The sequence below is a fragment of the Eucalyptus grandis genome, chromosome 10 (assembly GCF_016545825.1).
Source record: "Eucalyptus grandis isolate ANBG69807.140 chromosome 10, ASM1654582v1, whole genome shotgun sequence".
Lineage (NCBI taxonomy): Eukaryota > Viridiplantae > Streptophyta > Magnoliopsida > Myrtales > Myrtaceae > Eucalyptus > Eucalyptus grandis.
This window is the reverse complement of record NC_052621.1, coordinates 18,304,830-18,355,578: the sequence shown is the minus strand read 5'-3', so window position 1 is coordinate 18,355,578 and position 50,749 is coordinate 18,304,830. Positions and strand designations below refer to the sequence as shown.

Sequence of the window (50,749 nt, the reverse complement as noted above, 5' to 3'; positions counted from 1 at the left end):
TCGGCCTTACTCGACCAATTGGAAATCGGTCTTTACTGGTTTTGGGTATCCGAGAAACCATAATTAACAATGGTGAACTTGAAACTAAATTGATTTTGAGCCTGTTAATTCCTGATTCTAATTAAGTTCTTTTACTCTTTCTTTATAATAGAAAATATTTGTTGAAATTAAACATGTTGGACATATTTATTAAGCAAAAAAAAAAATCGTATCCTTGTTTGACATATATCTATGTGTGTATATATATCGTAACAAAAAAGACACCAAAAGAAAGAAAGAAAAATGCCCCTTCTTGGGCCAATTTGGTTCCAAGCTGATTCTGTGGCCAACGAGGTTGATTCTCAGTTTCAAAAATTGAGAATCAACTATAATTGGGCAGGTTTCAATTCCAATCTAGAACATATGCATCCAATCAGAACCTGAGCAGGTCCTTAAACTGCTCCACCTTGAAACGGGCATCCCAGGGTGCCCAGTTAGCCCCATTTATGGGGTTTAACTGGGAATACGGGATAACGTCCCCATTGGGCTTCCCCGCCAACCCCTCAAGGAGGGAGCCCACCTCGATCCGTCGAAAGTTCTCTCCCAAAGATACTTAAAGGCTGGGTTCAGGGAAATGAAGAGGCCCGGGTAGCCCCCGTGAGGGGACTACCCGAGGTGGCGGCGGGCAATCAAACTCCACTAGGGAATAAATATTTTTAAATTGAGTTTATTCGCCTTGGTGACATGAACTGTTGATGACGTGTTGATATTTCGTTCAAGAATTCATTCTTTAAAATTGTTTATAGTAAGCTTCGATATACCAATTTATTCATGTCAACATGACCCCTTAGATATGTTAAAAAATGTTAATATACGTCTAGATACATTGAATGAAAAGATGTTAATTCGTCATTCGTGGGTTTTTACGCATTTGTACAAAAAAATTACATCTTAAACATGTCATGTTGTGTGACCCATTTGATCATTTGATCAACATATCGTGTTTTTCTAGAATATCGCACAATTTGATGTATGTTATTCAAATTAAACCTTAGTATGAAGTGAAACAATTATAACACGGCGATTTAAATCTTTCCCCCTAGTTGTTGGAATTTACTTGTCAAAATTAAAGTGTTAGACTAACAAAATCAAGAGTTGATTATCTTGCAATTGTAAATCTAACCTGTGATATTTTTGTGTTAGATATGTTGGAAGATATTGCTTCGAATTGGATAGAACGAAATTAGACTTTGAGACGTGATATCACTTCCCTTAAGAAATTATTTGCCCCACAAAGTTGTTAATGGTCAAAGATAAATTTCCTCCATGACAACAAAGTCTCAACTGAAAATATTATATAGCAATTCTAATATTTCTCTAGGGTCTCTATAGGAAAAATTAATTTTTTAATAATTAAAATCCCAAATTTCATAATTTCCGAAAATACTAAATGAACAAATATGACATTTCGACTAATAAAGATTAACAAGATAATTGTATGAAATAAAATTTAAAATAAAAATAAAAGAGTTAGTGCTAATTAGACTACGCGCACGCAAAGTGAAGTATTGTAAGGTCCAACCCATAATCCATTCTTTTCTTTTGAACAAATTAGAAGAAGCTCACACTCATAAAGTGCTTATTTCCTCCCAACTTTCCTATGTGGGTCAAGGAAAACGTGTAATTTCAAACATACACGTTTTCAGCACTTCACATTTTCAACCCGAAAATCTAGATGTCACATGTATTGTGAAGTGCTGAAAACGTGTACGTTTGAAATTAAATATTTTAGAGTACAATACCTTAAAGTTGGGTGAGGTTATTTCCTAAAAACTATTGTAAACTGCTGTGTTGGGAGGGTACCGTAACAATGAGGAGATTGTCGACTGTCTTATAATAATTACATTACACTTTTTCACAGCTATAATTATAACAAGCTCATTGTTAACTTCCAATGTGTTTACTAACTTCAGTGGATATTTATATGTGGATAATCTTGGTAATTTTTTATAACCACTAGCATAATTCAAATATGAATTGCTAACATGCAAATCAATTGAATTTGGTAAATTTGAATGTACATATCTAACTAGAGAAATGGGAATTGACAAAAGTAACTTTCGAAATGACAGATTGGCATTGTGGCAACAACATGAAGAGAAGACGAAAGAGGACACATAATTTTGAAGAATATTTGCAACTAAAGAAAGCTAAAAGGGAAAAAAAATCAGCCTAAACCAATCAAATATAGAAATAGAAACAAATTTTCGTATAATTTCATGCATATTTTCAAGTAGAATCGTTTGTAACAAATCAATATTCTAAAAGCAAAACAAGATCCAAATAGAAGAAATTGCACCTATGTCATTAGCTGTTATAGTTTGAAATTACTATTTGAGATTTACCAAATAAAATTTAAAAAAAAAATGAAACGATAACCATATAGATGTCAATAGATAACGTCCTTGGAAATAAAATGAAACTATATTCGATGGAATGAAAATTACCATGGGGAATAAAATTATACTTTTCAAACAATTTGCATTAGTAACCCAAAGTAAAATCAACTGTATCTCCAATGACTTAACTTCTTTTTTTTTTTTTTTTTTTTTTGGTCATACGTGACTTAACTTTGATGACGTGCCCCGTAAGTTATATTTGAAGTGGATATTTCAACCGGAAGAAAGAAACGTCATATTTGAGTGCGTGGATAGGATTCAAACATTGAAATGATTAAAAAAAGAGTACACCACTACTTAAAAGATTCTTGCGTGGTGCCCTTAATATTTTCTCTCTCTAGCTCTTAAGGGAGCAAAATCAATGTGATTTTAATAGGATATTACAAATTGAGAGCCATCATTTTCAAACTTTATATTTTATATTTAAAATATTTCCATGCAAAGCACGAGTCTTCCTGTTAGTACGGGAATACTTGAGAGTAAATAAAAGAAGATAAGTGTACAAAAAGTTTTAAAATTTGTCAAATATTAATATCATTTTTTTTATTATTTTCTCTCTTCTATATGACTTTTTTTTAATTGTTTTCCCTCTTATGTGTGCTTGATCTTACTAAAACATTAAACGGCATTGTTTTGATCCAAATCCTAATTTTTCAACCAAAATCTTATGTTAATTAAGTTAAAAAAAAATAAAAAGGGCTAACTTTCTTTGAAAAAAACGGAACACAAAAAAGCGCCTATAGACCACTGGCCGTTGGCTCAGCTTGGTAGGTTTAAATGAACTTTGCGAAAAGGTGAGGAGTTTGAAACTTTTGCGAAGCAAAAGCTTTGGTGAGATTATTTCGGTGACAAGTGTCTACCTAGGGTGGTGGCCCTCCCGCTTACGTAAAGACTTGAAGTTTACGCTTCGGCTACTGGCTAAAGCGGTTCCTCCAGCACAAAAAAAAAAAAAAAAAAAAAAAAAAAAAGCGCCAACGGCAGTGGGAGTGCCCCACCATTGCCAAAAAGGAGTGGTAGTGGTTGCAAAGCCTTCTAGTGATGATAGGGCGGTGGGGTTGGGGGCCTACCCCTTTTTTTCCTTTCTTCTTTGTATTCTTTTTATTTTTTAACCTAATTTAATGAAGATTTACGGTAAAAGGAATAAGATTTAGACCATTGACAATGTTGCTTTAGTCTTATATTTCATATTTTAGTAAGAATCGTAAAAATAAGCTTAATTAGATGAAGTTAACAAAAAGATATGATAGCATCAATTTATTAAATTTTAAAACTTAATCGTATCTTTTGAAAGTATATAAATTCAATCACACTTTCGTAACGATTGTTTTTTTCAAAGCACTAATCTCTAAATAAAAAGTATAACCATGTTTGGACCATTCACCGGAACATAGACTCACGTTATCGAGGCATGCCATAGTTTCATGGGCCCGAGATTGATCAATTTTTAATGGCCAACTTCATCTTATGGCATCGAGATCTGTTGACTTTTTGACTGATTGTTGGCATTTCGCTTTCTAGCCCACAGTATCGAAATATCTCCCAACTCAATGACAGCAGCTTCTCGCATGTAAAATGAAGTTTGGCACGTGAACTCAGAAGTGATTCCATCATACGGCCCATAGATTTTTTCTTCGCCATTGAAAAGGACGAAGAGATACGGCTGGCGTGGCACCTTAAGCGTCCCCATAAGATTCTCACACTTGTTATTCGCTAAGGAGCGCTCGGTTTTACATTACAAGTGCCTGACCCTGTTTTGATACACTAATAATTTATCCCAACTCGGCAAGCCCATCGCCGGCGATTCCATGAACATGCCCATAGAATTAAAGGGAACAAACTAAGGAGATTCGCTCCCGATGTGATTCGAATTCGTGATGGATGCTGGCCTGACACGTGGTGGGGGGCATAGCCAACAGAGTTCAAGGGACTTGCAACCCGGTTTTGTTTCTGGACCATAAAACCTTGTACTCGGGTCAGGTGCCGAGACATTGAAGAATGGGATAACCTGGTTCTGCAATTTTGGACTCACGTTCAGAGGGGCATGGTGGTCAACTGGCGGTGCGGGGTTCAGTCGAATTGATTGCAAATTTCTGATCCCTGACGCAACACGACAGGAGCACGTTCCGGAAGCTCCGGAATCTGTCACTCACATGATCTCGGCAAGGGTGGAGATGGATTCCAACCCCATCTTTCTCGATCACATGATCTCGATTAGGGGAAAATGACGTGACTGATTTTTAAACTTTGATATAATTTTTAATAAAATTTTTGAACTTTTAAATATTTTGATATAATCTAAAGATAATATTAAACTTTTACCAATAATTCAAGAATTATTGAGTGAAAGTTCATGAAGGACATCCTTATTACAAACTGAATTAATATTCACGAATTATTTGTACTATTTTTAATCGATGTCGTTGATACTAGTTGATGATTAATCTGTAAGATGACATCATGTGCATGGGAGGGTCCATAGTAATTCTTGAGGGGGTACTTTACCATTTACAGTCTCAATTTCCTTGTTTTGATTTTATAACCGATGGATCTTTTTTCCCATCAATTGTCAAAGCAAGCAAATTAATTTTCCCAATTAGCCACCGACCTTCTTTTCAATTACCATATGTTTAAATTACTTTCAAAACTCAAACCTTTTTTTTTTTGGGGGGGGAAGTATTGAACCCCGATGGGGCTATTACCATATCTTTTCTTTGGGTGTATATAAAACACACTCTGTTAAAGTTGATTAATAAAATTACCTTTCTACTTCAATTGTATACATATTCATATATAACAATATATATTTTGTATGCAATTACGATCCATGAATTGCTACTTTTATGTTGAATTGAATTCCTATCGAAAGAATAATTTAAGTTCTTCCTTAAAACAAGGTATAAAAAAATGCAATAAAACATGAATTTAGTTAAGAACTCAATGTATGACGCATTACTTTTGTTCCTTCCAATCTCAGTGAACAAGATTTAAAAGAAAAAAACAAAAGGGAAAGGATTCGAACTATAGATTTTTATTGTTCTAACATGAAGAAAATCAATAACACAATCCCATAACTTAAGATGTGCTAAGCATATGTCTTGTAATCCAAGGGCACTGGGTTGGCTATCGATTACAAGACATGTGCGAAGCACATACCAACTTAGTGGGAACCCTTTCGAATTCTACTTTCTCGTCTCAGGTGCAAGAGTTTATAATACCGACTATACCTGAAGGTGGCCACTTCCGAAGACGTGATGCGGAATTTGCCTTCCCTGTCAAAAGCCCCCATGTTCCTTATTGTATCTTTATCTTCCCAGGAGGAGGGAATACTCCCTAAGCCTTTATCGTCCAAGGGATGCTGAGACGAAGTAATTTAAGGACTTACGTAGGTACAAAATTACATATATGTAGAGAGTAAGTAAATTTTTTTCTAATGAAGTAATACGGGTTTGAATGGAATGCCCACCACTTGTCTCTGGAGTAAGGAGAACTGGACTATATGAGGCCCACCAGCCAAGCTTAACTGAACAGTGCTCAAGGCCCAAGCCCAATCCAAACGTGGGCCGAACAGTGACCGCTGGCGTGAGGCTTGCAACGTTTCCGTGGGGGCATCGCCGAACTTCTCTGTAAGCATCTTTTGGCGCAGAGAGAGAGACAGAGAGAGAGAGAGATGGAGGAAGAAGACGTGCGAAGAGAAGCGGCGATAGCTTCAGCCCCCCTCTGCAACCCAATTTCAAGTCCCCCGGGGTCACCAAGGACCAGCTCTCGAAATTCCAAGTATGCCCATCATCCCTTATTCTCGATTCTGGAAGGAAGTCCGTATCTTTTTGGGGGGTATGGATTGCTTGATCCCCGTTCATGTCGTCGTTCTTGATCAGTCGGGTTTTCGCGCCTCGGGCTTGTGAACTGGGATGTCTGTTTCGCATCATTATCTATGCTTCGGCGGGAGGAAGTTCGTAACTTGAGCTGAAAGACGTGTGAATGACATTACTTCAATTTCAGACTCTTGCTGTCTAATCCTTAGACGTGTATCTTAATGAATGTGCCTGCTTGGCATGCATTGCGAGCCTGTTTATTAATGGGTTCTCTGTTTCGGAGAATGGGTAGTAAGTATGGCGAAGAGCTAATGTTTATGGACTCCATTCACGAGCCAGTTTCTTGCTGAGGAATATGTATGATGTCCGCTGTGAGATTGTTTCTTTATGGCATAGTATTTTAGGACAAGCCATCGCATGACAAGCTGATTGTTTCAACATGTCTTACTCTACTCATGTGGATTTCAGTTGGATTCTGGCAGAAAGCCCAACAGCACCGCGAACTGACCATGTTTTTTTGTTTGCCATCAACTGCTTACTGATTTCAACGAATAAGATGGAAAAATCTGTATAATGGATGAATCGAGAATGGTTTATTTGGTTTGAGTCGCTAACTTGGAAAAGAGGCTGCAAACCTTGTTGGCTGTTAAATTACGTCTATTAGTGGCTGCAAACTTTAGTAGATGGGTGCCTTTATGTTGCGGTGATCAGTTAATCACGCAGTAATATTTCTGAGGTTTTCTCCTTCAGTGACGAGTAAACAATGATGGTATATATGTGGCTGGGCTCTTCTGACTTATACTTCAATTAGGCATTAGTTCTTGAGATATCATTGGCCTTTTTTCTTTGGTGTATTAGTTTGTATTATCCTCTGATTGACGTGACTTTGTTAAGAGCCCTAAAATCACTCTACCTCTGGGTTCTTTGTTCTGACGATAAATGGCTGACAAACGGAAGTTTTGATATTTGATGTCATTGACTCAGCATTAACTTATTAGAGAGGACTGCAAAATGGCTAATAACTGTGATGAAGGTCCAGCTATGTCAATAAAACAAGTCTCTCATTCATAGGAGATCATCAGGAGCGTAAGAAATCTTCTGGTGTCTATTTATTATTCATATCTCTTTCCTCTGTAAGTTTGTTAGTCCGACTCTTCTATTGAGGTCACGTTCATACTGCCAATGTCAATTTCTAAAGATATTACATGGGTCCATTGTGCGCTTAATGCTGTTCATTCGAAGAAGTTTGTAACTACTTTGTCCTTATCAAACCTCCCCAAATAAGTAATAAGGGACGACTTTTGGGGTTGAGTTTTCAGTTATTCATTGGTTTAACTCTCTCCTCACATATGAACTAAGATGTTTATACCTACTATGGGCTGTGTCTGTTTCCTTTACTTCTTGACAGTTTGCATGAGCTACATGAGAGGCAATGGGCTCAGTGCTCTAATTCCCATTGCTTTATCAAATGGGGTGCTCTGTGCGTTCCTCCATGCCAGGAGGCTCAATGTTCTGATGCCAGTTATGACAACATAGCCCCACTCATGTCAGTAGAATTTCCATGTATTCAATCGATGGCATTTGACTGGATCTTAATTTATATGTCACTTTCTTCATGTGGGAATTTGATCATAATAAAGTCTATTAGACATATGAAGCTTAACCTGAAAGACAAAGCTAATAGCAAAGGCCACCATGGACACCACATAGTTATGATATTACTTTTATGTCCCATTGTTCTAGCCTACAGTTTGTGTTTTCTTGTCTGAATCTAAATGTGACATATGCATTCTCTGCCACTAAACCCATGTCCAAGTCCAATAACATAGCTTTGTAATTTTTTGCTTCTCTCTTTCTCCTGCTAAACTAAATACTAGATGATTCTTCCCTAGTATTCCCTTCATAAATTCACCAATTACCTTATGTACTATTTGGCCAAAGAAAAGACACCTTTTGACGTTCTCTTTTCAACTGGCAGGAGCTGCATAAGAAGCGCATGCAAATAAAGAAAAAGTCAGAGCAAAAGAGATGCAAAGGTCTCCTTTTTGGCTTTGGTGACTTTATATCATAATTTAGAGCTTATTATTCACCTGACATTTTTGGTATTGCAGATGAGACCAGGAAATTCATAAAAAAGCCAAATAGCAAAAATAGGATTGACAAAGAAACATCAGTTGAAGATTCCAGTTTGTCAAACTCTGGTCTCGATAGCAAAGAAAATTCCTCAGGAGAGCAGCAGGATAGGCAACAGCAGATTACATCGATGAAACGCCAGAAGTTACATTGGGGGTACCACTCACTTTCTTCCATATTATCTGCTGAATCAGTGCTGCTTTGATAGTAAAATTCAGGAATTCAAGTAATTTTTGTTGACCAGAAGAACAGTTGCCTATGCTCATCTGATTTGAAAAATGAAATTACCACTCTTGGGGAGGGAGTACTTCCAAGTATCTCAACATTACTCGTGGCTTCTCTGTTCAAGTTTTCTGTAATTGAGTCATCTTAAAACACATGTCCGTCACGAATCCATGGCCTTAATATTTTCATTGATCTTGCCTCTGCAGTGTGATCTAAATAGTGAATGTACATTTACCATGTTGGCCGAATACCCATGCTATTGAGGTGTTCTTTGTTCACAAAAGTTGATCTTTGCTTTTCTGCTCTTGATAGGCTTGACGTGAAGGAGAGATGGGAAAGGAAATCCAACATGTAGAGTTGTTTCTTCTGGCAGAATGCAGATCGAAACGAGCATCTGCCAAAGCATTAAAGTCAGTCACATGGACGATGGGGAGTCCAAGGCCACTCAAAAATTTGTCAATTACTTGTATGCGCAAAGTGCAAGAGAAAGTTTAGTCTGAGTATTTCTCGAGCAGTTCTCCTATCTGGGACTTGAAAAGGATTGCTATTTAGAGACTACACTGTGGGCCTTGCATTTTGTGACCGTTCTACGTTTGCTAATGCCTATTTCTGACCAAGATTTGCCTTGTACCGTGACTCATATTCTCAGAGGAAGATGGATGAAATGGAAGAAGGCACGGAAATTCTGTTTTCACCTTTCATTTGCCGATACTATTTTGTTGCTCAATTTTTGTGTATTTATAATATAATTTTTATGAATAATAATATATTATAATTTTCTGTTCAATCAATATTCAAAGTCTGAATTTACTTTCGTTGCTGGATATCCAACATGACCAATAAATAAAATTACAATCAGCTTTTAGCAAAAGATGCACATAATATTGAAATTAACATAGAATTTTAGTTTCATTAATGTACACTTAATTAGTAAAATGAGAGGCGCCTGGTTTTTTATTTGAAAAATTCGGAATCAAAATAATAAGTAAATTGCTTCATAATAAATCAATCATACTCAATATATTAGACACAAGTTAAATTATTATAAAACCAGCATTAATTTATGAATAAAAAGGCTTTAGGAGAAGGTGGTAGCTTGTCCAGTTTGGCAATATTAAAGAAAAGTTAGGGAAATAATGGTCCATGTGAAAATACAATTAAACTCACCAAACAACCGAGCGTGTTTAGTCGTTTTTTTAGCTTAAACTATTAATATTCTTTTTTTCTTTAAGTATAGTTAATTTGTGATAGATGAATTTAATCAATTAAGTTGTTGCATGAATCGATTTAGTGGTCAAGATGCGATTCTAGGACAATAATACAATCTGTAGACAGGACCACGAAAGATGATTACAAATGCATCATGCAAGAGGCCTTTTCAAACCTCTTATTTTACAATAAAATCATGATATGACCGACAAGCTTTCTTAAAGATGCATTGCGATGAGAGCCTACGTTCCTCATCAGATGAACTGAGTTCATCGGAGTATTCGGCACGTCTCATCCGTATTAGCTGTAATGAAAGCTCTAGTTTTTCTAGGCCAGGACCACTGGACTATCCAGCAATACTCGACTCTTGTTGGCATTGCTAGTGCAGGCATCAAATTCCTTGCGAAGATTGATTGCCAATTGTGGCAATTGTCCATAAGGTTGTAATTATGTCTTTAAGGATTTTGAGAAAGTGGACCGTCCCAAGAGACTTGAGATGACCATGAATGATCTCGAGATGGTTAAGGATGATTTAGTATCGAAATTACCACCTATCAACAAATAGTTTTTCTTTCTATTGATTTTAACATTCTCAATAATTACAGAACCTAAACAACAACAAAAAAAACAACAACAACAATTTTTTTAGTGAAAATTAACAAAAGAATTTCAATATATTGCTGCTCACATATTCAATGGAAATCGTTTATATTGATGCCTATGTCGCCCAATTACACAATTTACCAAAAAATTCATAAACCTATGATATTAATACAAATTCAGTCTTAAACCTTTCAATTTGACCAATTTAGTCCTAAATATTTTCACATTAGTATCAATTTAGTCCATCTAGCTAAATTTAATCGACCGACATTGACATAGACACCAACCGATTGGCGAACGATGATGTGGAAATTTTTAATACATTTTTATTTTTTCAATTTTTTATTATTTTTTTCTTTTTCTTTTTCCTTTTCTCATTCCTTTTGTTCCTCTTGGCTTTCTTCTCGCAGTGACTAGTGAGCTTCGGCATTTCCATGAAGCCCTCACCTAGTCCCGCCGAGGGCCACAGGCAAGGCCACACTTGCCACGGCCTTGCTGCATGTGAAGGCGGCCTCGCTTGATCTAGGCGAGGCTTGCCTAGCTTGCAGCCCTGAGCAAGGTCAAGTGAGGGCCACAACCATCGTTGAAGGCTTATCGGCCACTATAGGAGAAGAAGGCCAAGAGGGAAGAAGAGGAAAAAGAACAAGAAAAAAAGAAAAAAATAATTAAAAAATTACTTAAAAATTGCCATGTTAGCCTTTGCTAGTGGGACGGTGTCTATGTTAGTATCAGGTGGCCAAATTTGTTTAGATAGACTAAATTTGTATTAATATAAAAAATGGTTTAAGATTAAATTAGTCTAATTAAAAGGTTTAGAATTAAATCGATACCAATACCATAAATTTAAGACTTTTATTTGGTATTTTTGCCCTTTTATATTGGATTCCAATAAATTGATAATATATTAAATACAAAAATTTAAACTATGTTATTCAAAACACATTTTGAATCTTAGATTACAAAAATAAATATCTAAATAGTAAATGGATTTCTATCAGAGACAAGGCGATCACTTTTAGGAACGTTGAAGACAACTTCAAGAATAGAAGACTATAGCGAAGTTGGAGCATCGACCCGGTCATCTTTTAGGGCATCCTTAGCGGCCTTCCTTTTAGCTGGTGCGTGTTCTGACTTTGGGAGCAGCAGCTTCTGCTAGTTGCTATGGTTTCTCTTCCCTAGCTGTGGGTTTGTTCTAGACGCTGTTTGTGCTTGCCATGCTTCCCTTTTTTTGTTGGTTATCATGGTTGTGACTCTTACATCTCGGCATCTTCTACTCATTATGATCTACTGTATTGAGTGTATGTTTAATACTGTTATTTTGTACATTTGGTCTTTGCTCAATATATTTATTACCTTCACAAAAAAAAAAAAAAATCATATTGTTGTTGTCACATATAATTCTTTTTAATTACAAGGACATTATAATGTCCTCTAAATAAATAAATAAAATCATATATTCACGACTATCCAATAATATAACATTTAAATATATTGAACCATGAGTTTTTATGTCTATGTGGAATTCTTAATGCATATATATTTATATATCACCGAATTGTGTTTATTTTGTCCAAGTAAATTACCAAAAAAATTTACCCAAAAAAAATACCAATTCATTTTTATATATTATATCCCTGCATTATGTGAAAAAGAAAAGGATGTCTCAATGATAAATCTCAGTCCCTGGGCAGTAGCAACGCAGCCGCAACTGCTCCAGAAAAGGCTTCCGACGCCTCCAATCCTCAAACCGTCGTCAGCGGCTCGCCCGTGCGTCGTCGAGTCTCTCCTCCACTTTCAGTGTTAAGGTCTGTTTTTGCCCTTTTGGGTTTGCAGTCTTCTCTTCTAAGCACGTCTCTCTGCGTTCCTTCAATGGCCTCCGTGCCTTGGAATGCAAATTTCGACTCGAATAGGACAGGGAAAGGTGCCCCGGTCTGTGAAAACAAGGGAGGGTTCTCGTTTGCCTTCGAACTATTTATCAAAAGCCAAAGCTTTTGTGAAAAGTACCCTTTTCGGAATGCAAGACCGAAGTCTTGCTCAGCTAGTTATTTTTGGGTTTCAGCTCTTTTAGGGAGATGATTTTTGGGTCGATGAGAATTGTGGGATTAGTCGTAAAATGTTCTTGTGTTCTTGATTAATCGTATTGGGGAATGATGGCTGAGTTCTAGGGGCAAAAAAGTTCTGAATTTTGGGCGGCTGAGAATTTTTATTTTTATTTTTCAGGACCACATGAGCTTAACCAAGTAATTGCGTGCTGTTCTCTGAGTATAGGTCGATGGTGTGTGCATTGTCTGCCTCCAGTACGAGCATTTTCTTTCGAAAAGAGCCTCACTCTCATCACTTCCGGAGGAAACGTTTTGTTTCGATTAGGGCTTGCACGTCTGCTGCATCGCCACCGGATAACATCAATGGGTCGAAAGTTGAGTATACGCCTTGGCTCATAGCTGGTTTGGGAAATCCCGGAAATAAGTACTCTGGTACTAGGCACAATGTACGAGTTGACATTGGATTTTTCCTCAAGTTTCAATGTCATTATATCCATTCTATTTGGTTATTTACATGGAAGGTTCTCGCTTAGGTTGGTTTTGAAATGATCGATCGAATATCTCAAGAAGAGGGCATCATAATGAACATTATCCAGTCAAAATGTTTGATTGGCATAGGTACTCTTCGACTGCGATAACACACTGTTTTTTCCTTGCTTCTTTTTTCATTATTGGAAATGAAATTAGGGCTCATTTCAGTCTCTGTCCAGTGATAGTTGATCTTCTTGCGTGATAAATGCAGGTTCCACTGGAGAGGTACCAATTCTGTTAGCGAAGCCTCAGACTTACATGAACTTCTGTGGAGAATCAGTAAGTTGTTCCATTCTGTTCTTTCAATCACTGAAGTGGCTGCTCTGTTGCATCGAGATGTAATCATTTTTATGAACATTTGAATGAAGAAGCCAACGTTTTAATAGAGAAGAGTCATTATCTCCATGTGAGACTCGTTGAATTTTAATCAAAAGGCTGCTGAAGTTTTCTTTTCATATAATTGGAGGATGATGAGCCAAAAATATTAAGTTATGAGATTGCTCATTGCTTGAATGATACTGACGGAACTTCGTTTATATAAATCATCTTTTGTTTGACTTTTTTTCATTTTTTATCTTACTGAGATTTATTCCTTTGATACCTACAGTTAGGTCATAAAAAATCACTCAGAGATGTATTAACTGTTACTGCTTATCTGCGAGTTAGATACTAATTTCAAGGTTAAGGAAAAGATGTCCTTGTGCTGTAACTAATATCTACATCTGGTTCTAGTTTCTAAAACTTGTATTGAGGTTGGTGCACCTCATGGTATTGAAGAATTTTTAACAGAGAAATGTCACTTCTTTTTGGTTCAGATAGAAATGCCTGTTAAGAGCCTGGGAATTTGAAGTTTGTGTGAATGGGATGTGGTCGGTTTGGCAGTGTCTCCTACAAGCACTGGTTTTTGTTTCTTTGAGTGAATGAGGCAAACTAGTAGTGCAATTTGTTGGGAGTGTGATAAAGTACTACGGATTGAGGGGTTTTTGTTTATGGAAATTTCTCTACCCATTTACCTCTATCTGACATCTTAAGCTCAAAATCACATAAAAAGCCCAGGAGGAGTACTGAGTGTTTAATATTAGATTACTACTTTTTAATAGTTTAAAATCTTTTTACCACTTTAAGGAAGACTTGGGAGATTGCAGATCATCCACTGTCTCATTCTCAATGCACTTGTTGAAACATGAGACCCCTGAATGCACATGACTGCGGACTCACCAGTCACCCCGATAGACTGTGAAGTCCTCAGCCATCACCTTGTTAGCCCGAAAGTTGTCCTGGTTATGCTAAATGGCCTTGGGATGCTCTGTTGTCTATAATTCGAGAGCTTGTGGCTCGATATCATTGAACCATTCTAGATAAAAATGATATAGATTAGGCTCCAAAAAGAGTACGTGAGTGTTTGACTGTTTAGGCAGATCCTTACTGGTCCGTGAATTAACAAAGTTGTTCCAACTCCATGAATGATTGTTAGTAATTACTTGTATTTTGATTCCCCCCTTTTTATTATCTTTCATTTTTTTCTGGTATTGTCTTTTGGAAGGGACCAGAAAGAGGGGAGGGGGCTGGTGGTTGGCATTTGATTTCTTCCGCTTGGTTTTTTCCGCCAGTTTAAATCACTTTTGATTGCATACTCTTCCCTCGTGGTGATTGATGTTTGCTACCATTTTTTCTAGATACATGCTGAGTATTTCTAATTCTAACTCCTCTTTTATCATTGTTAATCCGGAAGGTTGGGGCTCTGGCGGCATATTATCAAGTTCCCCTGCGTCATATCTTATTGGTATGTGCATGTATAATGCCCTACAAGAATGCAGGTCTGGGAGAACTAAGTTGCATCTAAATTCTACAAGATTTTCCATGTTTTCTCATGTAGGTATACGATGAGATGAGCTTGCCGAATGGTGTTTTAAGGCTACAACCAAAAGCAGGGCATGGCTACCATAACGGGTATTCAGTCTGCATACCCTGATATTCAAAATTCACTTCATGTCTTGATATTCCCCAGCTTGCATTTTCAGAGTATTCTGTCAAGCCGCACAACTTATCGTGTTTCTCTCACCTTGCAGGGTAAAAAGTGTGATGGCCCACTTGGATGGCCGCCGCGAATTTCCTAGGTTGTGCATAGGTTGGTTCGGTGCACAGTTTAGATCCGTTCCACAACTCCTTTCTTCGGTCTGATTTTGTTTATCATGCAGTGCCATTTTATGTTGGGTGTTTGCAGGCATCGGAAATCCACCTGGCACCATGGACGTGAAAGCTTTCCTTTTGCAGAAATTCAGTTCCCTCGAGCGACAACAGGTACGCAACTTGTTACTGACATCCAGTGTCCTTGGGTAGGAGAGCTTTTATTCCTGAGTTGAGGTTGGGCAAATCGATGCTTAGAAGTGCCGGCAGGTTTGTGACTGTTATCGGTTACCTGCACAGATTGACATTGCACTCGAGCAGGGAGTCGAGGCTGTGCGGAACCTGGTGCTCAATGGGTTTGATCAAAGCATTGAAAGATTTAACCTAGGACAGAAGTACAAGTTCCACAAGGTTTGAAGTGCGCAGGTACTTGTAATATCAGGTTAAATGGAGGATGTGACTTATTATTTGCTCCTTTAGTTGATGACCTATGGGTCATTTACTTGGAGAGAATGAATCTAAGATGGAAATTCAGAGGGTCCTCGTCCTTCATTTTATCCATCCGATCGAAACGCGCGAATGACCAAATGTAATCAAAAACGGTCCAAAGAGGTCTCTCTATCAATATGGTTCTACCTACTCAGAAACACGCTGTTTTGCAAGCGGTCTGCGGAGAAGACGATCGGTATCTCGCTTTGTGGCAGCTGTGGGAACAAACCTGAATCTTTTGTCTTCTCGATCGCCCGATAGAGAATGAAGAAGGGTGATCTTCATCTTTTCCTCATAAGAGAGTCCATTCTTGATATCTTAACTAGACATGTCAAAATGAATTGTAAATTCATTTCTTAACTCATATTTAGTGGGTTGAGTTGTTATACAAATTTATTATTTTTAGTAAATGGATCATAAATTAATTTTAGAATTGCAAAATCCAAAATAATATAAGTATTACAACTTATTTGGATTCAATTTACTTTTATGACTGTTTTAGCCTTCCTTCAATCTCTCGCTTGCCTATTTCATGCTCTCATCTTAGTTTGAGCATGAGTTATTTCTAAATTGATTTAAATATATAAGTGCTTTAGTAATGTGTTGAATATTAGTTGAGTAGAAGTGGGCATGAGTTATTTCTAAATTGATTTAAATATATAAGTGCTTTAGTAATATGTGTTGAATATTAGTTGAGTAGAAGTGGGTCGGAGATGGATTACTAAATTTATCTTGTATGGAAATAAGTCAAAAGGAATTAAATGGGTTATTTTATGTTGGACCACTTTCGATCCGACGAACCTACTTTTGATAGGGTCTACTCCAAATTAAGTCTATCGGCCCTACTTTTTTCTTTTGGATGTCCTTCGGTACCACGACGCTAGAGAGATGAGCTGGGCAAGACTAATAACTTTCAAAACAGCCAAAGAGAAACAAGAACTTCAGCTCGTATAAAAAAAAAAAAAAATGCTACCAAAAATTTCAAACTGTACTCATTATAATACAAATACCCTAAACCTTTTTTTGTCTTATCAAAACTTCTAAACTTGCCAATTATATATATAATTTTTGTCTTATCAAAACTTCTAAACTTGCCTATTATATATATATATATGTCCTTAACATTTTTGTATCATGAAAAAACTCAAAGTTATACATGTATGGCATATATACCATCTATTTCAGTTCATCTATGATATATTTATCATACTAATATAAGTTTGAAGTTCTTTTATAACGAAAAATTATTTGGGATATTTGTGTCACAATAGGTAGATTTATGATTTTTAGTAGCATAAAAAAAATGTTAGAACCTTCGAGTCATGATAGGCATAGTTTTGGAATTTTTTTTTTGTAAATTAATTTTATTTAACTTTTTTTTTTTTTGTCGGTCTACTTTATTCCTACTATACACTCACTTGACTTGTGCGCCCGCCTCTTGCGGGCGTGCCGCAACCCACTCTCAAACTTACGCGTCCCTACCCCTATCCCCCCTGAGAAGGTGGGGATTTGAACCCCTCACCTCCCCCTTCCATGTTGGAAGGGTGGACCCCCAGTGGTTAATTTTATTTAACTTGGATAACATAAGTTATTCTGAATATAATTGACAAAGATTTCAAATTTACAAAATCAGAGTACAATCCGGCACTCTCGACCGAAGTAAGTAACATCCTTCGCGATTCTATCCAAATTCCAATCGCAGGTTGTCCACGTGTCAGCCCGCATGGTAGTCGCCGTGCTGATGTGCACGGTGACGGGCGTAGCTTCTCTCCAAGAACGATGCCGTGAATGGTCAGTCAATCAATAGATTTCTTCGAACTCCATGAATTATGACCTGAATGAATGGTCGAATTCTTCAATTAGCCGTCGAACCAAAATCTCTCTCTGAACACACTTCAATGCCAAGTCCATTGTGTAACTCTCTAATTTGATTTGAGCGGAAGCTAACTCATTCTCACCTTCAACAACCCAATTTCTAATCCCCAAAAGGTATTCAAGGAATCATCGTCATCTTCAAAGAATCAACACCAATGCCATCTCATAGCGCGTGGGAGAGATTTTGAAATCCTAACTCCCCAATCTAAATTACCAATACGGAATCAACTCTATTCCTTTTTTTTTTTTTTTTTTTTGGTCGCATGAATCAAAATTCAGGGCCTTCTAACAATATTTGGCCCTAAGTGTTGTTTGAAACTACATTAAAAAAAAAATTAAATTTTTCTGTATTGATTACTTACAATTTTGAAATTGAGAGCCTTATTCTATCATCCCATGTTATATGTAAAGAACTTATTTTAGCCAGCTCCTCATCGCTCAAAACTACAAAAACCCAAAAACCCACTTCTCAGATTTATTTTTCTCCTTAGCTCTTTTTTAATTTCTATTATAAATAAGTATATTTCCTCCTGAGCTAGTGATTCTGTATCATGCACGAGGCACAAGAACAGTTTGCTTGTTCATCATCCATTCATCCCACGGAGAAGGAAGTCGTCATGGTACTTCCCAATAAGATCCCAGCTTAGTCAACTCCACGGACACGTGTGTTAAAAAAAAAAAAAAACTCCACGGACACGTGGGCCCACAAAATAAAAAAACACAACAGAACGCGACACGTAGGACGAAGGGTTCGAAAAATAGAGAGGAGGAAACAGCTCTCCTCTCACGGACAGACACAATCATAGAAACTCCCACCGAGATCAGACGGTTGGTAGAGGATCCTATGAGATCCCCCCGGGGGGAGGGCCCACCTCTCCCTCCTCCTCCGATGATCCGAGCGAGATGGGGCGGGCCCCACCCCAAAAACGAACGTTGGGTGAGGAATTCGGAAAACCAAAAAACAGGAAAGAAAAAGAGTCGGCGAAAAGCAGACGACTTTCCCTCTCCCCCCTCAATCAGAATCAGACCGTTGCTGCTTCGCTTCACTTCACTTCACTTCTTCTTCTTCTTCTTCTTCTCATTGATCTTCTCCTCCTCCTCTTCTTCTGCAGCAGAAACCAAGAACCGATCCAACCCCTGCAAAACCCCTCTCTCTCCGTCTTCTTCCGCTGCTACGAGTCTCGCCACATCCATCGGCAATGGCGGAGAGCAACGGCCCGCCTCCGCTCCACCCGGCGAGCACCTCCCAAGCCCTCCAAGCCCTCTTCCACGCCCTCGACCCCGTCTCCCTGCTCCGCTCCCAGACCGCCGGGAAGGAAGGCAGGACGGAGCAGCGCTGCCCCGCCCCTCAGGTCTCGCCGTCGACGGCGGCCGAGAGCGGATTCGACGGCGCGGCTCCTCCCCCGCAGCACCCGGGGTGCGCCGCCCCGGCCGTTCAGCCTGTCGTCCGCACCGTCGACCCCGTGTCTCTGCTCCTGTCCCAGAACTCCGCCACCGACGACATCGTCCCGCTGACGCTCACCACCGACCACTACTTCATGGAGAGAGGGCCCCGGTACAACGCCTACGCTCGGCTGAGGGAATCCAGGTTGAGGATGAAGCACGCGAGGCAGGAGGAGCCTGAAGAGAGGGATCTCAAGCTCACCCCGCCGCCCAAGAAACAGGTCAGGTTCCAGGGGAATTTGGGTGGCGGCGGCGAAAATTTGGGCCGCACCCGAAGAGGGTCCGCTTCTATTTTGGCTCAGTCCGTCCCGGACTTCTCGGCAGCTCTGAGGAAGGAGAACCGGAAGCCCACGGCGCCGCTCCCCTCGCTGGCCGAGATCACCCCGCCATCGAAGAGCTGGTCGAAGGCAGGCAGCGGCTCCAATGCTAGGGGGAGCAAGTCGGTCGGAGCAGCGGCGGGGGAGAAGAGGGGCGGTCTGATGGCGAGGAAGAGCTACGCGAGCATGGAAGAACTGAAGGGGCTGTCCTGTGCCGCCGCGAGCGCCATCAATGGCGACAACAGAGGAGGGAGGATCGGGAGAGGGAACGGGATCGGGAGGACCGTCCTGGGTTACCGGAAGTTCTGAAAAGTGCCGTGATTTAATTCAGGGTCTGGGGTCGACAGTTAGTTCTGTTTGTTTTCCGACATGTTTGATCAGGTTTCACAAAATCTTTTACACGTTCTGAGGAGGTGTTTGATCATCATCATCACCATCACCGTCATCTTCAGAGCATAATGAATTCTTTACTATATTCTTTTTCCCTTCTTTCTTCATAAAAGAAGCTATAGAGCTTTCATTGTTTCTGGGGTTTGTTTCTGATGTAATGAATGGGAACTTTGGCCTTCCAGTTCCAGTTGAGTGATTGTGGAAGCATAAAAATAGCCCTGTATATAATTGTGGGTGAATCAATTTCAATGCAGCAGCATACACTTGCATTCATAAATGGATGAGAGAGATTTAAGGCTGTTACATTTAATAATTGCAGTAACTATTCACTCAAATACTATTCACGAAATCTTCTTACAACAAAAGCACACATCTGGTAAAATAAACAGCAACTTATGAAAACCGAAACAAGAACATCTTAAGATGAAACATCGACATTTGACGACAGTCCATAAAAATGGCCTTAAGGGGGGGGGGAATCATCTGACCTAGAAATTCAGTTAGTGTCTTTGCATAGAATGCTCATTTACAAATAATTAGCCTCCACCGCTAGCCGTTTCGGCATTTTGTACATTAGAAATTGCAGCAGCATCATGGACACGCAAAAAGAGTTGGCTGGTCTAAAACCCAGGAATGACGTTCGTCCTCAAAGATCTATCAGAATTTCCTCTACCAGATTACAGAGAATATCCTCGCCCAGTTCAGCACCGTTCTCAAATGCTTCGATGTCGAAATCTGTCCATTTCCCGAGGGCGTGACTCATCTCATATTCGATTATCTCGTCGGGAGTCATCCCAGCTAAACAGGCCCACCTTCTCATCTCCCCTCCAAAATCTCTGATCAGCTTCTCTACATTCAAGAACACCAATTGTCTCATCCACCCTTGATATCCAAAGTTACAGTATCTCCGGTACTTCAAATCCAAGCACTCCAACAAACAGTCAAAAAGAAACCGCCTCAGCTGATTCCACTCTTTGGCTTCCTCCGATCCAAAGAAAGATTTCATATCTGTCCAGGAAGTGGCAGCAGCATGTTCGAGTTCGTCAAGGAGAAAGACGGTAATGACAAAATCTTCCGTCCCATCGGAATGAAGTCGAGTCAAATCTGTAAAGAGCAGTTCAGCATGCAACATCACATCCTTTGCATATGTGCACCTGCTCCCAGCCAATCCCAACACCACAAGATCTCGGCCCCCTATCACTCTAGTTATCCGGTCAATAAGATCGATCAACACATTTCGGGAGCTTCTTCCCTCATCGAGTGATGTAGCAGAGTCCAAAAGGTCAGCTCCCGGATTGAGTGATTGCAGAGGATCAGGATAGTCCATGAAGTCATAATGCAACTTCGATCCTGAAAACACTATAATTTGTTTAGTCCAGGGAAGCTGACATTCAGTGAGAAGTACATGAAGATTCCCGTAGGATGGTTTGTGAGTGAAAACAAAAGCAACACAAGTCCTAGTGTGTTACCTGTGCCATCATCCAAGCTACTGGAGATGCAGCTGTCATTGGAAAAGGATGCATCTAGGACCGAACCTGGGCTCAAATGATTCACATCACTCAAAAATCCAATCAATGTCCCGTCCATCTTTGCCTTTTTCTGACAGGAAGAACAGTAGTTATTAGTCTAGCATGTTTTAAGGCATCATTAGAAGATGATGCATCAGTCTGGAAAACAGCATATAGCATCATAAACAGAACAGACAGGGAAGTTCAATCAAAAGAAATAAAATATAATGAAGTATGTTTTTCCAAAGTACAAATCCCCATAGAAATATTAAATCAACTATACTAATCATTTCACGTAAGATTTGCCGTCTTAGATTGTCCTCCAGTCAGAAAACCACATGTGATTACCTAAATGATAGCATATTGGACTGCTTAACAACCATTGAGACCGAGAAAACCAACCTTAAAAGCATTTCCAGCATCAAGCACATTGCAATCTTGAGATACAGGTGGAGCATCAGTTAAAGCGGCTATCAGTTCTTGGAGAATCATAGCAGTTGATCGCTTAGGTGTAGCACATGCCGTGCTCAGCTCATCTTCTTCTTGAGAAATCAATTCCTTCAATTTACATTCTAAAAGGGCACCTAGAGCATCTCCATTCCAGGGTAACTGCTTTTGACATGCTGCTTCATCATCACTTCTGTCGAATACCGGCTCTACGGAATCAGATGCCTTTCCACCACCAGGAAGGCTCTTCTCGGTTCTCTTGTCATCACTGCCCTCAGGAAAACTGCTCTTTTGCTTCATTGGAGATTTGAATGTAAAAGAAACCACACCATTATTGTTAGTGCCACCAGCCTTAATTCTATCTGCTTCACCTACCAATTTACTTCTTTCACAACTTCTGTCGCTGGAGGAAGCGCGAGAGTTGACCCTGGTCCTGGGAACAGCATCGTACCGAGCATCATTTTGTTTACCGACTTCAGCACTGACAAAACTTGGACTCTCGACTGGTCCATCAACATTAGAGGACCTTATCTTCCGTACTGGAGATCTGAATTGAGGCAAAGAATCAGGTCGTCTAACACGAGTCTTTCTGGCTGCATCAGAATCAGAGTTCTCAGCTTTAACAGGCAACCTGGGACGCGTTCGGCCACTTAGGCTGCGGTTCAGAGCTACAAAGTCCTTGGCTCCAGTAGCAGAATTTCCACTTAACGAGGCTTTCCTGCCATTGGAATTGCTGCATTTGACAATTGGAGGAGTCCTACCAGTCTCTAACATCTCATTCTGGGTGGCGGGACTATTCTTCAAAGCATTGGATGGCAATTCTTCCTGGTGAGGATTGCACTTATGGCTTGGTATGCACGGCTGCTCCAGGCATTCTTTAGGAACCGGTTTGGCATCCTTAAGGGGCACATTAAAGGCTTGAAAGTGGCAATTTGGTGGGGAAGACGGAGCAACAGATTCTCGTTGCCTTCTCCTATAAGTTACGTCTTTTTCTCGCATGACAGCTGCTGGTGGTGGTCTTGGTTTATTGGTTCCAGAGTCTTGATAAGAAGCATGAAAAGGATTCAAGGTTATGGCTGCATGATCTAGCATCTGTTGTGATGTGTTTTGTCTGAGGTCTATATCTACCAAATTACCACGGTTAATGCATGAAGCTTGCCCTGCAGACTCCGCTTCACTACATATGGCCCGTGTAAAGATAATTTGTGACTCAGATGGAGACCTTTCTGCTATACCCACCTCACTGGAAGGATATGCGGAGGTGGGGGAGGGAAGGGCACATCTATCCCTGTTTCTGGCTTGCAATCCAGGTTCTAGTATCCTAGTAGCCGCATCGATCAACCGAGAAGTCCGTGATGCATTCCTTATGGAAGAGATTCTTGGGCTCTTCGCAGGGGAGAGAAGCTTGGGATGATGCTGCTTCCTCGATTTAGTCATGACACCTTTAATTTGCAAAGCCTCCGCTCCAAAGCGAGTAACAACCCGTCTCTCCAATAAACCGGTCTTCTGAAGTTTCTGAGGCCTCGGCTCATGCTTTAGATGTCCCTTTTCATTACTCAAGCCGTCTTCCTTTGCGGACCCTTTGGTACCAAGGAGAAACTTCTCCGCTTTACCATGGCGAGGGTAGGACGACAGAGGCCTGGTAACCTTCTTCTGCGCCGCAGTAGGCATGGATTCAAGACCCATTAGCCTAGCAACCAACCCAGGAGCTTGAGTTTCATGCTTTGGCCTCTGTTCCAGATCAAGATTCTTATACCCATTTCTCCTCGAAGTAGGGAAACCCCCTTTGTTCTCATCGGCAATCTAAAAACTCAAGATATGCCATGTTCAAGAAAATATTAAGCACAGCCAGTCGTGCTCAACGGCAAACCAACAGAAAGAAGATGAGGGATAAAGTTTCAGAAAAGGCCTACCAAATGTAGCTTAGCACCGGGCATCTTCTCGTCCAGGTGGAAGTTCCTCGACACTTGCTTCGCGCGAACTGACACATCGAATTTAAAGAACAATGTGAACATTGCAGGGGCGGAGATTTGCGCATTACCGAGAGCGACGGAGCAAAACCAAGCAAAGAAGAAACGTATGGCAGAACAAAGGAAATTACCAGGAGGAAGCATCTTCCTGGAGAAGAGCCTCTTCTTGGCGAACCTCCGGTGCCAGTCGAAGAGCTGCAAGAAGATGCCGACGCAACCGCCGGGCCTCGTCGTAGCCTGACGCTTCTCCGTAATCGCCAGACGCGACGCCGCTTTCCCTGCACCCTCGTCCATCATCTTCTCCGCCAAGAACCGAAAACGAAGAATGCACTAGCCCGGTGGAAAACCCTAGTAAAACGACTCCGGCTAGTCCCAAACCCAATCCCGAGATCTAACTCCAGCGCTGACCCAGAAAAAAGAACGGAATCCCGGACGAGATCGATCCTCAGCGGCGTATCCAAATCAGTAACCAGACCGTAATGCGCTTCGTTTTCGCTGAATTACTTACATATCTCCAAATCACCATGCGAACGTTTCCAAATGCTCTACCGACAAAGCCCACCTCCGGAAACTAAAACGGTCGTCGCGGAGCATCATCGTCTCCGCAAACAGCTTTACGTTTCCCAGGAATCCGAGCCTCGCCCTCTTCAAAAAACTTCGAGAGCAGACCCTGAAACCCGAAAGCGACGGATCAGAGAAAAAGCCGACCCGGCGAAGAACAAAGACGGCACGATCTGCACAGCATGGACACTGCACCACTCCTACTGCAGTGCACTTTCTCCCTTCCCCAGCCTCTCTCTCTCTCTCTCTCTCTCACCTTTTGTACTTCTCTTCACGCAAGGTCCCAGACGCTCGCAGGCAGGCCGTAAAACCTGGATAAAGCTTACTCCTGCAATGGCGCTGGCGGCAGGTGAAAAAAGGAACGGAAAGTGGGGGGAAGAAGCGAGCGACTGATGGATGACGACGACGACGATCGAATCAGTCGCACCGAGGGGGGAACGAAAAGGGCGAGGCGGATGGTCTCGACAGCTTTCGAAGCAAGTGCAATGGCGTGGCAGGAGCAGCTCCAGGCTGCACCATTCGCAGCCTACCTCTCTCTCTCTCTCTCTCTCTCTCTGTGTCAGTGATTAGTTGAGCTAGAGAGAGAAAGTGGCAGAGGGTGAAGAGAGAGAGAAGAGAGAGGGAGGGGTGCGCAGGATAAGCAGTGGAGAGAGAGAGAGAGAGGGATGCACGGCCACGCGCGGTGGTCAGAGAGAAGGAGCAGGGGTGGGGAGGGGAGAGACTTTCACGAGGTGGTGGGGGAATCGGAGGGACGGAGGAGATGGACCGGTGAGGTTTGGAGAATAGAGACAGATCCGGAGGAGCGGTTTTTTGTCCGGTTCTGACTACTCCACACGTGCGAAACCGTAGCTTTGCATAATTGGGGTTGAACTTTTGAATTGTGGTCATATGATATTTGATAATTTTCACTTGTTAAACCTTGGACCGAGGGTACAGATAAGCCGGGTGAGTCACGAAAGTTTACGTTGACTTAATATACAATATGATTCTTAAATTTTAATTTATTTAATATTATCCATTCATTTTTAATACATATTTAATTTAAATTTTCAAATTAAATGAAAAATTTAAAGATCATTTACATTATTAACTCAGTTGTAATTAATTATAATGATTGACGATATGCATTTAGTACATGAATAGGCCAAAATCTTTTTCAATCACTCAATTCAATATGTGCTACAAAATCATAAACACTTTTGATATATGCATTTCAACTTATGGCAATTTTCGAGGTGATATATCATGATTTTAAAAGGGCAAATTGACTTAATTTACTTTTTGGATAGAGTATCAACATTTATTGTGTAGTGTTTTTTTCAGCCAATTAGGCAAAAATAGGGGAAATTGGATGGGGAAAAACTTAGGTTAGCACTTAATCATGAATAAATAAATGAAAATTATCAAGTTCTAAACTTAAGAATTGTAAATCATTAAATTCAGTTGAAATTCTCAAAGACTTTAAATTTCTCTTAAAACGCTAGTTGACACATGGAACAAAATGAGATAAGATTTCTTATATCTTAAGACTTATTTGGTTATGGTCAATTCATATAAAGTTAGATTCGATTTTAAAATATAAAATTTATGAAAGAATCGAAAGTAGAAATAAAAATAGAATTAATTAGTCACACCGCCATCACTTCACCACGGCGACCGTGCGGTGGTGGTGGCCGAGGGACCTCAACTCAACCACTACCAGACAGTGGTTGTGTCCTCCAAGTCAACGCATCATGAATTAATTGGGTACGGTTCACGCTTCCATTAAGCTTTGGAAATAAGTATTTAGGGCTTAATATAATTAAGTATATTCAATAATCAAAATTAGTTTCGACTTAAAAAAAAAAAACTGAATTGAATGAAAAAATATCTCAATTTATTAAGTGAAGAGGGGTTTGCTTAATTTAATTGATTTGGCAACTGAAATTTTGCTTATTAACCTAAGGCCTACCAATAATATTCACAATTTCATATTTGGTAACTAACAAGTACTGTCCAATATTAATTTTCAACTATCATCAAATCACGTTTTATTTCATTTTTATAAGCACTTAAAATGGTCAAAAATTAGAAATTTAGTACTTGAAATTTGGAGTAATTATTTTTCGCTGTATCAAATGGGCATGTACTAAAACTTTGGTCACAACTTATTTTCATAGATGAATTAAGTTTAGCCTTGCCCAAAAGCCAAACAAACAAATAAAGTTGAGTCAAGTTGAAAGTCGAGCTATGTTACATAAGGTTTGATTTGAAATTAAACGTGCAATCGTTTGCTTTAAGCTATTAGGGTATAGTCTTGATCTTGACAGTTTATTTGGTTTGACATCTAGCTTTTAATTGACAACAAGGCTTGAGTTAAGTTCATGAATCTGCAGATCAACAAATTCTCCCCATATGCACAGGCTCAAGCAACACATAAGTCCTCAAATACGAAGCAGTCTGTATCAAACACACATCATGTACCTGGATATTTGTGTAAATACCATTACAATCAAACTTCTATTTAACACGAATCACTTAAAAGATTCAAAATATGTACAATATCGTCACATAGATAATTATACTATTCTTTCGTAATTAAACCTAGTTTTTACGAATGTTAGACATATATTTATATTTTGAAAAAAAAAAACTATCAAAAACCCAAAATTATGCCCAATGTCCCATGGACCTATTTACTCAAAATTTATACTTATGTGATATATTTATCCCAAATTTTAAGGTAAATGTGTGGCATAGATACACATTTAGATTTTTTATACTATAAAAAAGCATTCATAGTAAATACGTCACACCAATATAAATTTAAGATAAATATATTATATGGGTATAAATTCGAGATTTTTTGTGTAATAAAAAAATTCAACATAAATGTGTCATAATCAATATAATTTAGGATATCTGGCGACTTTCTTTTTTTAAGTGCGACCTACTTTTTCTTTTTTCTTTTTTTCATTAAAGGATTGCATACGCAAAGGTTTCCTTTTATTTTGAAAGAGGCAAATGGCACCCCCGCTAGGGAAAAGGGCCACCTTCTCGTTCACCGTCGAGTCCACGTCTCTCTCCGCCAGATGGCGCTGTCGAGGAGCGTTTGCCGTCATCTTCTCCCTTTTCCCGAAAAGAAAAAATCGCCCCGAAAGTCCCAACCACACCCACTCGCCTCGGTCGGGGAGAGCCCGGGAACTCGCTCCGTCCGAGCGCCACGTGGCCTCGCCCGGGGGCAATTCCGTACATTCGCAGTCGCCGATCGTATCCCGAGGGGCGAGGCGGGGCGCGGAGGAGGGACACGTGGGCATCGGTTTCGGAGCTGCTGGCAACGCGCCGGCGGGAGCGCGTGGGTCCGCGTGAGGAGACAGCTAAGCAGAATGCACGAGGCAAGTGTCCTGCTCTGTTTTCGTGCGTGCGTGCGAATGCGGTGCTCGAGTTTTGAAAATGACAAAAAACTATCGCAAAAATCTTGGATTACGTCCCATATTTACTTTACATTTTTTTTTCTCGATAGTGCAAAAAATTCTAAACTTATATACTTATAAAATTGATTAAGTTCTATCTGACGATAAAGTTTGCCAATAACAACAGACAAAAATTAGTTTACATGGACTTTTAGAAGCAAATAATATTGACGTGGCACCCATATGACTTGACAAAATAAAAAACAATGTTATTTTTGGCTAAAAATTATTTAACGAAATCTTAGTGAAAGGTGAATGTCCCACGTAAGTATCAATTTAGAATTTTTTTATGTTATGAAAAAATTTAAAGTAAATGTATCACTAATAAATATGATTTGGGATTTCAATGTCACAAAAAAAAAGTTTATGATAAATATATCATAATGGATATAATTTGAGTTTTATTTTTTATTTTTTTCCTTTTGAAATTTTGAAGAAAAGGCCATTTTTTTTTTTTTTCGGAATGATCCGATTTGGAAAACGGTAATTATTATTCATATTCATGGCACGGGAGACTTGTGAATTGAGAACCGTACGATCACCTTCATTAATAGTTCTTGGAAAAATGTCCTCAATTATGTGGGGGTAGAGAACACGTTCTCTAGATTTCATTGACGCGTTTTCTCCCTTTTTCACTCAACCGCTTTCCCTTTCTTGTAGCATCTCACCAGTTCAATTAACATATATTCATCAAATGTTAACCATTTTTAATTTGCAGCTATTAATATTTATCTTTTGAGTTTAAACAACAAAAAATTCTAAATTTATATATCGATGATAAATATACTATGAACTAATTCTTTTACTATAAAAAACCCAAATTTTACATACGTGTAACAATTGTATTCCAAACAAATTTTTTGAAAAATTCAACTCAATACACGTATGACAAATTTACTAAAAAATGATTTTTTGAACACTAAAAATTTCAAATTATTTTATTTGTGATAAATTTACTCTTCATTAGTTTTCATTAAAATTGGATTAATAGCAAAAATTTCAAATCAATACATCTATCAATTATTGTGTGTCATCCAACTCGATAATTTGAAAGTAAAATTTAGTAAGAGCTAATGAAGAATAAATTCATCATAGGTATATTAATTTGAAATTCTTTGTGATATGAACTTTTATTCTTTCAAAATATTAATATTTTGGATAATTAATTTTTACATTATTCATAAAAAAAGAAAAATAACGTGGAATGAGGACAAAGGGTCCTGGATTTGAGTGTTGAGTGTTTGACCTACCCAATGCCATTTGTTAGCTTCTGCTTGTGTGGGGCCCCGCTTCATCGAATGATGAAGCAATTGAAAATGCGCTCCTCCGCACGTGCCATCATCATCATCATTATTATTTTCACCAAAATATAAAAGGGAGAAAAAAGGAAGAGGACTTTTAGGGCTATCTTTAGGTAGAACTGCTGTTTGCTTCACTATGAAGCCGTTTTGTCCGTGACTCTGTCCGCCTACTGTCTCCTAGACTCCTAAACTTCACATTTTGCGGTGATTTTTGGCCCAAGGTTTAAATTTAAAACTTTTTTTTTTTTTTTTAGAATGAATGCCTTTGGAGGGGCATTAACTTAATATAACAAAGAGTTTCTATTTTCAATAAGCGAATTACGCATTTACTATCATATCTCCCTTGTATTTACCATTCATGTCGAGTTTTTAATTTTTTGTTAAATTTTGAATGAGTTAGTAAGCTGTTGACTGAGGGACATGGCTATCATGGAAAGCCAGTCACCATTTAGCTAATCTCCCTCGAAACCGGATGAAGCAAAGCCGATGTGAATGATAGGTCCGATGGAAATTCTTATAAATATGATCTGCCGTCTAAAACGGGTTCTTACGAAGTAAACGAGACAATGCTCGGTTGCCTAGATGCAGCTATCCGATCAATTTATATTGCGCTTAGCACATCTCGATGGTCAACGCAGAATTTTATTTTAATGGGAACATTTTATGGATGGAGTTGTTGTAATACACTATACATTATAAGCCACGGTCCCATCTCGCGTCCTGATCATGTAACACTTACAATATATCCATCAATGCAGTCCAAGGGAAGAGGAAAAGATGATTGACCGGTCCTCGATTCATATGGCTTAGCCCGAATCGATTGATTTGAGGACTCTGATTTGTTAAATTGGGTATAGTTACTGAAACGATGGAAATGGTTCTTTGCAACTTTCGTGCAATAACTTGGTCAATCCTTTGAGAATTTCGAAAATTGAAGGACGTAGGAGCCGAAAAATGATATTCTGCATTTTCGCTTCCGTGCTTGTTATTTCGCCCAATTGATCGAGGGCTTTTGTTACCCATGTGGTGATGTTTTATACTATCAAATTTTGTGTCCTAATTCAACATGTACATTGAGAACTAAGAACTTGAAGTTTTCACTAAAGCCGAGATAATAAAGTACATGAACAACCATTTTCAAGCTTCGAAGTTCAATTTCTCCGGTTGTTTACACGACAAAATTAGTTCGGGGCTTTTTGTCTTTTGTGATCACATGCTTCATTCACAAAGATCCGTGGCGGAATGTGATTCGGATCATGAAAAATTCCAGTATGAAGATTTTGATCTTACCTTGAGACTCAATAAGCATATTCTAATTGAGCGCTGATCTGTTGTTTCATTTTGGAATTGACATGCAAATCTTGCATCACGTTTGCCATTTTGATCTAATTTGATGCCCGGTTTCATATGAAATCTTGTTTACATCGTGCGGTTTGAATTTTTCCGGATGTGTCGGCCTTTGGGTTTCGAAGAACCGGCGGGGATATTCCAAGTTTGTATGTAAATGAATACTTATTATTTGGAATTCAAATGCATCGCTTTCTTTGATAGTGACAGTTTCGGTCTAAATGAGTGGTGTATGGTTAATTAGCTTAATTTGTTATACGTTAATCAAGTATACGTGTTATGAAGGGACAAGACATCAATAGTCTCGGGATATTTTCAATTTGTGCGATCAGGCGCTTGAATATCTTTTTCGACCATTTGGATCATTGAATTATATATATATTTAATTCGAATTGGTCTTTCTATCAAAACAATAAACTAAAATGTTGACGTGGTCCCGGAGTTGCTATTAAAGTGCAGCGGTGGCATCCCATGTGGCAAATAGAAAAGTTTCAAAAAGTTATAAAATAAAGCAGGCGTTTTTCAAAATTCTAAAAAATAAACATCTGGCCAAAATGAAAATGAATTATATAACATAGAGAAGGACGAGAGAAGCCGTGAAAGACAGGGAGGATGAAGTGTTGCATACTCGTAGACTTGCGAGTTCACATTCATTCTCGCGTAATCAAATTTGCGATAATCACTCTAACTATTAAAAATTCATTTCTATATCGTCTTTAAACACATATTTATTATGAAATACATGAATGGATATTTATTATATTCATTTTATCTAATGTACTTATTATAGTACATTTGTATCCTACATTTTAAATACATCTTCCTATTTAATGAATGTTCATCTTCCTATCCAATATATGTATTATATATTAATGATAAGTGCATCATTGTTTTATTATAAATAAGAGCTTAGTTTTGTCATAGTATATAGATAGTGAAAATGAAATTTTCTCCTCTGGCTTTCTCTACTATCTTTAGTACTTTCTTTACTCAATTTATCTATTTTCTCTATTATATATTTGTAACGCAATATTTTACAACACGTTATCAGCATGAAAATCTACCAATTGAGTAAGTAATTTTTGCAAGGTAAGTGTTCTCTTTATTTTCATTAATCAACTTATACTTCATCTTCTCCTATCAATTCTTCATTTTTCTTTTTCTTGGCTTTAAACTAGTTTCAATTTTAAAAGTATTATTTTGTGGCGGTGGATATTTGGAAATCCTTATGATTAATTTAAGGATTTTTTTTTGCAAAAAATTATGGCAAATATTGAAAAACCCAAATTCTACATCTTAAAAGTGAGTGAAAATAATTGTCTATCTTGGTACATTGACATAGAAATGCATGCAAGGTCTTGCTAATGCAATTATAGAAGACGGAACCTTAAACGCAAAAGATAAAGCAAATGCACTGATTTTTATTCGTCGTCATTTGCATGAAAGCTTGTATACTAAATATTTATCCGTTCGAAACTCTCAGACCCTGTAAAAGAGGTTGAAGGATAGGTATAATCATACCAAGATTGTTATCCTCCCTTAAGCACCATATTATTGGCAAAATCTCAGATTGTAAAATTTTAAATCAATGTCTAACTATAACTCTGCTTTATTTGATATTATTTCTCGGCTTAAGTTATGTGGTATCAAGCTCATTGATGCAAAATTGTTAGAAAAAACTTTCTCCGCCTTCCATGCTTCGAATATTATATTGCAACAGTAATACCGGTAACGTTAGTTTGCCACATACTTTGAATTAATTCCTGTACTCCTTACTGTAGAGCAAACTAATGAATTGCTACTAAAAAATCATGATTTTAGACCTCCTCGCTCAAAAACATTGCCTGAAATATATGCTAACTTTGAGAAAAATACTGACCATTTTAAGGGCTATAAGCGCAGATAAGAACATAATCCTATAAGAGATGGCAGGAAATTCAATCGTCCTTGGAAATCAAAATTTGGCCTAAATCATGATAAAGAAAAGAAGCCAAAGAAGGTGACTAATGAAAGTATTTGCCATCGTTGTGGCATGACTGGGCATTGGTCATGTACTTTTTGTAAGCCAAAGCACTAATGTTTGGGAAGTTATAAAGAAGGGGTCTGCTAGTTCGACTAAGATAGGGTCTGTGGCTAAGAAAAAGAGGAAAGGAAAAAGTGTAGTCTTCAGGACCCCCAAAAGAAAAAGACCTATCCTATTGTTACAAGATGAGGATGAGGAAGAACTGACGAAAATACTCTCTTTGATATTGTAGCAAACATTGTTATGAGAGACCTTGTCATAGGTGTGGCAGAATCTAAAGAAGAAGCTGAAGACATTGAGAAAGATAAAAAAAGAAGAGAGTGAAGAAGAAGAAGTGGGAGAAAAGGAAGGAGAGAAGGAAGATAATGATGAAGAAGAGGAAGAAGGTGACCAAAATAAGGAAGAGTCTGACAAAGAAGCAGATGATGTTGTAGGAGATGAGATCGAGGGAAATAATCAACAAAAAAGTGTTGAGGATACCGAAAAGGAAAGTGATATAGAAGGTGGAAATATCATTGCTTAGATTGAAGGCACAAAAACGAGGAGTTGTTGAGTGAACTCCTCTTTGGGGGCAGGATGCAGAACTAAACTTAAGTGATGATATCAGCCGTTCTCCACCAGACGGAGAGGACATCTTTGTTTTTCATTTCCCTGCAGATTCTATAGGCAACAAGGAACAGCAAGCTGATATTTAGGGGGAGTAAAATATTTCCAAGGTACAAATTGATTTTCCTTCAAGTTTGAATATCCTTCCAGTTCACTTTATGGAGGCTAGTGCTTAGACAGAATCAAATCCAAATTATCCTCGGATAGTTGAAATCATTATGGAGATTAAAGCGCAACAGTATGGCATAGATGTTGAAATCCAAAAACTGCACACATCTCTTGATACTACAACACAATCTCTTAGTGAAAAGGTACAGCCTCTTGATGAAATGGTTCAGAATGTTAACCAACAAGCCATTCAAAATTTGCTAAGGTCAAGACTACCTTTGGTTAATGCATGACCAAGCTTAAGGAGACCATGCAAAACTTAGAGGATTTCCATTTTGTTTGAGTTCAAAGAAACCCCTGATCTTTTCAAAAATCTTTATCTCTTAGTGACTTTTGTGTGTTTTGATTCGTTTTTGTGTTGGTTTGATCTTCTCTTTTACCATTGACAAAAAGGGGGAGACTACGTAGATTTTAAGTGCTTTGGTGTGATTGTGTAGATACTTGCAGACTTTTTGAGTTGGTGATTGCTTTTAATAAATATTATGCTTTTTTAATGATTGCTTATTCACAAATGATATAAGCTGCGTTGCTTAAGTGTTGTTTTATAGGTTAATATAGACTTTGTGTTTAAATTCGTATGGAAGTTTTGTCACCATAAAAAATGAGGAGATTGTTAAGAAAACTCATATCAAGATTTTAAAGTTGACAAAACTTTTTGTTTCTAATGCCTATCTTCCGTATAGATTATTTATAAGTTGTTTTTCTATTCCTTTCCAGAAGCATATCCCACTCTGATGAGCCTAAAACGAGATCAAGTCTAGAGCTAGGAAGAATCTAGAACCAGACTTAATGACATTGCAATGCAAATCTAGAATAAACTTTATTTGGGAACAATTCGTCAATGACTATCTTCTAGCTAAGGATTTTACTTACCTTATTCAAAAACATGGATGGAGTCAATTATATATTGATAAAATCAATCTCGAAGATAAGTTTCATATGAGAAAGCATCACTTATGGAAATCAAAATTCTGACTGTATGGGCGACTAGAATCAAATGGAATTTCCATTTTTGTCTTCAACAGCCATAAAATCTCCTTGAAAGATTTTGTTTAATGGTTTGATTGATTTCCTCTGGAGAATATCAATGGCTAATGTTGCATGGTGGAATATTTAAAGGAGGTCATTTGGTCAAGTTGAACGGGAACATGAATTTAGAATTCCAAAGTTTGAAACTTCTCTCTATTACTTGTCTTCGTCCATGAGTATTACAAATTGTGATCAAGAGAAATACACAAAAAAAAGTGTCTTAGTCGGTTAGAGAGTTCTATCATTGAGTGTTTGTACTTATAAATTGTAATTCTTTGTCGATCCTATAGTGAAATCCAACTAGTAAGCTATGTGTGAGAGAGTGAACATAAGCTTAATCTAAGTCGAACCATTATAAAATTAGTGTGCATTTTTCTCTTCCGTTAGCTCTTTCATTTAAAATCTATTGCACACTTTCTGGTTATTGCAGAAGTCTGGTGTTTCACGATTCTGATCATCTTCCAAACTTTGCTTACAACTTATTGTTTTTCACATTTATTTGTCAAGATTTGAACACCTATTCACCCCCCCTAGTAAGTATTATTTCTAGCTACATCACTTTTATCATTTGCTACTTGTTCTTAGATTGATGCATCTTTGATTGGCATTTTTCTGCAACACTTTCAGATAAATTATCACCACAGATTGAAGAGAATGAGGAGCATCTATGCCATGTTCTTTATTTCAGTGCCGTGTGTAGTATTATGTATAACCACTAAGTATGATATTTCACAAGTTATAAGTGTAGTTAGTTGCTATATGAAGTGTCTTGGTGAAGTTCATTAGAAAGTTGCAAAGTAGATCCTCAGATATTTGAAGGGAAACAACAGAATTGGGGTTAGTATACCGAATGGATAACAATGGTAGTGATGCCAATGGTTCCGTGGATTTAGATCACACTAGTGACTTAAATGATTGTAGATTTTTAGTAGGGTACGTGTTTACACTATCAGATAGTGCAGTCGGTTAGAAGGCATCATTATAGGGTCATGTTGTCTTATTTTCGATTAAGGCAAAGTACATGGCAATAACTTTTATAGTGAGGGAGGCGATATGGTTACGAAGTTTGCTATCGGACTTTGAGTTAGATTAGAAAAGTGTCGATATACATTATGATAACTAAGGCGTGATATATAATCTAGTTTATCATGCGCGAACAAAACATATCAACATCATGTACGGCTTCATCTGAAATATCTTAACGATGGGTAATGTTATTGCGAAATAGATTGCACAACAAAAAACCCAACATATGTCTTGACTAAGCCTGTTCCTTTGACAGAACTTAAGCTTTCAATTGGCTTTTGTGAAGAATAAGACCTTATCAAGGCATTGGGGAGATAGAATGGATAATAATCACTATGACTTGGCTTTAATTATCGAGTTAAGGTGGAGAATTGTTAAATCAGTGTCTTGAGTTTGAGTTCTCACGGATCCGATTTGTTGGAAGATCCCTCATCCAAATCAAATATGTTTTTTTCATTCTTGGGCGTTGGTTCTCCATATTTATCCAGTGGGGCAACGCTGCAAATATGAATCCAAGTTTGACTCAAAAAGTTTTGCACTAAAAGACAAAATAAGAGGCGCGCAATTATATTATATATGGATATTTATATTTTCAAGAATATGGATCAGCATACGCAACCTTGCCATTGAGAGTTTGTTATTTGGTATCATGCAAGGGTAAAAAGGACATGTGTGAGAAAGAAACAAAAGCAAGCGTTTACTTTTTACTCCTCTCTCCTGCACTAGTTGTGCCCATATGTAAAAGAAAAACAACGGTTTGTAGGTTCCTTCGGCCGAAGAAGATTCCAATAGTGAAAGAGCCGCCCTATGAAGAAGGGAAAAAGAGGAACGTGCAACATTCTTGATTTTCAGCCGTACCAGAAAAGCTTTTGCTTGGACCGGACACCAGTGATTTTGTGCCATGAATTTACATATAATTGAATTATTTATTTGTAATACTTTAGATTTGAGCTTAAATTTAAGCATGTGAGCAATTATAATGATAATTTTTCGATCATAATGGATTATTTACTATTAACACTTTTCGTGAATGTAAATATCGAAATTCGGATCAAATCATGTAAATCCCCTATGTCCTACTATTCCTCATTTATTTCTTTGATGTTTTTTGCATTGACTCTATGGGTAAGATCTTATGGTTTTCGCATTAATATTTTCAAGACATAAGGCATTATCCTAGAGTCAGAGGGCTATCCTTGTAGCAGCAATAAGAGGACCAACTGCGTCTTACACGGAAGAATGTCCGTACGGTTCATAGGCCATGTACACTATGCATCTATGTCTACAATCGATCATGTGGGGGTTGTGGTGAGATCCACGATGTGATATTGGTATGCACGATCCACAAATCATGCAAAATCTTATCCTCTTAATAACGCCTATGCCGTAAGGCCATTGCCGAGCACGCTTAAAGAGGCAAAAAAGAAAGATAAAAAGCATGTACCTGTACCTGATGTATCATAGACGTTTTCGACGGCATGAACTTCTAGAACGACTGTTATTCATTAAGCCATAGCACACGATTTTCGCGACACAGAACGAGGATCACATGTGATTGTTCTTGGTCTTCCTATTCCCAAATAGCGAGCTCAGCCCGAACATATCCCCTGCAGGAACGTTGAGAACGACAGGACTAACTTGAAGAGCTCCTCTCTGTTGGTGATGAGACCCGCAACACCTGGACGAAGAGGCCTTTTGATTGTTCTTTGTCGCCGAACACTGCGGTGGAGGCAGTCCTTGCCGATGCTGCTTCATGTCCGGGGAAGATGACCCGCTCGAGTTGCTCCGCGGCATGAGCGGCAGGAAACACAAGCGAGCTCCGTGCGAATTCACCGACCCCAAACTGCTACTTCGCCCGAACCTCCAGAATGACCTCGACTGCTTGTCGTCAGCCCGTCCTCCTCTCGACCTCGCGTCCTTTATGTTCCCACCATGTGGCATGTCGCCATCGCAATTAGCTTCCGGATCCGGCGATATCATGTTAGCATGCCTTGTCGGATTGCAAGGTATACTCTCTTTAGGAGAAGGCAGGGATGGCAGCGGACAGTTACAGTGCCTCCGTCTCTCAGGACCATTCTTCTTCTTGACGGGGGCTGCGAGAATCTTGCCATCGGAGAAGAGCTCATCTGCGGAGGACGACTCGGGTTCAAAGCTCTCCGAGAGACAGAACTCAAAGTCATTCCTCGAATCTAATGCCGGAAGACAGGTGGTAGTAGGGTTCGATGGAGAAGAGTGTATTGCTTTCTGTGCTGCATCCAAGTCGCACAGATTGAAAGAGAACGAAATCCTCGGGCTCAAAGCAGAAAAGTTCTCGGGGTTCAGCTGATCGACGGACATTTGTGCACCTAACTTCGAATCGATGGGAGGATTCTTATCATGCCATGAAGGGTGTTTTATAGACCACAATCTTATGATAGTCCACTCAAAATCAAGAACCAACAAGTGGGGGAGACTAAAAAAAAGCAAGTCGTGGAGTCACAGGATCTCTTTATACAGGAGTCACGAGAGATGTCAAAAGTTTGGGTTAGATTTTCTCTCCTCCTTTTCCTGGTGTTTCCTGGAAAGTTGAAAGAGAAAGGTTTTGAAATGTCTAGAGAGAGAGAGAGAGAGAGAGAGGGGGAGCGAGGGAGGGAGGGACTGACATGAACCGAATCGTCTGACCGGGGCTTATCTTGGTGGAGCCGAAGTCCATCTGTTTTTGGTTATTTCGTTCGAGTCTTGGAGGTTGGCGAGTCGCTCTCACCTGCAAGGCAGCCGTGTCCAGTAGATTTGCTGCTTTATCAGAAACAAGCAAATCTCTCAACTTTTCTTTTGAAAACCCAATATGGTGACGGTGACAATGACGATGAGGTCGTCATCACTTGGTCATTCAAGCCAAGCCTGACGTGCACAGCATCACCCCTTCGAATACATGGAATGATACCCACAAAAGATCCAAATTCGCAATTCCTCCTCCGACAACCACTGAGAACATCGTTCCATGTCCAACCGACTATTTCCACGGCCAATTTCGGGTAAGGAGTCTAGCATGATGCGATTAAATTGGCGTCCGAGCTGCTTATTCATCGAAATTGACTCTACGAAGGCTCAAGGGCCAGAAAGAACGTGCTTATTGCCATCAGCACAGCGTATAATATTTCATATTCATGTATTTTCTGAAGGTACAATTAGTTGTCATAGCCTGTGCCGATAAATGATCTCGTGTGTTGCTATGTAGAATATTAGGAGGGGAGATGTTGCATTGGCATCTAAAAATGGCCGGCTTGAACGGCAATAGGGAATTACAAAGTGCCTGTCCAGTTAAAGATTTCTCGTCTTGTATCGGGCCTTGTCGTCCCATTCAGAATCTTCAGAGGGTATTAAAAATTTAGAAGACAATGAGGTGGTGGTGCTCCTCAAGCTATTTGACTATTTCTAGGAGGAAGAGACCACTCGAGATCTGCTTCTCGTGACGATTGCCGACAGCGTCCCTCGCTGCTGTTTCAACTTCTGCAATTGAAACGGTTTGAGAGCTCCCTTTAGAATCGCGCTCGCGTGCTGACTTGATACCTTACCTGATGACATGTTCATAGCCATTCGACTGTCAAATCAGCAAGCGGGATTTGTTAATCGCGCGTATGGATCGGATGTGGCCTTAATTGTGCCATTTGGCACAGGAAATCGGCCTCCGAAGACGACGAACTTCGGCCTATCTCCACTAGAAAAGTTAGCCGTTTGCCTTGACTACTCAAAAAGCAAGACTTAACCCGCGTGGAACGTTAAACGTCCTCGACACGTTGAACCATTGCCTGTCATATTCTCGGCATATTGTACTGAATCCTGCATTATTGTGCTTGATGAACAGATGAGATGACTTCAAGGATGTCGTATATTGGCTTCTTAATAGTGCTACTCGATGATGAACTTACGTTAGAATTCAGATGGAGAGTTGTACGCTATCGGAAGCTCTTAACAGCAACCTTCCAGTCTCGAATTGCATCAATGAGAGGACATACGTAGTGGCAATTGATGTCTAAGAGAATCGCCAGGCGACGATCCGAGTGGCAGCACAGTTGATCGAAGGCCGAATCAATTTTTCTCTTTCAATTACACTGAATGATAATTAGATAGCTCTTCAAATACAAAACCACTTAGCTTATGAAGGGGAACTTTTAAATCCATTAATATTTTCAATCACTTTTCTCCTATTTTTCCCGTCCCCTGAGTTCAAGCCTCTAAAATTTAGCCACGCTCAACTGGATTTTAGGAGGCACCACCTCCTCGTATTTTTATTTTTAGGAAAAATAACATAGATGATCTCCAGACTTTGATTCAATGTACAATATCATCCCCATGCTTGTAATTTATTTGATGTGACTTTTGAACTATTAATAAATGCTTAATTTAGTCCATTGATTATATGAAATATTCAATATTGACTTTTCGTCGATTCAAAGTGACAGAAGTTGTTGATGCAGCTTCCAATCCATTAAATTTGAACATTAGACAAAAAAGAAAATTCTACATATAAATTATCCAAATAAGATCTCAAATCACAATATAACAATCAATGTGACATGCTAACGCCATAATTTTTTTTTTTCCTTTTCTAAAGTAGATGAGTAACATGGACTTGTCCACTCGTCTTTTAGAGAAATTCAACTCAAAGCCACCTCATTAAATAACATTTGTTTTGTTGTTTAGCAAATGAAGTGACTGCATTTATTTTTTACCTATAGTTCACAGATCATATTAAATATATTAAAAAATCAGAGATAACATTACATATTAAACTAAAATTCATAGGCCATATATGCCATTTTTCTTTATTTTTCTCTTTAATCTACCTTTTGTTTTGCTCATGTGGCACCACATCGAACACCGCGACATGGATATGAAATAATTGGATAAGTGGAGTCATGTGGGCAGTTTGATACAGTCTCCTTATATCAAACCATATATAATTTCAAAATACCCATCTATTCCGTCAGAAATCCTTCGACGTGACCTAAAAGTTTTGTTACATAAGCCGAGCAAGTTTGCAAGGTTCATTTCCTTAAAAAAAAAAAAAAATGGAGGATGAAGTGTACAAATGACAATGACATGAGGTAAGGGTGAGAATAGATCTATTTCTTAGGAGAGTTAAATACCTTAATGAGTAAAAAACTGAAGAAAATTATCAAAAAATAAAAATAAACTTATTGTATTTGTGATAATTCAATTTTAAAATTTTTAATTATGATAATTGAATTCTAAATATTTTGACAATTTGCCAATTTTGATTAGAAATTACTAACATAAATGTTAGCGGTCTTACATGACACAAGCTAATGTTATTGTGAACAATTTTACAATTTAAAAATCTAAATTTTTAATTTTTAATTTTTTTCTCCTATTGTTGTTCGGCGTTGGTTGATGACTAGCCACAAGAAAGGGCTAATGAGGGTTGACCTCATTGGCCTTGGGTAAGGCTCAAGCTCGCCAAATCAAAACAAGATCGAGTTGGCCTCGAGGTGGCAAGGTCGGGTGTTGTCTGCTTTTGGCAAGCTCAAGCCTTGCCAACCTCAAGCAAAGCTTCTTGCCAAATCTAGCTAGGTCAAGTCTCGTCAAGGCTGGCAAGGTTGGCTCTCACTTGTGGGCGATCGTCAGCCATTGCCAAGGTCTACTGGCGGATGAAGTAGGAAAAAGAAAATGAAAGAAAAGAAGAAAAAGATAAGATAAGAAAAATAAAATAAAATAAAATAAAAATAATTTTTAAAAAAATTATAAAAATTATCTATATTAGCAATTACTAGCAAAAATCGGTCAAAATGACTAAATTTAAAAAAAAAAATCAAAATTTTTAAAACTCAATTGACATAATTAAAATTCGACTACAAAAATTACCAAAATTAGACCAATACTTAGGTTTTTTGGGAAATTAAAAAATTACAAATACATTGCACTTATACCAATTTAGTTATAAACATTTTAATTTAGGACAACTTGATTCCTAAATATCCCTCTAAATCTCCGATTTTAACCATATTTTTCTAATTTCTAAAAAAAAAAATATAAAGGTTCGATAAAGGAGATTCGACCTAAGTGGCCTGCAAAGCTTTGACGTGCTCCAACCCTTTTGTAAAGACAAAGCTAATGAACCAATTGTGTTAAAAGTACATCCAAAATATCTTACAAATGAAAAAAAAAGAACTTGCAATTGGGCTTTTAGGTCTACTCTAAATCTAGCCGATTCCAAAAGTTTGTAAGTGATTCTAACTAAGTAGGTTTTATATAGGGGGTGCAAAAGAACTCGAAACAGCCTAGAATTGGACCGGACCGACCTAGAAATGGCGGTTCCCATGGTAATCGATTTGGAGCCCGATTTCAATTTAAAAGAAATAGAGAGTACTGATCTAGTTGCCGGCTCTAGTGTGGAACAACCCACTTGAATTAGATATATATGTGTGTGTGTGTGTGTCTATTTAATTTTTAAGTTATAACTTTTTAGACCAAAACCTAATTTCATTTTTGTCTCTCTCCATCTCCTCTCTTACTCATCTCATGGTCATGCCTCCCTCTCTCACTCTCGCTCACGGTGGCCTTCAACCTTGTCAACCCCTCTCTCACTCTTGCTCTAGATCGCCTCCGCATCATCGCTCCCTTTGTTACTCTCGCTCTCGGTCACCTCCTCCTCCAACCTCGTCTCTCACTCTCAAGTTTCACACTTCTTCTAAAGCAATGACATTTTGACCATTTCCATTAATCGCCCCATCCATGGAACCAATAGACGTTTCAATTTTAATTTTTTGGAATCAGTCCTTAATGAGTGGTTCGTGATTTCAGGGTAAGAGCTGCCCATCTTGAAACCAATCACCTCTAGTTTTAGGCTCTCTGTTGAGAACCAACCCATCAAGGAAACGTATTTAAAAAGTCCTAAATTTTTAGTTTTAAACATTTTAATGGAGCCAATTTGTCCTAAACCTTTTGACATAGTACCAATTCAATCCTTTTGACTAATTTTGGCTAGATATTATTGACATGGATGCTAGCTCACTTACGTTGGCATTGAAGTAGATAGTTTTAAATAATATTTTAATGATTTTTTTCTTTTTTTTTTTTTGTTTTCTCTCATTTCTTCTTCTTTTGTCGATAACTGGCCACTAGCCACAAGCAATGGTTGGCAACCAATCATGGTAGGGCAGGCTAGCCTTGCCTTGGCGAGGGTAGCCCTCACGTGGTCTCCCTCGCCAAGGCTAGCTTGCCTTGTCGTAGCCAATGGCAAGTCACTGGCCAAAGAAAGAAGAAAGGACTGAAAAATGGAAGAAAGGATTGAAAAAAAGAAAGAAAGAAAGAAATATAAAAATATGGAAATAAAAATAAAAATAAAATTAAAAAAATCATTATAAATTATTCAGGTCAGTGCCAACAGTATTATGTAAGTTGTCCAACATCCACGTTTGTAATATTCGGTCAAAATTAGTTAGAATGATTGAAATGATACTAGATCCAAAGGTTTAAGACTAAAGTACCATTAGATCAAAAGATTTAGTATTAAATTGTCATCATTAAAAATTTGACTATCTTTAGGAGAAAGAGGTCATCTGAGATCCGTTTCTTGCGACGATTACCGATAGGGGCCGTCGCTGCCGTCTCGACTTCTGCAGTTGAAACGGTCTAGGAGCTCCCTTTCGTGCCTTCTTGAGAACGACAAGAGAATCTCTCTTGCGTGCCGACTTGGTTCTTTTCCCGGTGACATGTCCATGGCCATTCGACTGTCAAATCAGCAAGCGGGATTTATTGATCGCGCGTATCGATCGGGTGTGGCCTTAATCGTACCATTTGCCTTTGGCACAGGGAAATCGGCCTTCGAAGACGACGAACTTCGACCTATCTCCTCCAGAAACGTCAGCCGTTTGCCTTGACTACTCAAAAAGCAAGACTTAACCCGCATGAAACGTTAAACGTCCTCGACAAGCTGAACCATTGCCTGTCATATTCTCGGCAAATTGTACTGAATCCTGCATTATTGTGTTTGATGAACAGATAAGATGACTCCAAGAATATCGTATGTTGGCTTCTTAATAGTGCTACTTGATGATGAACTTACGATAGAATTCCGATGGAGAGTTGTACGCTATTGGAAGCTCTTAACAGCAACTTTCCAGTCTTGAATTGCATCAACGAGAGGGCATGTGTAGTGGCAACTAATGTCTAAGAGAATCGCAAGGGGACAATCCGAGCGGTAGCACAGTTGATCGAAGGCCGAATCAATTTTTCTCTTTCAATTACACAGAGAGATAATTAGATAGCTCTTCATATACAAAACTACTTAGCTTATGGAGGGAAATTTTAGAAACTATTAATATTTTCAATCCCCTTTCTCCTAATTTCTCCCTGTCTTCTGAGTTCCCAATCAAAGCCTCTAAAGTTCTGCCACGCTCAACTGGATTCCAAGAGGCACCACCTCACCATTTTTCTATTTTTAGGAAAAAATATATAGATGATCCATGAGTTTTGATCCAATATAAAATGTTATTTTCATATTTTTATTTGTTTAATATAGTCCATAAATTATTAATATATACTCAATCTAGTCTCTTGATTATATGAAAATATTAAATGCCAATGGAAATTGCTAATGCGGCTTTCAATCCATTAAATTTAAACATTAGAAAAAGAAAGTAAAAAAATTATATATAGATTATCCAAATAAGATCTCAAATCAAAATATAATAATTAATGTCATCAAATAATGGTGGACATGTTAATGCCCTAATTCTTTTTCCTTTTCTAAAGTATATGAATAAAAAAATGGACTTGTTGACTTGTCTTTTTAAGAAATTCAACTTAGAGTCATGTCATCAAAATATTTGTTTTGTTGTTCGATCAGATGAATTGACTACATTAATTATTTATCGATAGTTCAAAGATAATATAAAATAAATTAAAAGTTTTAAGACAACCTTTCATATTAAACCAAAGTTTATAGGTCACTTATGCCATTTTTCTTTATTTTTATCTTTTATCTATCTTTTGTTTTGGTCGTGTGGCACCACATCTAATACCACGACATGGATACGAACAATTGGATACGTGGAGTCGTGTGGGCAGTTTGATAAAGTCTCCTTATATCAAACCATATATAATTTCAGGATAGCTATCTATTCCGTCAAAAATCCTCCGACATGATGTAAAAGTTTTGTTGCATATGCCGAGCAAGTTTGTAAGGCTCATTTGAAAAAAAAATGGAGGATGAATTGTTCAAATGACAATGACACGAGGTAAGGTTGAGCATTGATCTAGTTCACGGGTGAGCTAAATAGGTTAATGGGTAAAAAATTGAAGAAATTTTTTTAAAAAAATCTAAACTAATTGCATTTGTGATAATTTAGTTTTAAACTTTTTAATTGAGACGATTTAGTCCTAAATATATTGACAATTTATTAATTTCCAAAATTTGGTTGGAAATTATAGATGTAGATGTTGACCGCCTTATATGACACAGCTAATGTTGATGTGGACTATTTTTACAATTTAAAAAATTTGAATTTTTAATTTTTTTTAATCTTCTTTTTCTTTCTTCTTTCGTTGGTCGCCAAGCCTTGATGACGGCCAATGACTAGCCACAAGAAAGGGTTGACGGGAGTCGACCTCGCAGGCCTTAAGCAACGCTCAAGCTTGCTAAATCCCAACGAGGTCGAGCTGGCCCGAGGTTGGGAGGGTCGAGCGTTGTCCAATCTTGGGAAGCTCGAGCCTTGCCAAGCTTGGGCAAGACTTCACCTCACCAAATCTCGCTAGGTTGCGCCTCACCAAGGTTGGCAAGGTCAATTGGCAAGGTCAACTCTCACTTGTGGCTAGTCGTCGGTTATCGCTAAGGTTTACAGTTAGTGGAGGAAATGGGAAAACGAAAAAGAAAGAAAAGAGGAAAAATAAAAGAAAAATAAAATAAAATATCATTTAAAAAATTTGGAATTTTTTAATCATAAAAATTGTCAACATCAGCAATTTCCAACCAAAATTTAAATGACTAAATTAACGAATTGTTCAAAGATTTAGAACTCAATCGGCACAATTGAAATTTGACAAAAAAAAAATTAACTCAATTAAAATGTTTATAACCGAATTAGTAAAAGTGCAATATATTTATAATTTTTTTGGTAATTTCCTAGAAAATCAAAGAATTGGTCAAGGACAATTTGATTCCCTGATATCCCTCCAAATCTCCTATTTTAACCTTATTTTTCTACTTTGTAAAGAAAATATATATAAAAGTTCAATAAAGGTGATTCGAACTAAGTGGCATGCAAAGCTTTGACGTGCTTCAATCCATCTGTAAAGACGAAGCTAGTGTACCAATTGTGTTTAAAATACATTCAATATATCTTATAAATGAAAAAAAAAAAGAAAAAGAAATTGCAATTGGGCTTTCACATCTACTTTAAATCCAGATGATTTTGAGTAGGTTCTAAATAGGGGTGTGCAAAATAATCAGAAACTGCCCAGCCTAAAATCGGTAGTTTCCATGGGAATCGATTCGATTCTCAATTTCAATTTAATAGAGTGAGTATTGGTTTGGTTCCTGTTCTGGGAGTGAAATCGTCCATCCATACTGGACTTGTACATGTGTGTATTTAATTTTTAAGTCTTAACATTTTTTGACCAAAATGTTAATTTCCTTTTTGTCTCTCTCCATCTCATGCCTCGTTTATCTTGCGGCTTTGCCTCCCTCTCTCAATCTCACTCTCACTCTTACTGGCATTTGACCTCGTTGATCCCTCTCTCACTCTTGCTCTAGATTGCCTCTAACCTCGTCACTCCCTTTGTCACTTTCGCTCTTAGTCACCTCCTCCTCTGACCTCGTCTCTCACTCTCAAGTCTCATGCTTCTTCTAAAGTAGTGACGTTTCGCCCAATTCCATTAACCCAAAATCTATGGAACCAACCTGTAGTTCAATTTCAATTTTTTGGAATTGATTTTTAGTGGTCGGTTCCTGGTTTTGGGTTGAGAACTACTCATCTTAAAACCAATCACCTCTAGTTCTAGGTTTATATCGAGAACCAACCTATAAAAAAAAGTAACCAAAAAGTCCTAAACTTATTATATTTGTGCGAATTTAGTCTTAAACTTTTTAATAGTGCTAATTTATTCCTAAAACTTTTAACATAATGCTGAGTCATTTTAGCTCATTTTGGCTTGATATCACTGACATAAATGCCGATCAACTTATGTGACATTGCCTAGGGGCAATCAGTTCTTGGTTCAATCCGATTCCAAGGTGGAACCAGGAAGGTCGAACCAAGAACTAGACTAGAACAACTTATTCCTACAAATCGGAACCAAAGACTGGATTGGTTGGTCTTAAGATTGGGAACTGGACCAAATCATCAGTTCAATATGGTTGGTGCTGATCTAATCCAATAGAATTGATCACTTATTTCTTCCCACTACTTTTTTCCTTTTACTATTTTTCCTACTACTTGGAACCAAATCGAGATAGTGTTTAGTTCATGTTTTACTTTTTTTTTAAGAAATAATAAAATAAAAAAATATATTTAGTCGGTCCAGTCCAATTTCCCCTTAGAATCACAAACTAGATTGCATAGATATCGGTTCCACTTTTAGGAATTGAAAACTAGACTGACACTCATGGGGAACCACCCAAACCGACTAGTCTAGTTTGGTTTGAGTGTTTTTCAGTTCGGACGGTCCGTTTTGGCATTGAAATGGATAATTTTTAATAATATTTTAATTTTTTTTTCCTCTTCTTTCTTCCTCCTTTTATCGATGACCGGCCACTGGCCACTGGTCACAAGCGATGGCTGGCGACCAACCATGGTCGAGTGGGCTGGCCTTGCTTAGGCAAGGGTAGCCCCACCAATGGCTCCCCTCGCCTCAACCAAATTTGGAGAGGCTGAACCTCGCTAGGGCTTGACCTCACCATGGCCAAGCGAGGCTAGCTCGCCCTACCATAGTCACTGGTTTGTCGTTGGCAAAAGAAAGAAAAAGGAGTGAAAGAAAGAAAAAATAAAAGAAAGATCAAAATCAAAAATCAAAAATCAAAAATCAAAAAATTATTAAAGTATAATTAAAATTTATCCACGTCAATGCGATATCATGTAAGTTGTTTGGTATTTAAGCCGGCAATAAAAGTATGACTATTTCTCGTAGGAAGAGGGCACTCGAGATCTGCTTCTTGCGACGATTGCCAACAGCGGCTGTCATTGCCGTTTCGACTTCTGTAATTGAAACGGTCCATGAGCTCCCTTGCGTACACCTTCTGAGAATGACAAGAGAATCTCTCTCACGTGCCGACTTGGTTCTTTACCCGATGACATGTCCGTAACTATTCGACTGTCAAATCAGCAAAGCGGGATTTGTTTATTGCGCGTATCGATCAGATGTGGCCTTAATCGTGTCCATGTCGCGCAGGAAATCAGCCTTCGAAGACGACGAACTTCGGCCTATCTCCGCTAGAAAAGTAGGCTGTTTGCCTTGACTACTCAAAAAATAAGACTCAGTCCGCATGAAAAGTTAAACGTCCTTGACACGCTGAACCATTGCCTGTCGTATTCTCCGCAAGTTGTACTGTACCCTGCATTATTGTGCCTGATGAACCGATAAGATGACTTCAAAGAAATCGTGTATTGGCTTTTTGATAGTGTTTCCTGATGATGAACTTATGTTACAATTCAGATGGAGAGTTATACGCTATTGGAAGCTCTTGATAGCAAATTTTTAGTTTTGAATTGCATCAACGAGAGGGTGTTCCCTAGTCCCTTTCGGGAGGGGAACACCCTATCATTTCCTTGTACCACGCCCGGGCAACCCCGGGGAAGGCATCGCGAGGATCAAGGTGGGATCCGAAACCTTCCTTTCGGTTGGGTTGTGGCCGGAGAGCCCCGTGGGGATATTATCCCATACTACTTCCCCTCACTTGCCTTAAATGGCTTGTGAGGAGAAGTCCTCCCGGGATATCCAATTCAGGAGGGAACCTTTTAAGGACATGTTCAGGTCCACAAAGAAATCGTGTATTGGCTTTTTGATAGTGTTTCCTGATGATGAACTTATGTTACAATTCAGATGGAGAGTTATACGCTATTGGAAGCTCTTGATAGCAAATTTTTAGTCTTGAATTGCATCAACGAGAGGGCATGTGTCGTGGGAACTAATGTCCAATAAAATTGCAAGGGGAATGATCCGAGCGTAGCACCAATCAATTTTTCTCTTTCAATTACACAGAGATACTTAGATAGATCTCTAAATACAAAACCATTTAGTTATGGTGATTAAGAGCTTGCTCCCAGGTGGTTTACATTAGGGTGGTCGATGGTTCGATCCAAGGGGTACATCTTCAAAGATTAGTCCGCGACTCTAGTGCACAATGGTCAAGTTTGAATGGCATAACATCGGACTCGGTGAATTGGCAAGGTGTATGAGGGGAAATTTTTACATCTATGGATATTTTCAATCCCCCTTTTCCTATTTTTCTCGTCTCCTGAGTTCTCAATCATAGCCTCTATAGTTCCACCACGCTCAACTAGATTCTAGGAGGCACTACCTCCCCATCTTTTAGTTTAAGAAAAATGACACAGATGATCTGAGAATTTTGATCCAATGAATAATGCCATTCATATATTTTTAATTCATATAATGCAATCCCCCAAACTATTAATAAATGTTCAATCTAGTTCCTTAGTTATATGAAAATATTCAATATTGACCTTTCATTGATTCAAGTTAATAGAATTGTTGATACGGCCTCCAATCCTTTAAGTTTGAGCATTAGACTAAAAAGAAAAAATTATATATATCCAAATAAGATATTCATATCAATTAATGATGGACATGTTAATGTTCTAATTTTTTTCCCTTTTCTAAATTAGATGGAAAAAATATGGATTTGTTGACTTGTCATTTTTAGAAATTCAACTCATTGTATAATAAGCCACATTATAAAAAAAACATACAGTTTGTTGTTTAACCAAATGGAAAGATTACATTAAATATTTATTAATAGTTCGGGGATCATATTAAATAAATTAAAAGTTTAAGGACAATATAAAATATTAGGTCAAAATTCATAGATCATTTGTATTATTTTTCCATATTTTTATCTTTTATCAATCTTTTGTTTTGCTTGTGTGGCACCACATCTGACACCACGACACGGACATGAAATGATAGGACAAGTGGAGTCATGTGGGCAATTTTGATAAAGTCTTCTTATATCAAACCATTTATAATTTCAAGATACCTATCTATTCTGTCAAAAATCCTCCGACATGATGTAAAAGTTTCGTTGCATGAGCCGAGCAAGTTTGTGAGGCTCATTTCTCAAAATAAATAAATAAATAATGGAGGATGAAACGTACAAATGACGATGACATGAGGTAAGGGTGAGCATTGATCTTGTTCTCAGCGAGCTAAGCAAGTTCATGGATAAATTTTTAAAAAAAAATCATAAATTTAGTACGCTTGTGATAATTTAGTTATAAATCTTTTAATTACACTAATCGAGTTCTAAATCTTATAATAATGTGTTAATTTAGTCATTCCAATCAAATTTGATTGGAAATTACGAACATAAACGCCAAACGTCCTATGTGATATAACCAATATTTTTATATATTTTTAATTTTTTCTTTCGTCGGTCGCCAAGGCTTAGCAACAACCAATGATAGGCTTGATGATTACTAGCCATTGGAAAAGGTTGGTGAGGGCCAACCTTGCTGGCCTTGAGCAAGGCTCAAGTTCGCCAAATCTCAGTGAGGTTGACCCTCTTTAGCCTTGGGCAAGGCTCCACATTGTCAAATGTGGCTAGTTTGAGTTTGGCCTGAGGCTGGGAAGGTCAGCTCTTGCTTGTGGCCAATCGTGGCCATCACCGAGGATCAGTAATGAAGGCATCTACCCTAAATCCAACTATTTCCAAAAATCTGTAAGCGATTCTAATTGGGTAAGGTTTAGGTTCTCCGTTGAGAACCAATCCATCATTAAACAGGTCACTCCTAATATGAGGGTAGAATTGAATCCCAATGAAAAAAACAGAAAGATAAAAAAGAACAAAAGGGAGGAAATCTCCATAGTCCGCAGTTTCCCAGCAAATGAGCTTGTTGAAAATTTATGTCATTTGGTTGTTTCACTAGTGCACAACTAGTTTTCTAGTTCTATATACTGTTATGTGGATCTTTCATCAAATCTTATGTTGACCTCGGTCCATCATGGATGCCGTGTAGGCAGACTTGTTGGGTGATGTGAGGAGACTCACAATAAGAGTTTTATATACTGTTATGAGTACTCAAGTAGAGAGAGATCTACGATTGAGATCGAGTAGCTATAGGAGATCCTTTTAGAGATCAAGAGCCCCTTCCGGGTACCTTAATCTACATAGGATCAAGGCAAGAAATTTCCGTCTACCTCATGCCTTACTTTATACTTGACGACAGTCCTGGAGACGTTCTCCGGCAACTTTTCCTCTTTGAAAAATGTTTATCCTAGATAGTGTTTTATGGCTCTCTCTCTCTCTCTCTCTCTCTCTCTCTATTTGTCCCTCAAACTTTCTCATTTTGATGTATGCGTTACAAGATAAATTGATGCTTAGAAGAATCGAGTTGCAAGCCGGCACCAGTTCAGCCACAGAAGCTTCAATGGTGCTAGAATGGGTGTGCTTTTTCTGGTGAAGTAGATCCATTATTGCCTCGAGTGCCAACGGTGTTATT

General features: G+C 38.4%; 4 protein-coding genes and 1 non-coding gene across 8 annotated transcripts; 3 read left to right on the top strand and 2 right to left on the bottom strand.

Annotated features, from left to right (window-relative positions):
* Positions 1–6,049: 6,049 nt before the first annotated feature.
* Positions 6,050–9,395, top strand: LOC104422112. Its single transcript, XR_005546864.1, has 4 exons — positions 6,050–6,212; positions 8,229–8,286; positions 8,362–8,539; positions 8,921–9,395. It is a non-coding gene; the product is annotated as an uncharacterized LOC104422112 (transcript).
* Positions 9,396–12,088: 2,693 nt separating this feature from the next.
* Positions 12,089–16,014, top strand: LOC104422111 (chloroplastic group IIB intron splicing facilitator CRS2-B, chloroplastic). Of its 2 annotated transcripts, none has more exons than XM_010034341.3 (9): positions 12,089–12,225; positions 12,689–12,908; positions 12,996–13,080; positions 13,205–13,272; positions 14,726–14,776; positions 14,870–14,943; positions 15,063–15,121; positions 15,218–15,294; positions 15,421–16,014. In XM_010034341.3, the coding sequence occupies exons 2-9, from the start codon at positions 12,693–12,695 to the stop codon at positions 15,535–15,537; spliced, it is 747 nt and encodes a 248-aa protein (XP_010032643.2). In that variant the 5' UTR covers positions 12,089–12,225; positions 12,689–12,692; the 3' UTR covers positions 15,538–16,014. The 2 variants fall into 2 exon arrangements, with proteins under 2 accessions (XP_010032643.2, XP_039159128.1); XM_039303194.1 differs by having other exon boundaries at positions 12,641–12,908; positions 15,063–15,110; positions 15,192–15,294.
* A 2,457-nt stretch (positions 16,015–18,471) lies between these two features.
* On the top strand, positions 18,472–19,859 carry LOC104422109. The gene has a single exon (XM_010034337.3). It carries the CDS (start codon positions 18,684–18,686, stop codon positions 19,551–19,553), a length of 870 nt encoding a protein of 289 aa, XP_010032639.2. The 5' UTR covers positions 18,472–18,683; the 3' UTR covers positions 19,554–19,859.
* An 80-nt stretch (positions 19,860–19,939) lies between these two features.
* Positions 19,940–24,875, bottom strand: LOC104422110. 3 transcript variants are annotated; one of them, XM_010034339.3, is made up of 6 exons: positions 24,377–24,875; positions 23,691–24,229; positions 23,503–23,570; positions 21,545–23,392; positions 21,104–21,233; positions 19,940–20,993 (listed from the first exon to the last, which is right to left on the bottom strand). In XM_010034339.3, the coding sequence occupies exons 2-6, from the start codon at positions 23,854–23,856 to the stop codon at positions 20,281–20,283; spliced, it is 2,925 nt and encodes a 974-aa protein (XP_010032641.2). In that variant the 5' UTR covers positions 23,857–24,229; positions 24,377–24,875; the 3' UTR covers positions 19,940–20,280. The 3 variants fall into 3 exon arrangements, with proteins under 3 accessions (XP_010032641.2, XP_039159122.1, XP_010032642.2); XM_039303188.1 differs by having other exon boundaries at positions 23,691–24,875; XM_010034340.3 differs by having other exon boundaries at positions 19,940–20,984; positions 23,691–24,874.
* Positions 24,876–35,392: 10,517 nt separating this feature from the next.
* On the bottom strand, positions 35,393–37,824 carry LOC104422108. Its single transcript, XM_039303428.1, has 2 exons — positions 37,715–37,824; positions 35,393–37,629 (listed from the first exon to the last, which is right to left on the bottom strand). Exon 2 carries the CDS (start codon positions 37,407–37,409, stop codon positions 36,618–36,620), a length of 792 nt encoding a protein of 263 aa, XP_039159362.1. The 5' UTR covers positions 37,410–37,629; positions 37,715–37,824; the 3' UTR covers positions 35,393–36,617.
* Positions 37,825–50,749: the final 12,925 nt, after the last annotated feature.

Excerpts from the sequence above, each read along its gene's own strand:
- LOC104422111 (XM_039303194.1), top strand. The coding sequence starts at position 12,693 with ATGGTGTGTGCATTGTCTGCCTCCAGTACGAGCATTTTCTTTCGAAAA. Across the intron at positions 14,944-15,062 it reads GGGCATGGCTACCATAACGG|GGTAAAAAGTGTGATGGCCC; the intron begins GTATTCAGTCTG and ends CTCACCTTGCAG. Across the intron at positions 15,295-15,420 it reads GTTCCCTCGAGCGACAACAG|ATTGACATTGCACTCGAGCA; the intron begins GTACGCAACTTG and ends TTACCTGCACAG.
- LOC104422109 (XM_010034337.3), top strand. The coding sequence starts at position 18,684 with ATGGCGGAGAGCAACGGCCCGCCTCCGCTCCACCCGGCGAGCACCTCC.
- LOC104422110 (XM_039303188.1), bottom strand. The coding sequence starts at position 23,856 with ATGATGGACGAGGGTGCAGGGAAAGCGGCGTCGCGTCTGGCGATTACG. Across the intron at positions 23,571-23,690 it reads CAGGAAGATGCTTCCTCCTG|TTCGCGCGAAGCAAGTGTCG; the intron begins GTAATTTCCTTT and ends TCGATGTGTCAG. Across the intron at positions 20,994-21,103 it reads TAGCTTGGATGATGGCACAG|TGTTTTCAGGATCGAAGTTG; the intron begins GTAACACACTAG and ends AACAAATTATAG.
- LOC104422108 (XM_039303428.1), bottom strand. The coding sequence starts at position 37,409 with ATGTCCGTCGATCAGCTGAACCCCGAGAACTTTTCTGCTTTGAGCCCG.